Here is a 70910-nt window from a genome sequence, read left to right as displayed (position 1 = left end):
GGGAGCCTGAGGGAGCTGGCGGGAGGACCCTGACACCTGGTGGCTTCCAGTGTGTGCTTGCTGCAGGTGAAACAGAGTGACAGCTTGGCTGACTGTCCCTCCCCGAGGCCTTCTCACCATTGTCTCAAGTCCCAATCCCTTGAACAAACTCTATGTACTCAGAACGCAGAGAGCACCGTCTCCTTTCCTGACAGGACACCCAATTGGAGGCATGGAGGAGGTGGCTGGAAGTGTCCACCTGGAGTCTGGAGAGACGTTGGGGCTGGAGGTGAGACGTGGGGTTACCCAATCAGGTCCGGCTGCTCACCACTCAAACATCAACACTTGAGAGAGAGAAATGTTGCTAGAAAGGAGAGTTCCTTTAATCAGGATGCTGGCAACGTGGGGAGATGGTGAACTCCATGTCTCCCAAAAACCACCTCTGAGATTCTGCTCGGCCATGTAAGTTGTAAAGGGAGGGAGGGGAGTAATCTCAGTTAATCACTGAGATGGGGGGTCAGGGTCACCGCCGTCCCCCACTGTGTGCAGGCTCGTGGACTCCTCGTGATCTTCCTCTAGATGTTCTCTTGTTCACAAGTTTGGTCACACAGTTCATTCAGGAGATTACTGGAGGGGACGCTAGGGAAGAGATCCAGCCACCTATTAATTACTGATTCTTTATTTCTACATCTTTGATGTACAGAAAGAACGGACAACTTCAGGCAAAGTATTGTGTGATGAGAAGACCTGAAAGGTGTGCTTGGGCCGGAGATGAGTAGAGCATGGAGTGCCTGGTGAAAAGTCACAGTACAGCTCTGCTAAAGTGACAAGGAAAGGGGCTTCCGGCTGAGGGCGGTTTCCTACAAAGAGCTGCTTACAGTGGGAGCCGTCAGCAAATGGCAGCATCTAAACAGCCTTGAACTTGAATGACTACCAGATAGAGAGGAAAGATAGGAACTGAGCCTGGGGAAGCCAACACAGACAGCTGCAGTGAGGGGGCGACCAAGTCAGATCAGGAGGAGTAATGAGGCAAAGAGCCAGGCCAGTGTGCGCTCTGGAAGCCAGAGGACAAAGGGCAGAGGTCAGGAGAGAACACCCGCTGTGCCCAGCGCTGCTGAGGTCAGGTGGCACCGCGGCCGAGGACCGACCCATGGATCATGCAGGGCAGGGTCCCTGGTGACCTGGACAAAAGCAGCTCCATGGCGTAGAGGGGATGTGAAAAGCTGATTGGAGGGGGCTTGGGACAGAGTGGGAGGGAAAGACTCCACACAGCTGTGTTCACTGTAAACCCCTGGCGACGTGCAGGAAAATGTGAGCAGGCAGTGTGCCCTTGTCAGGAGGTTCCAGGTGAGGTCCCGTCCCCTGCATCTCTTTACTGGGGAGCTAAAATGATCATGCAAATCCGTCTACAATAAGTGAAAATACAATGATCAACATGCCCCTCTACACGCTTCAACCACCAGCAGCCCGCGCTGGCCTGAGTCCCAGGGGCTCAGGTCTGAGCCGTAGAAAGTGTAGGTCAAATTCCACGGTACATGAGACAGTCCAGTACATAACAGTTCAACCGTTGCAAAGTAACAGTGCCCAGGCGGTGCCCACCTTCTCCTGATTCCCAAGAAGACCAGACGACGCACATCCGGTCTACCGTTCCCTAAGGTCAGTGATGGAGCACTCTGAAATTAATGAGGCCCCTGACAACTTGAAGATTCGTTTCAGTAACTCAAACAGACGTTTATGGAACCCTTTCCACGCGGCAAGAACGCGCTAAACGCCACATTTAAGGAGATGAACGGGGTCGCCGAATGCTTACTCTACACCGTGGCCACGTTTACCCAGGATGGGCACAGCGCCAGCCGCACCCGCGCCCGTCAGCGCCACTGAGAAGCAGGCAAAGCAGAAATTGCAGGCACCTGAAGCTCGGAAGACCTAAAAAGGTAAAAAACCTGGGGAAATCCAACTGTAACACAACACATAAAACAGCCGCGGAAGGGACCTTATTACTGGGGTTGACACCGTCAGGGGACTTTCTCACAGGGCTCTGGACAGGGTCCTGTCCTGACCTCGTGCTCCCAGCACCTCCCCCGGTCACTGTGTATGGCTATCACTTAATTAACACTTATTGCACTAATTATCTCCCTTGCTCTCTTTCCAGAGTCATAACAATTACCCCTCTTTCTAGCAAATACAAAGTCAGGTTTAATGAGTGCAGACGAATCAACAGGCGAATCAACATGGAGAAGCTTCAGATGCTCGCAGGACCCACCGACATCTCTCTCCAGCCTCAAGGTGGTTTCTGTGCTGCTCATGGTGATGCCCTAAACATCCAGTCCCTGGGACTGCAGTCTGCCTGCCCACGAAGCGGGTCTTCAAAGTACAACAGGGAAGAAAAAGAGGACTAAAAGCCGGGTTGGGTGACACAGATGAGGTGAAAAGTCACAGGGCATATCTTGGTGAGTCTTTGAACTGCTGATGATGGACACGCACAGGAGAGTCTTACAGTCAGGAGGCTAAGTGCGTTCCCACATTACCTGACTTAATGCTCAAGGCAACCCGGAGGAGTCATCGGCCCTACTTCACAGATGAAGAAGCTGAGGTTCTGGAACACCTGGGAGATGCACGACCCTGGGCTGGGCTCAGGGCCAGACAGGGGAGTGGGGGAAGTCCGGCTGGGGTCCTCCACGGGGACACGGCGGCTGCACCAGTGTGTGTGTGCAATGTGGTCAGGAAAGAAGAGGCAGAGGAGTGAGACTCTGCCGGAGGGTTGGCCACACTTACAGGCAGACTTGCCACACAACTGCTCAAGAGAAAGAAGCCTGATTGGAACTTCGACTCTGTATCAAAGGCCCAGAAACATACAGACCTAGATTTATCATCAGTGGTCATCAGAAGGGAAGAATAAACATGAAAGGCTTGCGGGAATGACAATGGTTAGGATGTTCAAGCTTCAATAATTCACGACAGCCTGGGAAATCTCAGAAGCCCATATGTAGGATTGCTTCAAATTGTATCACATTCTTTTTTTTCTTAAATTATATTTATTTATTTATTTTTGGCTGCGTTGGGTCTTCGTTGAGGTGTGCGGGCTTCTCATTGCCGTGGCTTCTCTTGTGGAGCACGGGCTCTAGGCACGCAGGCTTCAGTAGTTGTGGCTCGCAGCCACTAGAGTGCAGGCTCAGTAGTTGTGGCACAGGGGCTTAGTTGCTCCGTGGCATGTGGGAAATTCCCGGACCAGGGCTCGAACCCAGTCTCCTGCATTGGCAGGCGGATTCTTAACTACTGCGCCACCAGGGAAGTCCCACGTTACATTCTTTGGCTGTAATGAAAAATGCCCAGGCTATTTGAAATGTAGACTGAAGTAACAAGCCTTGACCAGCAGGTGGCAGACTTGCCTCATGATGACTTCAAAAGCTCACAGAAAGGATGACAGTAAATTTTTGATTCTGAGTGATATCACAAAAATCCAAATGTATCTCTTATTTAGCAGGAATTATGAACGCAACATTGTTTAATCATACTATGGCCTTGAGTTTCATGAATAATGTTGTCTGAATCTGTTCATTCAATTAACTGTAAGAATACAAGATAATACATGTAGGTATTAAGTGAATTAATTGTCAAGACATTTCTGCACACTCCATGTAATGCATAATGTCTAGGCCATTCTAAGTCATAGTGGGGGGAAGTAATATATTTAAACATTGATTTTCCCATTAAGATATTTAACATATTTTGTCTTCCTATGTGAGGCCTGTCACTAATTGTATATTGCATACTCCTGGGTCTCATTTAATTAAAAAAAAGTTCAAGTTTTCATCCATTGTAGAGAAATAACAAAATTTACTTTTAACTTTTCAGAAAGATTAATATGTGGCTGTGATTTTTATAATATTTTAAAGTATATTTCATATAGTACTCAAAATTGAAATGGTAAACCTTGTAGGATAATCATGGTAAGTATATGTTTACTCTCAAAATATTTGCCGAGCCTAGTCCAGTAAGAGAACACATTTTCCTCTGTTGACCTTATTTACATTAAGTCAACCTCTGGCTTCCCTAGCTGCTGTGACAGGTCAACAAGCGTGGCCCTGCCCCAGCAGGAAGTTGGCATGAAGCAGGAAAGAGAAGGTTCCCGCTTTCAAGGAGTCCATAGCTTTGTTATAGAGATGAGACCATCAGAGTCTTATGTCCCTCGGAGCTTTCTCAAGCTCTCAAAGATATGACTGCACCTATAGTCCCAACAAAAGACTTAACGTCATCAAGGTGCAGAATGTCAGCGAGTTTCACATTTAGGTAAAGAAAGGCCAGCCAGGCACTCATTACCTGGCTCACCCATTACCACCCACTCCACAGCCCAGCCCCACACGTCCACTCTTCAAAATCCAGGTGATTAAAACCTGTATTTCAGGGCTTCCCTGGTGGCGCAGTGGTTAAGAATCTGCCTGCCAATGCAGGGGAAGCGGGTTCGAGCCCTGATCTGGGAGGATCCCACATGCCGCGGAGCAACTAAGCCCGTGAGCCACAACTACTGAGCCTGCACGTCTGGAGCCTGTGCTCCGCAACAAGAGAGGCCGCGATAGTGAGAGGCCCGCGCACCGCGATGAAGAGTGGCCCCCGCTCGCCACAACTGGAGAAAGCCCTCGCACAGAAACGAAGACCCAACACAGCCAAAAATAAATAAATAAATTAATTAATTAATTATTTTAAAAAAATTTATTTCAGGGGACTTCCCTGGCAATCTAGTGGTTAGGACTCCACATTTCCACTGCAGGGGGCCCAGGTTCAATCTCTGGTCTGGGAACTAAGATCCCGCCTGCTGCATGGCATGGTCAAAAACCGAAACAAAACAAAACAAAACAACCCAACTTGTATTTCAGAAAAATTTTACATGCCTATGTATCAGACTTCCTTTTAATAATGGAACCAGAAATCTTTCCATCAACAAATGCCAGGAGACTAATAAATGCATGGCATGATTAAAACATAAGATGGTGTGTACATTTCAAATTTCAGTGAATAAAAATCAGGAGACAGAAGGGACCAAGTTACTAAAGGCTGGTGGTACAGAGTTGGGCCGTCTGCTGGTGAGAACAGCTAGGGAAGGTTTCCTGGTAGTGATGGAGGTGGGCTGGAGCCAGGAGGATGGGCACAGTCGGAGAAAGAAGAGAAGGACCACCGGGGCTGGAGAGACACATGGGCAAACAAAGGAGCTTTAATTATTTTGCAGCATTTGAAGGACCCTTTACCTGATTTAACTTTTAAAATAATACAATCTTTACTGCCCACTGATCTCACGTGCAAAATAATCAGGTTGCATCCAATAATCTCCCAGGACCCTACTAGGTCTACACCTCCATAAGCTGATTATTTTCATGCCGATCACACTGTTATGTACTGAACTGTGTCCCCCAAAATTCATATACTGAAGTCCTGATGCATCTTTCCCCAGAGGGACAACGGCCCTACTGACACCGTGATCTTGGATTTCTAGCCTCCAGAACTAAGAAACAAGTTTCCCTTTAAGCCACTCAGTTTGTGGTACGTAGTAACAAACTACTTGTTAGCAAACTACTAACACACATCAACCAAAATTCACTACCTTCATCTCAATATTTGGTATGTATAAACATACACGGTGAAATCCAACATAAGTATTCAGATGGAGTCAGCCATGAGAATTACAGATCGGGGAAAAAAACTGTTTCCTGCAGAGGCTGGCTAAATTCAAAGAGTCTGGGTGAAGCCTCTTTTGCTGCCTTAAAAATCAAGCATGGCTGCTGGTGGCAGCCAGTGAAATAGCCAAGGGGCCGATGAGGCCACCCTGTGAGCTCCACACCACGTGGAGGGCCGCTCACACCTCTGCTCTGCCCATCATCGGCTTGTTTGGAACATCAGGGTATTCACACTGCTCTCCTTGAGAAGTTCTTCTTGCTCTTGGTCAAGCAGGGCATCCGCTGGCATAGGGACCACTTCGTGCGGCAGAGCTGGGCTTTCAGCTCCGATGCCAACCTGAAAGATGGCCCAGGATGCCGCGACCCTGACTCTGACCCTCACACCCTCTGTCCGGTGGCAGTACCGTGCCGATTCTGAAAACACTGGCCATGACTCTTTGTGTCTTGGGTGACTTATTAATAGACACCCCTATTTCCAAAAAGGACTTAAGGTAACTTTTAAAAAACACCTGGCCAACATGTACATTATAAACTGTTACACGTTTTATAAGGTCTGCTCTTATGGGGTTGTAAGGTCTTCTCAGATAACCCCTGGAAATGTCTGTCTGTGCTCCTAGATCAACACGTGTTTCAAACTCTGAAATAAGTTTTATCAGCCAGGACATCAATCTCTACACATAGCAGATAATCACAGGTAAACCAATCAGTGTCCGTGGCAGAGAAAGGGGGGAGAAGTTCTCACTCATTCTTATGATCTGCTAATCACGTTGCCTGTAACAGGCTCCGTAACACAATATAATTCTTTATATTGCAGGAAAACTTACTTCGTGGAAAAAAGTTTTTTTTTACATTTCTAACTTATTCTTATGTATACTCAATGGTGATCAAATTTTTTAAAAAACTAAAGATAGAAAAAACTATAGTAAGAGCCAAATATATAACAGGAAAACAAGGAGTGCAAAAAAAAAATAGGAAAAATGGGAATGAATGGAGTGAGTCAATTTTTCTAGAGAAATAACCATTCAAGCACTACAATTCCTGACAAGTTTTTTGCACAGAGAAAAGCAATTCAAGAAAAGAGGCAGGAGTGGGGAATAACATAGAAAAGTTCACATTTTTAACAAATTAATTTTTAAGAAAATTTTCAAAGAGAAAATCAGAATCCAAGAGTTTCAGTGTGAACACATAAATCATAGGCTTTTTCTGTAGGAGATCTTTTGAATTATCCTAAAGGATCTCAAAACAAGCAAAACCCAGAACCATCTCTTCAAAAGCTGTATCTCCGGTACTTGCACTGGAATCACAGTCCCATAAACACCACGTACAGACGACCCCACGGCAGTACCGCGTGCTCTACTCCGAAAGCGTCATTCAGTGCATCCTCACAAAAAGGAAGCTTCTCTGCCCCCTCCCAGCAGCACCTGCACTCAGCTGACATGAACGCTGCCACCCCCCCTTAGACGGTCTCCCCATGGCCCTGCTGTCAGCTGATGGCTCCCCTGGGAGACAGGAGTCTGGGAAAGACCGTGTTCCAGACAAATGTTTTCTGGAAACATACTGTCTTAGTCAGCGCAGGCTGCTGTAACAAAACTCCCCAGGCTGGGGGCTTAAACAGCAGACGTTATTATCGCAGTTTGGAGGCAGGGAGTCCGCAGCCAGGGCCGGCTTCCCGGGAAGCCCCCCTCCGCCTGCGTGGCTGTCTCAGACGTGTCCCCATGTGGGGGGAGGTCCTCGCCGGCTCTGCGCACAGGGGCACTAGCCCAGCAGGAGGGCTCTCCCTTCACCACCCGATTACCTCCCCGCCATCCTAAGTCCGTCCCACTGGGGGTTAGGCTTCCACATGGGACCTCTGGGCGGACAGGACTCCGTCCACAGCACAGAGAAGGATGGACCCAGCCCGCCCACCTTTGCGGTCCTGCCCACGGACATCACTCCTTGGCGCACGGTTGGTACAAGCCCAGCAGGACTCACCCGCAGTGGGCTTGGGGTCTGCCCCCTGCCAGGTGCTGGGACGCGGGGACGTCCACGCATAGGGCCCTGCAGGGCACACACTCGCGCACAATGTCACGGCACGTCGGGGAAGCACCAGGCGCCCGGGTAAATGCAGGGCAGCTCAGATGGCAGGAGTGCACGGGTGGGGGAGAGACGCCCCTCGGCAGGATGGCCAGGGGCCGCCGGCGGGACGAGCGGGACGCAGAGCCTCTGGCTTCTGAGGAGCTCAGCACGCGGATGTCCAGCCGCTCGGCCACCGAGGGACGCCAGGCCGCCGGGAAGGGGTCGTTGCTGGGAATGTGAAACGTAATTATTATTAAATTATTACATTAAATATAATTACTATTAATAAAAATTAAATGTAATTAATAAAAAGGAGAAGACACCAAACTCACGGCGCTTATGGAATCCACACGCTCCACACGCAGTTCCTGCTCGGCTGCCGGTACCTGGCGCCCTCGGTGGCACTGTCAGCGTCCACCTCGCTGGAAGATAAGCCGTCGTGGGCCCTGGTACTGAAGCCGAAACTTAAGCAGCATCCCTGGCACTTAAACCATCAGGTCGTTTCAGAGTAAATCTCGCACTGGCTTTGATCACCCAGGTTCCTGAGCAGGTTACAAACAGGACCCTGATGGCACTTAGATGAGCAAGGTCATCGTTAAAGGAAAGGCCGAGAAACACACAGGGCACTCGTACCAGTGGAGCAGAAATACTGCACCTCCGGTCCAAAGACCGTACTGATGATGAACTTCAGACATAAAGTCAACTGCCAGCTGCCCACCCGATCTTCCCGGTTTTCTAATATCGGTGACAAGCCACACCCATCCGCTCTTGCCTCACATGCAACCTCCCGTGACCATCTTAAAACCACAACGAGGTGAGGTTAAATGCCAAACATAAATGACACCCTGGCTTTACCATCACGCTGATGTGTGCTGTGACCTGAGGGCAGTAACTAACCCAACAGGCCTTTCTTGAATAGTTCAGGCTGGATCAAAACAGCGGCCGTGCACAGCCCAGCTCCAGAAGGGCTGCCTCTCACATAGCATAACTCAGTCAAAGAACTGCCACGACTTCCAGGCTCCTTCACATCACAGAAACCCTACTTTCAGCACAAGAGGCAATGCGGTCTCTGACCCCGCATCCGACCCTTCCCTACGTGGGATGCAGAAAATGCAACTCCTTACGTTTAATCCTCTGAGTGAAATGTACTAAAGAATAAAGGTCTACTATTAGGGCAGAACGAGTAGAGAGATTCCTTCAAGACCGTGGATCGGACTGCCCGGACATTCGTACAGAGACACTCCTCTCATTCTCCCATTGGAGAGAGATTATATACTCAAACGGGAAGGTTAAGCTTTATGGTCAAGGCAAGGGCTTTTCTAGAGTAATTTTTACTACATACTAATCTCAGAGATTAGCCATACATGAAAAGCCACCTCCCCAAATACCAACCTGCTTCTGATCAATCATCATTCAGGTTTTTTAGGTAAACAACTATTCAAAAGGAAGTCACTGCCTTTCTTTCATGTACATTTCCTCATACAGACTAGCTCACTTAAAACCATTGTATATAAAATGGATAACTAATAAGGACCTACTGTATAGCACAGGGAACTCCACTCAACACTGTGTCATGACCTATACATATGGGAAAAGAATCTAAAAAAGAGTGGATATATGTGTATGTCCACTCACCTTGACTCACTTTGCTGCCCACCTGAAACTAACACATCATCGTAAACCAGATATACTCCAAAAAAAATTAATTTAAAAAACCCCAAAAACTGTTTAAGTCACTCTTAAGTTCAGGTTTTACCCAGCAGATGCTGAGCCAGTACCAACCATGTGTAGGATAACACCCTGGATGCAGAGGTTGCACGGACAGGAGACGTGGCCTCCGTCCTCAAGGAGTTTCAACTAGTTTGGGGGGATGGGCAATGTGTGTTCAATGCCGTTTGCGTGATAAAACAATTTTAATGTTGTGCCAGATAAAAATAAGATTCCTTAATTTGCTGTGTAGTAAAATTCTTTAGCCTGATTAAAAAATGTGGCATTCGTTATTATTTGTTCTTGCTGTAGCCCTGTCACAGCAAATGCATTCATCATGCTTAATGTTTTTATTAATCTTCCTACATAAATAACTTATGGGACAAGAATCACTCTCCAATTTGTTTTATGGCTTAAAAAAAAAGGCACCCTAGTTCTTTCGTAAATGAACTGTCACTATAAGTTATGCAATGTTCCTAAATTGTTAGACAAATCTGGCATATTAATTTCATAATAAATTAAAATGTATGTATGAGACTCAATTTTCCCACTTACGTGCAGTATTAGTCTCACTGGCCCAAAATATTGCACCTAATGCATTCTGAAAGTCACAGATTCTATGGCTAATTTCTTACACCGACATTAGGAGTAAATTGTTGTGACGATTGTACAACACTGCCCCTTTAACACTTCACGTGGGTACCATCACCTTAATGTTTAGGAGGATGCAGCTTGACTGTTAATGCAGCAACTGAAAAATATTCTCACTCTAAAATGATCAGTATGTGTTTATAGATATTAAAGATACTGATTCCATGAAGACATTGCACTCACCTGACAAGAGGATGAAGTGCGGACATACATCCCCTCTTAAGCTCCTGTTTCCTGTCTCTCCATGGTCCACCTCAAGGAACCCACGGCTCTCACTAAGACTCGGGATTGAGCTGCGGCTCAAAGAGGCTGCTGGCTTTGAGGGGCTCGAGGAAAGCCCAGGGGGACCCACAGGACGCTGGGAGAGGCTGCTGGCTTTGAGGGGCTCAAGGAAAGCCCAGGGGGACCCACAGGATGCTGGGAATCCTCAACAGGGCTGGGTCAGGGTAACAGAGTCTAGCCCCAGAAACCAGCAGGTCATCAGCCTGTGCTCAGGGGAAGCAGAGGTGACAGGAGGGCAGCGGGAGGGTCACCCAGGCCCAATGCCAGGCCTCAACCTCATGCCGCCACGAGGGGTGGGAGACTGGGGGTGGTTGAAGGCAAAGGACCCGCACCCTCCTCCATCACCCCCGACCCTGAGGACAGGGACAGGAGAGGAAGCGGAACAGGGTAACCGCGAGTCCCCGGAGGGTCCCATCACCCTGCGCTTTCAGCCTTCAGCCTCCTGGCCCCCCAGGCCCTGCCCGCAGAGAGGCCCACTCAGACCACGGCCTTCTCCCACAGGAAGTGAGGCCCCGGAGGACCCAGCGACAGGGGGCACTTTCGGAGAAGCTGGGGCGGCCATCCTGCTCTCTTAACTGGTTCCTGACAATCAAATGCAGTAGATCTCACAAACACCAGAAAGGTGTATTTCACGTGGGTCTAAAAGCTGGCAGTGCTAGAATGATGTAATTCTATGCTCCTAACTTGCCTGTCAGATCATATTTTGAATACTTTAAGCTAATAACAACTACCATTTGAAGGAAACCTGAGCCAGAATCTCGTAAGAAATAAATCAATTCAACCCTCTCCACGTGCGGTCTTGGGAGCCGTCCTGGACGCGAGGTCAGCGGGACCAGCCTGGCTTGACCCCGGTGGTCTCAGCACTGACTTAGTTCCTCTTTTCCCTGGTAGTTTTCTCATGACTCTCCCCATGACGCTACAAAAGGAAAGGAAATAACCCTCTCAAGAAGAAGTCGTGTGAGAGTCAAAACGAGCGAAAATAAGGGAGAGACAGAAAACCAGATTCAGCCTTCAGAACCAAAGTCCCCAGGTAGTGGAAGGCGGTCGTGGGAACCTGACAAGGTAAACTCCAGGCCGCAGCGGGAACGTGGTCTCCCCGCAGGACTAGCTTGGTGCTCAGCTAGCACTGACACCTTCAGAGCTGTCCCCGGCTCTCCTGCTTCTCTGGTGCCCTCAGGACTCGGGGCCCAGCACCAGGTGAATTATAGGTTGGTGAGTGCCTAACAGATGATGAGGTACGACCTGCTGGGTCTCTTACGGGGAATAAGCAATGGCGGACTTTTAATGTAATTAAATGTAATATTCATGTACCAGCCAGAGATTCCTGAAGCTGCGCTGGTTAGCTCAGTCCGTTTGCAGTCCTTAGTACTACAGGCCAAAGCACAGACACGCAATTATAAATCACTGAAATCAGCCACGTGGAGACAGCTGGGCAAAGCCCTCTCCTACTCCACTCTGATTGCTGCCGACATCGCCAGCCAATGTCACTGGGCATCTCAGCAATTCCTAGCTGCACTTCTCACCTGACCCTACACCCCACACTGTGGGCAGCAAATCGCAATTTCCATTCAACTTAAGCAAACTGGCTCGTTTAGTTCATACATACGATTACAACATTCCTCAAGTTTTAGGGATGGTTGATTCCAAGACACTTTTAGATTTCCTATTAAAGCAAAAGGAAAGGCTCATTGAAATTAATAGCAGAAATGCTGACCTATTACAGTAGAGAGCCCTTGAACCACGATGCTAAAAAAAACAGCCACTTAGTAACCTTCTCCTGCAAACATTTTCATGAACTCAGCCATACACTCATCCAGGATGTATTTGCAGCTCTGCTTTTTTGCCAGCTGACCCAAATCAGGGAGGAACAGCCTGGTAACCGACCTGAAACACTTCATCAGAAAGAAAAGCCAAATCAAGATGACACAGACCGAGGCCAGAGTCTGGATGGCGTTTCCCACTAACCAGCTGAATGACAGATTTTGTATTTTTACACGCCCGCCTCCGAGATACTCCGACCTGTAGTTCTAACACCAATTTCAACACGTGATTCAACAAAATCGATAGGCATCAATTATGTGCCAGAACCTACACGAGATGAGATTGAAAAGATTACTAAAGAGAAGCTGCAGAGTTTGTGTCCGCCTGACACGCAGGCGTGGTCCAGGAGGAGAGCCCCGTGCCCTCGGCCACACAGTTCGGCTGTACCAACCCCCGCGCGGGCCAGAAGCAAAGAAAAACTATTCACGAGCACACTCGCCACGATGGAGAACACACCACACAGCCGTTCCTGTAGTGACAGGTGGAAACTGTACTTTTTATCAGGCAGACGGGGGCAGGGATCTGAGTGAAGGCCGGCACGCTTGGGCTGTGTCTCTTGTGCCGGGAGGGAAGTTCCAGTCTCTTAGGAAACTTCATCCCCAGGCGGGGCTCAAGCCGCAGTTGTAACAGCATCAACAGTAAGTTTCAGGCCCCGTGTCAGCCCCGGCCCGTGGTGACGCATCACGTGTGGATGTCCAGTGCCTCCACGCTGCCCGCTGCGGAGCCCCTTGCCCGGGCAGGGCCTGGGCTTGGGCCGCCGGCTCCCTGGACCTAACCTCGGCCGGTAGACGGGAGGGCTCCGGAGGAGGACGGTACCCACGTAAAAGCAAGGCCTCCCACCTCCCAGTCCTTCAAATCTCCTATGAAAACCTGCTCTTTCCACCTTCTCTGGGGCGAGCATCTCACTCTCCCCATTCCTGCCTCGGGAGGGCCCTCTCCCCCGGCCCCTCCCACCCACCACGTGGCCTCGTACCCCCCGTCAGCCGCCTTGGCCTCTGCCCGCCCGGCTCGGCTCGGCTCAGCCGCCCCTCGGGGCTCCCCGCCCCCCGCCTTCATCGCGGCTGGAGCCCCTGTGTCCACTTTTTATCACGTGTATCCACGGACGGAATTTCCTTTCCTTCCCTCTTAATTCTAGCAAATGACTGCTGAGGAAAGAGCGAGGCGTGGAATCGCCAGCACAGAAATCACACCTCGACTCTCCGAGCTCACCTTGGAGTCCTCATCGTGCAGGGGTCCCGGTCACTCCTACGCAGGTCAGAGAGGCTGCCGACACTCCCCTGGGCGGAGCCCCGGGCTTCGAGCCGCACCTGACCTGGGCGCGGGGCCTCCCGAGCTGCTGTGCTCCTGGAGAACATCTCGGCATCCCTGGGTGTCTCTCTCCCATGTGCTGACCAGCGATGTGTTTGTTCGTTTCATTACACGGGTCACCCAACTTTGACCCGTGCTGGGAAAGTGGATGCTTGGCCTTCCCTCCTTCCCGAGGAAATTATAAACTCAAAGACCAGGACACCAAGCCACGCGCAAGACCTAACTTCCTCAGAATCCGAGGGAAACGCCGCTGTGAAGCCCGTTTTCACAACGCCCCTGCCCCTGGACCCGCCCCACCTCCGAGGCAGCCTCTCCCGGCTCTTCATGGGAGAGGTTCCCGCCTCTGACCTTCCCACCGCCTCTCAGGAAGGCCCTGCACACGGAGGGGACCCCCGGATCCATCCCTTCTCCTGCCAATAACCCGTGTCCCGAGATCCAAGTCACCGTCGGAGTGAAACCCAAAGGGGGCAGCAGGCTCAGCTGGAAGGTGGCCAGGGCCTTGCTGTGGCCTCAGAAAACGACCAGGGAGGGCGGGACCCCCAGCTGGGTCACCGGCCCTACTCAGGCTGCAGGCAGCCCTTTGCTCTGCGGTTCCTGGCTAACTGGTTAGACAGCACACGTGCACACACCCCTCAAAGGACCAACATCAGGGCTCCGTCTACACCCAGACGAGGAAGGGACTATTTCCCTAACCCTGACTCAGACTTCTCAAGAAGCTTCGCCCTCCTCAGCCAGCAAGTCACAGGGTTGTGGAGGGAAAGGCTTGCTTCCTTCCATTCCTCCCCCGCCCCCTCCTTACTGGCCTGGTCAGGCTCCCAGGAACAAGGACGCTGCCTAATGAGGGTCCCACAGCTCTCCTGGCCTCTTCCAGGAAGGGGTCGGGTCAGAGCCTCCACGGCCCGCTCACCCCCGCCAAGGGGGCTGCCCTGAGGACACAGGTGCTGGGGAATCACACGTGGCCTAAGAGGCCACCAAGTAAGGCCCCGAGAGGCTCAACACACCAATAAGCAAGCAGCTGCCTTACCTCGTGCTGCTCTAGATCCCCAGCCTCCCCAACACAAGCCCCGGCTGGTTAACACGCACAGACACGGGCAATGCTTCTGAAACGGGCCAACTCTCTTCCCACCCACGTGCATCTCTCCACCAGAGAAAACCAGTACACAGGCTACTTACTTGAAGTTCTGGACTAATACTTTGTTTTTTTCCTTTTATCCATATGACTTACAACTGTGTTTCTCAAATGTATCCAGAATCACCTGGAGGGCTTGTTAAACTCGCAGGCCCCCAGTCCACTCTGCTCAGGAGGTCTGGGTGGGTTAAGCCTCCCCGGTGAATCTGAAGCAGGTGGCCAGTCACCCCACAATCAGCTGGAAGTGCTCTTGGAAGGCAATACAAGCTGGCGGAACTGCAAGAAGCGTGTTCCTTCCTAAATGGTTAATCTGCCCTCTCTGTGTGCCACACTCTCATCAGAAAAAAAATCAAGCACAATCTATTCTAAGGAGTAACCTGTAATTAGAAGCTTATGACTACACTGTAGAAGGAAACAAGGAGAGAGAACAATGCAGTCTGTAGATTAATAAGCAATACAACACGGAACCCTGTGTAGCCACAGACCGATAAACAAGGACCTCAGACATGCCCTGATCCCTGAAGCTGAAGAAAATCCACTGGATTGAAAGTCAAATCTGAGGTCTCACTTACATCACTCAAAGGAGTAGAACCATTTGGCAAACAGCATAAGATGTGACTTTGTTCTAGTATTTTTTTCTGTGCACTCCACTTACAATTCTTAGGAAGAATTTTTTAAATTGATGAACTTTAAACATTAGATGGGTACATATACCTATCATTCATTTATTAAGTAAAAATCTTACTGAGGATTGAGAGCGAAGACACAGAGAGGGCTGACAGGAGCCCTTGTGGTCACACTGCCTCAGTGCAGCGGAGATGAAGGAAAATAAATCAAGGTCAGGTGTGTCAGATGGCGACAAAGCACACGGCCCAGGCGAGGTACCCAAGAGAAACCCCTGGGGAGGTCAGAGGAGATCCAGCCTGAACTGGGTGTTGAAGATGTAACCGTTTGCCAAGGGGTGAGCAAGGCAAAAGGAGGGACAAGAGAACTACAGGAACACAGAGGTGTGACTTTTGGGGTCAGCTAGGATGGGGGACACGAGGGGACACTGGCTGGAGGCCAAACAGGAGAGGGAGATGGGCCAGTTCATGCTTAAAAACTTGGGACTTTCTCCCGAAGGCAGTAGGAACCCGTGTAAGGATATTTTGCAGATATACTGAAATATAATTTGCTGAGAAAGAAAAGTGTGTGGAGGCACAAAGGACGGATCGGAAGCACAGAGGGAGGATCCTTCTGGAAGGTCGTTGCTCTGTGGTTGATGGGGAAGCCGACACGGTCCGAAAAGGGTGGTGCAGGTGGAGGGTCCGCATCCAGCGAGGTCTAAGGGCAGCGTGGACAGGCCAGTGACCAGCTGGATGACAGGGGGAAGCAAATGAGCGAATCTGGGATAACAAACATCCAGATGTGTGCTGCGCATAGCTAAGAAGAAGGGGGTACCGGTCACCAGACTAGGACATGCAAGGGAGGAGCAACTACAGCTCGTGACTTCTGCTGGCGACATACCGGGTTCAAGCTCTCACCCATCCTCTCCCAGGCTGGACGCTTCGCGGTGTGGACCTCCAAGGGGCCTGGGCAAGCTCAAGGGCAGGGCTCAGGAGGCACGGGCAATGATGGTTCCTCACAGTTCGCGAGAGGGAGGCGGGGGGCCTCAGCACAAGGTAGGGCTCTGGGGAGCACCAGAGTAAGCCCCCCAGGAAATTGTTCCCCAGAGGGGCCTTCACTACAGGTGGTGTCCCCAGGCACGCTGGCGCTGAACTGGGGCTGGACTAGGGGAGAGGGAAGCCGCCCTCGGAGGGAATCCCAATGAAACCGTGTAACTCAGATTGGCACTTGAACCCATGGTGTTTTAACTGAGATCACACACCTGGTCTCAGGGCTTAATGAAGCTCAGGTTCTTGACGTCTCAACACAGAAAGAATTCAGTGAGAGAAAAAGTGATAGATAAGAAGTGGATTTATTTAGAGAAGCACTCCACAGACAGAGTGTGGGCCATCTCAGAAGGCAAGAGCGGGACTAGGGTATGGGGGGTTGTCAGTTTTTATAGGGGTGGGTAATTTCACAGGCTAATGAGTGGGAGGAGTATTCCAGCTATTTGGGGGGAGGGTGGGGATTTCCAGGAATTGGGCCACCGCCTACTTTTTGACCTTTAGGGTCAGCCTTGGAACTGTCATGGCACCTGTGGGTGTATCATTTAGCTGATGTGTTACAATGAGCATATACTGAGGCTCAAGGTCTAGTGGATGTTGGCTAGTCCGCCATCTTGGACCTAGCTGGTTGTAACCAGTTTATGTCATGTCCTCGGGCTATGTCTTCTTTTAAAGGTTGTGCCCTGCCCCCTTCCCTCATATTCCACCATGGCTCCAAGCTTGGTGCAGCAGCGTCCCCCCTCCCCGGACAGGAAACCCGCAAGACCCCACTCACCTGAAAGCATCTCTCTGGGTTCCTGAGTTTACTCCTCTCCTGCCTGTAGCCTCCCTTCCCTGGAAGCTCTCCATTCCCGTCTTCTCCTCCGAAACCGAAGGCTAGCAGCAAGTTCCCACGCCCACCTAAGTGCATCCAAGGCGGCGCGAGCGCGCTCTGCAGGGTCCTGGAGAACGTGGAGTCTCAGAGGAAGGAAGAACTGAAGAAAAAATGGACTCTGACACCGCGCAATGATCTGAGAGTGAGGACAAGGCCTTCATCTTCGAAAAAGCAGGTGAAAACTTCGTGTCCTCATGCACTTGTCAAGGATGCCTATTAAATACGAGAAGAGAATGAAAGATTTGGGTTGCCTGAAAAACAAACCAGCTGAAAGTTCTTGAGGTAATGAAACTAATGTTGAAATAGAATTTCTAATTCAACTCACTTGTGACCCAGACCCACCCACCCCCAGCCCCCCCCCCCCACTCCGGCCCGCGGCCCGGCCGGGTACCACGCACCTGCTCCCGGACCGCGCACCTGCGCCGCCCCCGCGCGGCCCGACCGGAGGCCCGGCTGGGTCCACCTGGGCGCCCGACGCGGCCGCGAGCCGGCGAGCATGCTCAGTCGGATCCTGACCCATTTCTGCGGCCGGGCCCGCGGCGGGGGTCGCAGCGCTCCCCCGCGAGGCTCGCCGGAGACGGGGAAAGAGGGGGAGAGCGGAGCTGCGTCACCCGCCCCCGGCAGCCCTCCCGCCCGGTGACTACCGGCGACTACCGGCTCCCGGGCGCCGTGGGAAATCTGCCGCTCCGGGTTTACGCCGCAGCCGAGGGGGCGGGGCTCGGGGCGGGGAGGGGCGGGGCCGACAGGGGCGGGGGCAGCCCGAGAAGGAGCCGGGGGCCGGCCTGGCACCAACTAGTCCCGCCGCCTGGAAAAGGGCAGCTTGCACTGCGGGGACGGGCCGCTCAACTTCTGCAGGCGCCTTAGAAAACCTGTCTTTCCTCACTGACAAAACACCACAGTGGTCACTAGAGAAAACTTAGAAACTCCAGATAGTCACAAAGGAGGAGACTAGAATCCCAAGCCCGCCGCTCAGAAGCCGCCGGTGGACGTCCCGCTCCTGCGGCTCCGCGCGCGGCGGGGGCGCTGCCGGGGCGGGCACCGCGGCCGCACGGGGACCCTGCTCGGGGTAGGTCCGGGGTCACGGGCCCAGGGCGGGTCCCGAGCCCCGCGTGCGGGAACCCGGGACCCACGCCGAGACGGCCGAGGCTGCAGCACAGCCGCGCGGGGCGGGCGCCGGCTGGAGACAGCTGGGCGCGGGGTCTCATCGCGGGGCCTCGGGGACCGAGGGGCCGCCCCCCGGTCCTGGCCCCTCCCCCGCGGGCCGGCCCGCTGCCCCGCCCCGCCCCGCCGCGCTGCCGCGAAGACCCGGCGGCGCCGCGCGCACTGGGCATGCTCCGCCCGGCCGCTCGGCCCCGCTGCGCTCCGGGAGGCTCCGCGCTCCCGCAGACCGCATCCTGCGCCGCCGCCAGCGCGGGGGCAGAGGCTGCCGCCGGGAGGCTGCGGGCGTCGGCGCGGCTCCCGGGCTGGCCATGGCTAGGGGCGCGCGGCGGCCGCTGGGGTGGCGAGGCGGCGTCAGGTTATCCAGGTTAGCCGGGCGCTGGCGGGCGGGGGCGCGGGGCGCGGGCGGCTGGGAGCCCCGCACCGCGTGGTGGCCGAGTCGCCGCCGCCGGCAACGCGGCCGCGCAACTTTGGGGCTTTCGGGCTGGAGGGGCCCGCGGCCGGGGCTGCGCGCCGGGAGGCGCCCGGGTCCCCGCGGCGGGCTCCTGGGTCTCAGGATGCTGCGGGATCCGGGAGTGGCGGGTCGGGGACACGGCGTCCCAGGCTCGTGCCATAGCCCTCCCACGGCTATAGGAGCGTGGTGTCCACGGCGCGCTGCCCAGGAGCCTCCCGGCCTCTGGGGAAAGGGGGCGCCAAGCCGCGGCGGGGCCTTCGCCGACTCCAGGTCGCCCGGGTCACCGGGCCTCAGTATCCCCGGGACGGGGGGTGGCGGTGGTGCACTGTCCTGGGCCCGGCAGGCCCTGAGCGCGGGCTGCGCGTCCTGGTGCCGCAGGGGTGCGGGGATCTGTGGGCTCCGCCAGCCGCCGCCTCCACTGGAGCTCTCGGAGTTTGTCGCATTTGACTCCATAGCAAGTTGACATCGAATTGCTTTATGGCGTGGAATGGGTAAACGTGTTTCATCGGCTTAAAGAACGAAGTAATTGCAGAGCCGATTTATTTTAAGCTCGACCATTAACCGGCCTTCCCCTCCAAAAAACTTGAGCTTGCAAGTTGCAAGATTTTTAAAGCAAGCTAGCCAAAAAGAAAAAAATGTTTGCGGGTCCATTACCCGCTCACACTGTAGAAAATAATGTATTGTGGTTGAATGGTCATTGTTTTTAAGCATACTTGTTGCAGAAAAGTTGGGTTACTGTAGCCATCTATATTGTGCGTTATTTTGGCTTTATGTTAAGAACTTGGAAGCGTAGCGTCGCAGAAGCGCAATTTTTTTTTTGTAAAGTTTTCTCACTTTTGTTTCTAAAGGAAACACATTTTTTTCTCAGTTGCTACTATGCTGAACATAGTAAAATTGTTCAAGATGAAATGCAAGATGCAAGAAAATTATTTTCGGAAGGGATTAAGTTAGAACAATGTAATTCTACTGGGCGTTTTACTTTTATGGAAAACAAAATGTGTAGGTCCCACCACCGTTTCTGTTGGTTCTTAAAACATTTAGTACCATTATCACCCTTAGCATGACTGGATTTTAGGAGCAAGGCAAACAATCCTTTTCCTAGTGGGAACTAGTTCCACCTCTAACTAAAGCTCTAACTCTCAAGCCAGTTTCCATAAGTACCACTTAGTGGGTTCAGTTGTTTTATATATTAAGGTATTACAAAACGTCTGGTTTGCGTTCTTCATAGACCTAGACTTTTGAGGTGCATTTGCTTTTCACTGGGTTGTGAATAGCTTTTAATGTTTGTTCTTTCTTGAGATGGCTCCAGCTCTCATTCCAGATGCTCCAGACCATTTCCCCAAGTGGGGTCTGTGTCGTGCCTGGAGGTGACCGAGAGTAATAACAGGAGTGAAGTGTCCAGACAGTAAGAGCGGCAACATGATGACTCTTTCTGCAAATTAGGCCTGCAGTCCTCCATTTTAGCCAAAGAGTTTGGTTGGTGGTGTTCATTGCCCTAGATGTTTTTCTTAATATATTTATAGAAGAATTTAGAAGTTTGAAAAAAGCCCAACACAAATACTGAGAAATTGTGCTTCCCTTTTCTATAAAAATGTATCCAGTTCACAATCTGCCGTGTGTACTACACGTATGTACAGCTTACCTGTTACGGCAGGGCCCGTGTTCTCAGGCTCCATTCCTCAGTGGGTGTTCGGACCATCTCCCCTCACCCTTGGCTTTTTGCTGACCTGGAGGAAGCAGCTAGGCCTGAGTTTCTGCTTTGTGAATGTGAGGTTTGATACAGATACATAGGCCCCCCCTTGTGGATCTGAAAATCCTACCTATTTTATCAGTGTTTTATCAGATACATAGCCCCCCCCCTTGTGGATCTGAAAATCCTACCTATTTTATCAGTGTTAGGAAAGACAATGAAATTTAACAGAAGGCACATTTAAACACCACTCTTGGCTTTGGGAACTCCACATTCTGCTAACCTGAAACTAACAAAACCAACAGGAGTTAGGTTGAAGAGAGGTTTTATTACTGCTAATGAAGAAAAAGTAGCAGAGTAGACTTTGTATTCAAATTTGGAAACAGGTGATAATCTCTTCTCTTTTGTACCTAACTGTTGGGTTCTTGCAGCTCAACTGCTGGGCACATAGATTTTACTTTTAATTCCATGTCTTTAGGTTTCTATAGTGCATAGTCCTATTAGTCACATTGGATATTCCTGGCAAACTATTGCCTTTAAAAGTACAGCTTTGCCCATTCATGAGATGGAAATTTATTCAATTCCTTGTTTGCCTTGCAATTTAAAGATTTGAGGCCATTTAAACTTTGCTTAATTTGAACTTTTTGTTCTATGCAAGAACTTCCAGATACTGAAATATCAAACAAATATTGTGGCCAAGTTGCTTTTAACCCCCAACAAAGTGCAGTCAGATTTGTTAGACGAGAATCATTTTCTTGGAATTCAGAAATAGTGCAAATAAGGTCACTTCCCTAATTCAGCATCTAACCAAGCATTTGGGATGTGGCTCGCCCTTTTCTAGCCAAGCCGAGGAGGACACTTGACAACACTTTGTGATCTATGGCAAATCACTTTAAAGTCAGAAACAGCCTTAGATGCAAATGGTTGATTTTAAGTTTGCAGGAAGACCTCCCTGGAATCCTTAAAGGATTAAGGGGCTTGGTTGATTATGTGATAAGAACCAGTTAAGAGCTGTCAGAACTAGTTTCTAAGTTATACTCAGAAGTCCTGTGTGTTTACTGGTCTTGCCTCTGGCTGAGGCCTTTACTCATTAAAATATTCATTTTTCTTCCCCACAGTCTTTTATAGTTAGGCCCCTAAGGCTGCAAAAATGAGTAAGACACTGATTCACCGTCTAGTCAGAGAGACAGGCTTGAGCACAAATAAACTGGAGTACAAAGTCAGTGCTGCCAGAGACGTGTCTTGGGTTGGAAGGCGAGGGGCCTCGTGAAAATATTGACATTTCTGTAGGATCTTAAGGAATGCCTAAGGAATTGGATAGGAGTCTTCTACCAAGGAAGTCCAGGCAGACAGACCACCATGATGGTAGTTAGGGTAATGCCCCCCCAACCCAAGATGTCCACTTCGGGACTGTGCCAATGTGGTTAAATGGAGGATCTGGAGGTGGAGAGATTATTCTGGATTATCCAGTGGGCCCCATGTAATCGCACGAGGGAAGCAGAGGTCAGTGTCAGATGCATGTGAGGAAGACTGGCTGGCCATTGCTAGCCTTGAAGATGAAGGGGCCAAGGAACAGGGGCAGCCTCTGGAAGCTGGTAAAGGCCAGGACACAGATTGCCGCCCCCCGAGCTTCCAGAAGGAGCACAGGCCTGCCACCTCCTTGATTAGCCCATCCTGACCCATGTGGAACTTTTCACCCGCAGAACTGAAAGATAACAAATGTGTGTATAAGTCAATAAACGACTTGGTGCCTTAGAAAGGAGCCATAGAAAGGTCATCCAACCATATACAAAGAAAGATTTGGTGTGATGGAATCGGGGGCCGGGGCAAAGGAGTTTGGATCTCATCCTATTATAGATAAATGATGGGAAATCAACTGAGGATTTTTAAACAGGAGCATGTGATGGACAAACCGCTGCCAGTTTTATCTTCCTGAAGAAGCAGTATACAGCTAAACCCCAGGTTTCACAGGGCAGTTCGACAAAGGGTGTGTAACTAGAGGTGGTCAGTGGCAGATGGGAATCTGGAACCAGCGTGTCATATAATTCAGTTCTCTCCATTGATCTGAAATGACATTAGTATGCATGTGTGGAATTAAGAGCTTAAGAAGACTTGTGTTCACAACTAGTAATGCAGGAAGGATGTAGGAAGTAAGGCAGAAGGGTGAGTCACATTTGGACTACTTTGTTTCTGTTCATTGCCCTCTTAACAGAGGGCAGCTGCTCTGCTGAATACACACCCGTGCAGACCAGATGTGGGCAGGGACCTGCGGGAAAGCCAGGTTTAACATAGTTACCTTGAGAACGAAGCCACGTCACCTGGGCCAACTCTGACCAGTTGGTAGGAGCTGCTTGCCATGTCGTGGGCTTGTACAGGCTTGGCTGGGAAATTCCGACAACCCGTCAGCAGTGTTTGCTGTGGGCACCATATTTGCTGGGGGATGGGCAACAGCTACACTACCAGATGCCCTAACCTATGGGTTTAAATGTAAGAAATTCAGTCATTCTCTCCAAACATATTATTCAGTCTCTTTTACGTACAAGGGCTTAATAGCGTATAAAAATGTATGGTCTGGTTGAATTGACATCTCTGTGTGTCTGGAAAACCTCATCTGAAGAAATCTTCTACCTTAGTGTTGCAGGAGTGGCTCCAAGTTGAAACCAAACTGTATGTAGAAAAGTTAGTAAGAGAGACCAGATTTTTCAGACAACATGGTGCAGGAAGCCCTGCGTTGGCAAAATCCGATCCTGGGAACAATAGCAAGACTTGATGAAAACTTATCTTAATGAAAATGAAACTGTGGATCTATATTGTTTAGCTTCCGTTTGCATAACTTTGTAAGATTTTTACCGATACTTCCTTATATAGTAATGCAATAATTATTGTTTTCCACTGTACAGGACAAGCTCAGTGTAAACCGTTCTATCTATCTTGAATCTCCTCTCCCTTGGGCTCTGGGATACAGGCCCCTCGTTCTCTGAGGGTCTGTCCTCCCTGGGTTCTAACCTTAGTCCTCTCATTATGTGGCCCACTGTGTTCCTTCTGGGTGATTTATTTTTCCTCATGACTGCATCAGTCACCCACACGCCGATGTCCCCAAATCTGTACCTTCAGATAAGCCTCTCTCATTCATTCACTGATTCATTCAGCAAATATTGATAACCTGAGAGCCTATAACCTAGTGGAGGGATGGATGTGCACAAAGACGATTACCGTGAAAATATGAAGTTCTGGGTGAAGGTTCGTGAGAAAAGGAGTGTCTGGGGCTACCTGGGCAGTCCTGGTTGGCTTTGAACTTGAAGGCTGAGTAGGGGTTTGCCAGATGTGTGACGATATGGAAGGAAGCACGGTGCAGAGGTGCCAAGGGAGCTCCAGGGATGAGGTTACAGAGGCAGGCGGGAGTCAGAGCATGAAGGATCACGTGTGTCCTGCCATGGACTTCAGTTGTACGCTGGTGGCGGGATGAGGACCTGGAATACGTCTGAATCAGATCTCTCAGAGTCAGCCCACTTCAGCAGCCACGTGGTGTGTGGATTGCAGGCAGGCGGGACTCGAGGCAGGTCAGCCAGGACGGGGTCCATCAGAGTGATGTTAGTCAGAGGGGATGAGGAGCACTTAAACCAGGGACAGACCTGGACGTGGCAGCCATGTGGGCAGGGAGGGAAAGCAGGCATCGTAACGCCCACGTAGTTGGAGCATCTGTCAGGTGTGTGACGACACCTTCTGGAGGGATTGCGGACAGAGAGACTGACTCTACCTCAGGTGCTTAACCAGGGGGACCAGAGGCTGGAGGAGCAGGAAAGCCCGCTGGCGCGGGCCTGGTGCTTGGGGCTGTAGACGGAACTGCATTGCCGCAGGGCACAGACTTTGTGAGACAGGCGTGGGAGAAAGAAAGAAGGGATTAATTCCCCGGTGGTTGTCCAGCTTCTGGACAGAAGCCTCTGGGGCTTGCCAATGAGACTGAGAGGAAGTCGGTGTGGGTGGACTTCCTAGTTCTGGATTTAGAAGGTAACTCTTTTAGAAGCTGGGTGAAGTTGACTTTGTCATCAGTGGGAAAGAAGAAGCTTGCTGAGCAGATATTTAGATATCATCCCAACCTTTTCCTTCCATTGAGGATTTGAGTTGGCTGAGGGCTCGAGGAAGAGTGGAAGGGAAGAGATTGCTCCTTAAAAAACAAAAATCAGTGGATGGGAGTAGTTACCCATTGACAGCGCTGGAGGTGGCAGGCTGGATTCATTAAGGCAGTAGGTCTCCTAGACAAGACGGAATGTGCCTGTTCCCACGTCTGTACCTTTCTGTACCCTCTTGAAACTAGCGAGAGCTCTGGGATACTGGTGGCAGTGGGGACCATCCCAAGTTGGCCAGCTAACCCCTTTCTCCCCTGCAAAGGGGTAGGTAGGTGTACAGCCACTGTGCTTTCTTAAAGGTGCAGAGCCCACTTTCTCTGGTCCTCGGCAGGAGAAGGAATTGGAGTGAAGACTGACTGCGTTAGTGTTTGGCTCCCACCCAGTTCTTCCTCCTGGGTCTTCACACCCCGGGATGGCCGTGGGGTGGCTTAAACTTCCAGCAGCCGTGCAGCCTGCTTGCTTCTCAGATGCGGTTGTTAGTTTCATTTTGTAGATTTCTGCTGCGATGCTGAAGCCGCAGCTGGGCTGGGCTGTTACTGGATGTGCTGGAGGGAAGGGTTTTGTCCTTCAGGGTTTGGACAGCCCTAGATGACTTGGTCTCTGGGCGAGTCTAGGTCTTGTTGGACTCCCCAAAGGTAACGTGGCTTTCTCCATTTTAAAACACTTCTGAGGAACTTGAAATTAATTTCCAGAAAATACCTGAGTATTACCAGTCCTTTACCTTACTGGGGGCTGGGCATTTCCCCCTGTACATCTGACCCCAGGACCTATAGTGGACTTGATTCCCTCCTGCCTTTGTAGGGCATCCATCCCTTCCTCCAGATTTTGGCTGTCTCCCCTTCTTCTTTCACTGGGGGAATGGATCTCCGTCCCAAAGTCCTCTTTATCATTGCTCCTAAGAAGCCCTGGAGGCCCTCTTATTAAGTAGAACTTCTGGAGGCATGCCCTGATGTACCAGCATGCTTGAGACGAGCGCAGACAGCAGATCCACTGCATGGGTCCTGCTGAGACACACTGTAACGAAGACTTTTGTTTTTTTTGTTTTTTGTTTTTAATTAATTAATTAATTTATTTATTTATTTATTTATTTATTTATGCTGTGTTGGGTCTTCGTTTCTGTGCGAGGGCTTTCTCTAGTTGCGGCGAGCGGGGGCCACTCTTCATCACGGTGCGCGGGCCTCTCACTATCGCGGCCTCTCTTGTTGCGGAGCACAGGCTCCAGACGCGCAGGCTCAGTAATTGTGGCTCACGGGCCTAGTTGCTTCGCGGCATGTGGGATCTTCCCAGACCAGGGCTCGAACCCGTGTCCCCTGCATTAGCAGGCAGATTCTCAACCACTGCGCCACCAGGGAAGCCCCAAGATTTTTGTTTTTAATTGGGAGGCCGTGCTTATTTCCACCCCTACTTGCTAAACTAAGCCGTTAACTCCTGCTGGGGAAACTGTCCTGTCTCCTTTACTCACCCTTCAAGGCTTGGCCAATCCCAGTGAAGATTCTTTGACCTTTCCAGCTGGCCCTCCTCTGAATTTCTGTGGTATGTACCCAGTAGTGCTTAATTATGTATCATTTTGTATACAGGTATCACCAAGATTGTAAGCACCTTTAGGGTAAAGACCTGGTCTTAAAAGTTTTTTTAAGCCCCACAGCAATTGGAACCGAAGTGATAATAGTGGTCTCTTAAATACTTGGAGTTCCGCTTAATTGGGATGACTGAGTCCTGATTGTTTTTATTACTCAGCTGAATCTGCCCCACTGAGAAATTCTTGAGCATACCCAGAGTGTGCTCAGCCTAGCAAGGCCTTCTCCCGTCAGAGCTGAGAGAAAAGCAAAGCTTCCTTCAGAGATTCTGCATGGAAACCACTGAATCCACATTTTCAACTTTCTTCTGGTGTTTCTGTTAAGATAATTTTCCATAGTGCCACAGTGAAACCCACTTAACTTTGGGGGAGGATTGACCTTAGGATATATGCATTGAACTCAGCTAGAAGATTATTCCGGTCCAACTGAATTTTGAAGAGTATTGCTCTATGCACAAAATTTTAAAATAATAATAATTCTTTAAATAATACATAATCACAATATTTTTAAATTATCATTTTAAAATAACAGTTATGACAGTTTGGATGTTAGTGGCATTTAGCCAGTTTGCCGGGGCTGTGGTGTCCACTCCCAGGTCACCGTGGGCAGGTGACAGGAGCCCTGGGGTGATGTGGTCCTGGAGGGGCTTCCATGCCCAGGTTGGCGGCTTGGCCTCTGACTCTTCAGCTGTCATTGTAGACAGATCTACGTGGTCCTTCCCCACGTCATAGGCTCGTGGCAAGGCGAGGCTGGGTGACATCCTCGGGTGTGTCTTGTAAACCATAAATGCTAGGTGAGTATAAGGGATGTTGTCTTCTTGCTGTTAATAAGAATGAAATCAAGCAGAGTGTGAATTCAGGATCTCTTCTGATCTGTTTCTCCTGACATCCAGTTCTCAGAGAGAGTCTAGTAAGAACACTCGTGTGATTCGGAAACACGTTGGTCATATGATTACACTTTGTGAAAATGGGCTGGTAAAGGAGGGAGAAAGAAAAGAATTTTAACTACTCTCTGCAGTTACTGAGCATATTTTCTCAAATAGATGAGATTTTATCCTGATGAAAGAAGAAACCCTGGGTGATCCAGTTCCTCTGCAGTGACTCTGAATGGCCTTAATCAGACACCGGCAAGACAAGGAATGAGGGATGGTTTTGACGCTGTGAAATATAAATTCCATTTCAGCAGTCATAGGAATGTACATTTCAGGTGTAGAAGAGAGTCCCGTAAACGTCGCTCACCTCGCAGGCCCGAGTCCTCCGACGGCGGATCCCGGGGCCCCCATGGTCCCCGCCCAGGTCCTGGGCCTCTGCTCCCAGGTCCACGTGGGAGCACCTACCTCTCCTGCAAGGAAAGGATGTGCTGTGAAGACTGAGCTCTGGGGAAACCTTGGTTTATGTTTTAAAGTTAGATTTGTGGTAAAGAATGGACACAGTTACCTAGAATTCCTAAGAAATGGGTGGAATTTGGAGGAAAGCAGGGCCAATGTGGATGCGCAGTGAGTTAGTCAGCTGTTTAAAGGAAAGGACCCAGAGCGGTTTAAGCTCACCCAGTGGGTAGCCAGGTGCTTGCCCGGAGGGGGGCGGCAACCCACGTGACCACGAACCGCCCTCGGCAGGGACAGAAGCCCAGCCCCCGGGGAGAGGGAGGGGGGAGCACACGACTCCCATCACACAGCGGGGAGGGTGCTGACGAGGTGACATCTGAGAGTCAGAACGGGGGTGTGCAGGAGCCTTGCCGGCATCCCAGGGGCTCGGACCAGAGGAAGGAATGGCGCGGGCGGCTTCCCGCGAGCCTGGCGTCTCCCGGGGTTAGCGGAGCGCAAGTGGCTGGCGGGGAGCGAGAGGGGCAGAAAGGTCAGAAATTGAGTCTGGGAGGCAGCCAGTGAGCAGATATGGTAGTGGCCATGGGAAGGCCCTCTGGCTTTGTTTTTTTCTTTTTATAAATTTATTTATTTGTTTATTTTTGGCTGCGTTGGGTCTTTGTTGCTGCGCGCAGGCTTTCTCTAGTTGCGGCGAGCGGAGGCTACTCTTCATCGTGGTGCGCGGGCTTCTCATTGCGGTGGCTTCTCTTGTGGAGCCCGGGCTCTAGGCGCGCGGGCTTCAGTAGTTGTGACGCACGGGCTCAGTAGTTGTGGCTGGCGGGCTCTAGAGCGCAGGCTCAGTAGTTGTGGCGCACGGGCTTAGTTGCTCCATGGCATGTGGGATCTTCCCGGACCAGAGCTCCAACCCGTGTCCCCTGCATTGGCAGGCGGATTCTTAACCACTGCGCCACCCGGGAAGTCCCGGCCCTCCGGCTTTTACCCTTCAGTGAGGAGCCCTGGGAAGTGTGCATTGTGCTAACTAAAGAGTGTTCCTGGTGTGTTTTCCTTGAGGCCTCCCCATGCACAGGCTGCTACCCGACATTTACGAAAGTACGTAACGAACGCCTGGTGCCCAGGATGGCAGCAGGTATCTGAGCACCAACCACACCTTTCTGTGGTTCACATAGAATTTGTAGAGAGTTTGTCCGGTCACAGCGTCGCCAGGATAACAGTGATACCCCCAGGTGGCAAGAGCAGTTGCAGGGCCTCTCTGTCGGGCATTAGCAAGCGAAGTGGAGCTGGCAGGGCCCGGGCAGGGGCCAACTCCGTGGTGGGCCTTGGTCTGAAGAGGGGGCGGTCAGTGGTGCGGCCACGGCACCCGGGTCCTCACCGCCGTCCACGCGAGCAGCGAGGCTCCGTGGTGGCGCTGAGCTCGCCGGGGGTGGGGCCGAGGGAGAGCCCTGCCCTTGCCGCGCGGGAGGAGGGTCCCTCCCCGCAGCCCCCAGCCACCCCATCCCGCCTGCGCGTACAGGCGCCGCTAGGGACCTGAGCTGCTTCCGCTCTGTGTTGAGGTGAGGCATCTGGAGGGTGTGGATGGAGGTCTAAAGGCTTCGGGAGCTCGCGCCCTGTTGTACAGGATGGAGAGGACACTCAGGAAGGTGCATCCCTGGCAAAGGACAAGTCCCCACGTGCTGTGTGGTACCCAGGCCACTTCCTGGCCATCCACCGAGTCCCGGACGGCTGGCAAGCTGGTGCTCTGCCCTGACTGTTCCCTGCGGGGGGACCTTGGTCTGGACACAGACACTTCCCTGTTCCCTCCCTCCACAGCTCAGCTACACCCCTGCTCGTTGTGGTCACAGGATGGTGGATTCGGAGGAGAAATAATCAGTCATCCCTTAGGGATGGCTTCTCTGGAAAAGGGCCCCCCTCAGTCCACACAATGCCTCACCCTTGGCGGTTGGGAGGTGGTCTGTGTACAGGCAGATGGGGTTGAGAAAGGGGCTTTCACTGCCACGGCCTTAAGTGTTTATGGCGTGTGCCAGAATCTGCGAGAAAATCTAAACTCGCCATCGCTTCGGGCCTAAACATCATATTTAGGAAGCAGGTTAAGAATATTGGTCTCTGATTTTGGCAGTCGGCCGGGAGGGCGAATTGCCCCTCTGTCCGGGCAGAACGCTGGCCTTGCGGGCAGGCAGCCGGGGGTCAGCGTGTCCATCAAACATCACCCCAAGACGTCGAATCCTCTGGCCACTTTTCCAGGCTGGCCTGTTGATGCGTCCAGGCTCCCATATGCCCACCAGCTCCTGTCTGGCTTCACTCTGGACAGAGGAGCTTATGCATGAACTACATCAAGAGCGCCTCGGGAAACGGGCTTGCAATGAAATTAAAACAAGAAGAATTGAAGGTTGGCTGAAGTTGTGCTGTAGGTTAGCCAGTAAGAGAAATTAACTGCACTAGGATGAAAATAGGTATCTCCCTATATGCACGTTCCAAAGAGTAGGGAGGATGTTTGGAAAGGACCCAGTTTTTTTAAGTGGTGGTGGGAGATGCTGGACAAAATATCTAGTGGTAGAGACAGGCAGAGAAAGACAAGCAGCTCCAGGTGATTCTGGACCAGCGTTAGGTCCCGTATAGGATCTGATCATCAGCGTTTCAAAGGGAAGAGAAGAGAAAAATGCCAACACAACATCCTCACCTTTTTTCTTTTTTTTAACATCTTTATTGGAGTATAATTGCTTTACAATAGTGTGTTAGTTTCTGCTTTATCACAAAGTGAATCCGTTATACATATACATATGTTCCCATATCTCTTCCCTCTTGCATCTTGCTCCCTCCCACCCTCCCTATCCCACTCCTCTAGGTGGTCACAAAGCACCGAGCTGATCTCCCTGTGCTATGCAGTTGCTTCCCACTAGCTAGCTATTTTACGTTTGGTAGTGTATATATGTCCATGCCACTCTCTCACTTTGTCACAGCTTACCCTTCCCCCTCCCCATATCCTCAAGTCCATTCTCTAGTAGGTCTGTGTCTTTATTCCCGTCTTACCACTAGGTTCTTCATGACCTCTTTTTTTTTCCCTTAGATTCCATATATATGTGTTAGCATACTGTATTTGTTTTTCTTTTTCTGACTTACTTCACTCTGTATGACAGACTCTAACTCCATCCACCTCACTACAAATAACTCCGTTTCTTTTTATGGCTGAGTAATATTCCATTGTATATCTGTGCCACATCTTCTTTATCCGTTCATCTGATGATGGACACTTAGGTTGCTTCCATGTCCTGGCTATTGTAAATAGAGCTGCAATGAACATTTTGGTACATGACTCTTTTTGAATTATGGTTCTCTCAGGGTATACGCCCAGTAGTGGTGTGGAGAAAAGGGAACACTCTTGCACTGTTGGTGGGAATGTAAATTGATACAGCCACTATGGAGAACAGTACGGAGAACAGTAAAAAACTAAAAATAGAACTTCCATATGACCCAGCAATCCCACTACTGGGCATCGTCACCTTTTATCTGCGTCGTGATGTGTTTCAGGAACAGGTTTGGTAGCACAAAGGCACCATCCACCAGTGTATGTGTCCCATCTGTATTCAGTTCCCAGGTTTGGCTTATTCCCTGGACCGTCAGATTCCTGAGGAAGTATCTCTCCGATCAATTAAGAATTTGCATTAATTGGGCCCAAAAGTGTTTTAGCCTATTCATTTAGAATGACAATTAGAAGATGCTAAATACACGCTAAAACATCAATAAGCCCTTCTAAAAGATACGCTTGTGATTAGAATAGTCCTCTGTGACTGTCTCAACTGCTAGAACAATGAAAAATCGCCTTTATGGAGCCGAGAGGTTTTCATGTGATATCAGGCCTGACACGGGCGTGACGTTTTATCCTGGTTTGAAGCCAATAAATTGTGTGACCCTAGGCAGTTGCTTACCTGCTGTGGTCTCCGTTTCTCATCTTGTGTAAAAAAAAAAAAACGCCTCTGAGAAGAGACACCCAGGTTCTTCCAGATCTACTGCTCTTGTTCTTTGAACAAACCCATGCGATGGGACCATTTGTATCTCACCTGACGATAGTCATTGTCTGCAGAGGGAAGCCTTTAATACTCTTCTTTTTCTCTTTCTCCTTTTCTAACCATTATATTTATGAGAGCTTTATTTTATGTGATTCTTACTTTTAACCAAAAAAAACGTACCCTGTGGAAAAAATGTGATGAAGATCCAAGAAGGGTTTCTTCATACGATGCACCCATAAAAAATAACATATTACATAGATGGCATTTCTGGGCCTGTCATTCATTGTTAGGTTTGAAAAACAGTGATTTAAAACAGATCCGTTTTTGAAAAGTAGGTGCCTTTTGTGTATCAGAAAAATAGAGGCCTGAACATCAGTGTAGTTGATAAAGTAGGAATGAGGCCTTTTGTTCTAGCTCCTTCTGAATTGTTCAGTGAGCTTGCCAGCCTTGTCTGGGGGTCACTCCCCCTGTTACCTGTGGGCGCGCCCCATCCTTGGTGTTACAGGGCCCCCCCCCTTGTTATCCAGGCACTCTGCCTTTCCAGCCCCCCGTCTTGCGCACGTCACCAGTGATGCCTAATGCATACCTTTCCCCGAGTGTGTTGGGTCCTCTCTAATCACCGTTTCCTCTTATAGGGTCAGCTTCTGGCCCCTGGCCCCCTTGGTGAACCCCTTTGTAATTAAACCGCAGGGTCACTTCTTGTAAGCAAGTTCTTCCTGGACCCTCTACCACTTGGGTCTCGTGTCCTGTACCATGTGGATCCTTGACCCCTCTCTGATGGGGCAGTTGCCAGACTGCCCTGTAATTATTGATTTACTTTGTCCTCCTCCTCGACTCTTGGGTGACAGGGGTAAGGACCGTGTCTTCCCTGTGTGCTCCACACCCCGGCACTGTGCCTCGCACGGGGAATCTTCTCAGTTAAAGTGTAGTGATCTGGAGTGATGCTGGGTGCTTCTGAAAGTCACCTAAACAGGGTGCTCTTCATCCTTTCATGCAACGATCACCATCTGAGTCAGGAGTTACCTTTGTGAGGTTAGAGACATCGGGAATCCCTGCACAGACGGATTCTAGGACACATGTCGGGAAGAAAGAAGGATCACATGAACCTCTTTCTGTAGCGTGACTTTGGACATTGAGATAGAACTTAGCTGATTTAGAGCTTAAATGATGTGATGCTGGGCTGCAGTCACCGTGGCAGGAACGTGCTTGTTCCACAGAGCTCTTCATCTTTGACTTTGGATTCCCATAGCCCATGTTCAGACATCACCTTAACTACCTAAAAACTCAAGTTAGGGGAGAAAGAATGGGCTGGTAGAATTTTGTCATTTTTCTTTAAAATTGCAAAAGAAAATCTTTTTAAATTTTATTTATTTATTTATTTATTTATTTATTTTTGGCTGTGTTGGGTCTTCGTTTCTGTGCGAGGGCTTTCTCTAGTTGCGGCAAGCGGGGGCCACTCTTCACCGCGGTGCACGGGCCACTCACTATCGCGGCCTCTCGTTGCGGAGCACAGGCTCCAGACGCGCAGGCTCAGTAGTTGTGGCTCACGGGCCTAGTTGCTCCGCGGCATGTGAGATCTTCCCAGATCAGGGCTCGAACCCGTGTCCCCTGCATTGGCAGGCAGATTCTCAACCACTGCGCCACCAGGGAAGCCCAGAAAATCTTTTTTAAACCATGTTTGTAAAACAGGTTAGCATAGGTATTTTTCATTGATTATGACACATGGGAAAGGAAGTTGCAGAAAGATATCTGTAACTAGGGTGGCCGCAGCTGGCTACCGGTTTTGAACGTTAGCACCTACAATGTAATGAGCACGTCAGGCCTTGTCCATTCCACCGGAAGTTGAGATTTCCCACCTCGCCTGATGAGTAGGGACCTATCAACATTGTGTCCTATCTAAAAGGTGGCCTCTGTGCCCGTCACATCGTTTATGCACAAATGAAAAATGGTGATAACTCTTCGTATATTTTTGTGACAAAACCCCGTTCTGTGAAGTATAAAATTATTCATCACAGTTGATGGGGAAATGCCAGCATGAACACTGCCAAGAAAAAACAATCCTGTACATTCATGTAGTTCAAAACACCCTGAAACAAGAGACCCTTTTCCTTCCAACTCCAGAAATTCATGGTCAATAGTCATGTTTTATTATAGGTGCAGAGATAGCAAATAAGCCTCCACAAAGCATTTTATTAAAATGCTTTTAGATAAGATGCAATTGATGGAAAGTAAGAAAGGGGTCACGTTAAAGAAAGGACATTTGATATTTGCTAAGCATTTTCTCTTTTGTTTCATTCATTAAAAAAAAAGAAAGTCAAGTATTCTGTGAACGTTTTCCCAAAGGCCCTAAGCAAACATGTGAACCTTAACAATTTGTCCATTGTGTCTGTCTCTAAGCCCCGGTTTGGGAATCTGTGGCCTTCGTTGTTGTATTTTGAAGGACTGCGTTTTAAGCTGCCGGATTACAGTCCTCGTGGTTAATTCTACAGTGGCTGAAATGTCTTTCCCAGCGTGACAGTGTTATCAACTGAACTTGTCACGATGCTGTCTGCAGAGTCCGACAGGCTGAACAAAGTATGTTTGTGGAACGTTTCCCCAGCATCCAGAGGGATGCGATGTCTTTGTGTTCTTCTGGTACCTCCCTCCTCTTGAGCAGGTGCCGGTGGGTCCCACCCCGGTGTGGCCACAGGGCAGGTGTGGAGGGAAGCAGGACCATGGGCGGCCGAGATGGAGGGAACTCTGCAGAGCTGCACCGAGTTCCTGCCCCCCACGCGTTCTCCTTGTTCCTCGGAACTGAGAAAAGGCAAGGGCCTGGGTGGGAGGCGTGTCAGGAGGCTGGCACAAGCTGCATCTGCCCCGGGACGATTAGGACTGGGATGGGTGAGCGGTGGGACTCCTGGAGGTGGGGAGGGGAGCTGGGGTGGGCCTGGATGCTGCAGGGGAGGCCAGCGGCAAACAGCCACTCCCAGTGTCACCCGCCAGCCACCCCCAGTCTCCCAGCACCTGCACAGCACATTGAATTTACCTGTCTCTCTCCACAGGGGATTGTAAGCGGACACGGCCTATGGCTTGTTGAGTTCGTAGCGCTCCCAACGTCCCCTGCCGCCCCCAAGCCCCTGGCGGTGTGCCCAACACATGATAAATACTTTTTTGAAAATCTAAACTGAAAGGGCATGGCATGAGATACGGTGAATTCTTACCAAAACCTGTTAATTTCGTTAGTGCGCATTTTCAGAAATGAGTGCTTTCTTTTCAAAAATGAGTGTTCACAGAGAGTTGTAGAGTACAAACGCTTGGCTTCCCAACAGCGCATAGGTGACGCACTCTGTTTTCGAAGCGCCTCAGTGACTTTTCAGACAGGAAGGGAGGGGAGGGATGAGTCAGCGTGCCTGCAGCAGAGGGGAGCCTCTCCCCCTACCTGGTCAGGCCTCCTAGCGAGCTCGAGCCGTTGCAGAGCGGTCGCCGTGTGCCCAGCCCAGAGCACCCACTGACATGATTAAAAGAGGACAGAACAGCCGTCTCCCCTTCCCTTTGTCTGTCCTGGCTGGCGCAGTGTGTTGGGAAGTACAAACCATGTGGCCAGCCTTTGTTTGAAAGCAGCTCTGATTTACGCACCTTAAAACCCATTGTGATCTCCCATTTGCTGCATTCTCTCTAGTTGTGGGAAAAAAGGTCACAGTGTGTTTACTGCACATATTTATGAGAAACTGTCTCCCTCGCCGACTTGTTTCTGATCCTCCCTGAGGTCCTTGGTCAGCGTCTGCCCTGGCCTCGTGCCAGGCAGGGAGTGTCCCCAGGCGCTCGCTGCCCGTGGCGCTCATGCTTCTCAGACCTGAGTCCCACCAAAAGACCCAGCGCCAGAAACCATTTGTCATGACTTCTGGTGGTGGGATGGTAGTCATAATGTCTTCAACAAAACCAAAAACAAGGTGTGATAACAACCTGAAAGAAGAATGAACTCGAGAAGCGTAATTTCAGTAAAGGATGCTTTATATGCTGCATTAGTAACTTTTATTTTTCAAGCTGAGCAATGCATGCTTGATGTATATTTGATCATGAATCCTTGTAACAGTCCTTACTCGGTAAGGCCTGGGCCGGAAACACCCAGGCCATCAGGGTGGTTGGATCCGGGTGGGGCCCCAGTCGCTCTCAAACCTGAGGCCATGCTCTTAAGCGTTCTGTACGGAGCCGGTCAGCTTTCCTAATAAAAGGAAACCACAAGATGAGCCCAAGTATACAAAACCATTGACAGAGTCACGGCAGGGTGTCTGTCACGCTCCTCGGCCCTACGATTCCTACTGGGAAGTCGCGTGTGGGCCGCCCTGGGCAGGAAGGCACCCGGCCCCGTGGGGTGTGTGTGTGGAAGGCTGTAGCTCTAAGAAAACGCGTGTCTTTCCCACTGAAGAAATCTATGGTCCGAGGCTGCTTTACCACCCCTGGTACCTCTCCAGTGTTACCGTCCACACGATTGGAGTGATAATTTCTGCTTTCTGCTTTTGCAGACAGATTCATTCGTTCAGCAATCCGTTGGGCATGTAAAGTGTCAGGGACAATTTCAGACTCTGTAGATACCAAGAAAGATGAGGCAGACAGTACGGTCAGGCTGACACGGGCCTCGGGGCAGGCATTGGCGCTAGTCGAACAGAAGGAAGAGTTTAGAAATAGACCCATTGTGTTTGAGACACAATCCACTGAGAAAGGATGGTCTTTTCTACAGGTGGTGCAGAAAGGGCTGGATGTCCGTGTGGGGAAGAAATGAACCTCGGTCCCTCCCTCACGCCGTAAACAAAAGTAACTGGAATGGGTCCATGGCAAAACTAAAACTGGGAAGGGACACAAGGGAACTTTTGGTCTTGATGGAAACATTCTATGTATTGTTTATTGTGGTGGTTTTGTGAGTGTATAAATCTGTCAAAGCCTATTAAAATGCATACGTAAAATGGGCACTTTTTTAATTTGTAAATTATGCCACAGTAAAGTTGATCTTAAAAAAGACAAATCATATCCTGTCCCTCCCCTGCTTAACATTTTTCAGTGAACGTCAGCTAAAATTCAGATTCCTTACTCTGTCCTCCAAAGCCCTAGGTGACCTGGGCCCATCTCGTAGCGCCCCGTTTGCTTTGGTTGTTGGCTCTTCCTGGAATGCTCTTCTCTGGGGTCTAGGCATGCTTGATTCCCAAAGAGCCCTCAGCTCCGGGGCCACCTCCTCAGTGAAGTTCTCCTGGATTGCCAGCTGTCACGGAGGGCCTGGCTGGGGCTGGCGACCGTCCCCTTATTTTTGCGGTCACGTCATGGGTGTAGGATGCCCTCCCAGTCCTGCTCCGGCCTCCGGGGAGTGGGAGCTGGAACGACAAGCGATGGGTGGATCGCGGCTGGGCGCTGGCAGAGGGATTGTGGCGGGAGGGTGAGGGCTGAGGGTGCGGGGGGCGCAGTCCGTGTGCCCAGGTGCAGGCGGGGGCAGAAAGGAAGCGAGCCAGCTGGGTGGGAGGGAGGACCTGAGGAGAGTAGGATGGCCAGGAAACCCAGTGAGGGGACTGAGAAGGTGGGGTGCAGGGAAAGACGGGTATTGAGAACTTCAGAATGACCTGGAACTCCAGAATTCAGAATTTGGAGAGAAGAAGGGTCCTGGGTGTGGCCGTGTGATTAGTGGACGAAATGGAGGGTAGAGGTGTAGGTGAAGGTTAGATCCTTGGGTGAAGAAGTGCAGCTACCTGTCATGTCACCCCCTGCATCCAGGGAGGCAGGTGAAGATGGAAAGCAAGGCATTCAGTGAGTGATGAGGGCGGGTGGTGAGGGTCCCCCAGAAGCTCCAGGAGCCGGGGCAGTTGCCTGAAAGGGGAAGGGGGTGTCCTGGTGGGGGTAAGGGGGACACCGCACTGGTTCGAGGGGGCCCTTGCGATGTGGCAGAGCCCAGGTGCACACTGCAGGAGCTGGAATTCATTTCAGCCAGCAGAGAGAAGTTAGTTAGGAGGACCCAGGTGCACCACCGGGGTCCACGACGGGGACAGGTGAGGGATGGGAGGAGGCCTCGAGGTGCGGGATGAAAGAAGCAGGGGTCAGCTTTTGAGCCCCATGAAGTCGTGTGGTACAAAGTTAACGTGTTCTTGCTAAGAGTCATATGTTTCAGTAGCAAAAATAACAGACGTGTATCATCACGATTTCCATGAATATTTGGAACATCTTCTGAATTTGTGTGCTATTTAAAAATTACACAGATGTGTACTTTAGCAGGGTTTCTAACATTTTATAAATAATCCTTTAAAAGTATGGGTGCTAACATTTACATGTTTTTTTTGTTCGTGTTTTTTCTTTACAGAGGTTCTTAATCCAGAGCCAACTCCATGGACCCAGGCCGGGTTTGGCCCTTGGCCTGCCGTGAGCAGGGTGTTGTCTGCTAGAAGACTCCCCTGGCCGACCGGCTCTGTTGCCTTACAGAGCAAGCGAAGAAGATGGACGGAGTGGCGCGCCCTCTGCCTGGGTGCTTTCTGCCTTCTGTGCCCTTGTTAATCCTAGTGTCCACTCTGGCGACTGCTACGAGTGTGGCCAACAGCACTTTAAATGGCACTGACATGGTCGTGGGCTCAGTGCCCGTGGTCATTGCCAGAACCGACCATATCATCGTCAAGGAAGGGAACAGTGCCTTGATCAACTGTAGTGTTTATGGCCTCCCTGAGCCCCAGCTCAAGTGGTATAACTCCGTGGGCAAGCTGCTGCATGAGGACACCGAGAACCGAGGGGCAGGTAGGCTGTCCAGTTGTGTCCCGTGGCAGAAAATACGGGGAGGGCCTTGGGGGCCGGCGCCCTCAATGTCCGTTGTTCTTATGCAGATCATTTCAGCATCTCCTTTTGTCTTGTTTTTCTAAGGCAAGAGAGAGCTATCCAAGAAGTGAATATCCTTAAGGATTCAAAGCAGTAATGAATTCATTCTTTCACTCTTGACTCAGAAGACAAAACGCAAGCAGCTCCTCCCCTCTAATGAAAGTATTACAGTAACGAAAGTATTGTATGTGTGTTTGAGTCTTTTAAAAGGCCTCTTGGAACGTTGCAGTATAACGCGTACAGAATATTGTAGGGGTGGATGTAAAGTGGATTTTCCTTAAGCATATGTTCTGTCTGTACGGGAGTTTTCATTTGTTTCAAGGATCGTAGCAGTTGTCTGTCGTTAAAGGTCAGTTTAGCTCGTGGGCTGTGGGTTTAAAGGCCGCGTCTTTTGAGAGCGGTCTCTGTGCAGCTTCTCACCAGCAGCCAGAGGTCATGTGTGCTCCCGGGGACCTGGCTGAAGTTTCTAGACTGTTGGCCAGGGGGGGAGAAATAACCCGTGGCATAGGGGGAGTGCTTGGCTTCTCATGAATGAGTTTCTGGCCAAAAGGGTGCAAATCCCCTTCCCACGTACCAGCTCACGTCAGGAAGGACTGAGGCCGGAGGGGGCACCGTGGGTCCTCAGGAGTCTACATGCTTCCTATCTCAGGTGTGAGAACCAAGCCTGACTGATTGACCTGAAGGCCCGGGAGGTACTTTCTGAGCATCTCCGGTGATGACCTGGCGGGTGGGGGTGAGGGTGAAAGGACCACGGATCTGACTTAGCAGCTGCTCCGTTTCTGCCACCCTTTCCCTCGTGTACCTCCCAGCCCACAGCCCTGTAACCCCTAGAAGAGTCTCTGCCCCAGGAAGGCCTGCATTGCTAATCTCTTTTCCTCATTTTATCTTAATCGCTCTGAAAAAGAACAGAGGCTGGGACTTCCCTGGCGGTCCAGCGATTAAGACTTCACCTTCCAATGCAGGGGGTGCGGGTTCGATCCCTGGTTGGGGAGCTAAGATCCCGTATCCTGTGGGGCCAAAAAGTAAAAACACAGAGCAGAAGCAACATTGTAACAAGTTCAATAAAGACTTTAAAAATGGTCCACATCAAAAAAATCTTAAAAAAAAAAAGACCAGAGGCTAACACTCTGTCTCCTTAGGTGCCAGGTGATGGGGTGTCTGACAAGTCCAGGCTTCTCCCAGTCGTGCCCCGACATTCACTGCCTGTACTGCCCCTTACACGGCCGTTCAAGGTCAGGCAGCGTCCTGCAGCTTCTCCCCTCTAGTGAAAGTATCATGGTCACGAAAACACCATGTGTGTGTTTGCATGCTTCACCTGGTAGAGGGGAACTCCCTCCCCACCACGTAAAACGATGGGACCGCAGAACTTTCCCATTGGAAGGGACCCTGGAGACAGTGCAGTCCGAACCCCTCTTTTACGGGACTTTTCCCCGGTCCTGTGGTCATTAAGTGGCTGTGTCCGGACCTTCCATGCTGACAGTGGGCAGATGGGACGGCACGGCCCCTTCCTCCTGCTGCAGGTCAGGAGGAAGTGACGTCACCTGTGCAGGGGCGGTAACCATGGCAATGTGTGCACACGCAGGTCCCTGGACCCCACGGGGTCTTTCTGCTGGGCTGGGCCTCGGGGAGGATTCTCGGGGGACCAGGGACTCCAGACCGAGCCTGCGGCTCCCATGGGCCCAGAGCAGAGGTGGTCCCGGGTGTAAAGAGCCAGGGTGGGGCTCTGAGCCCTGTATCCGGGAGAGGAGGGAAGCGTGGGAACAGAGTGGGGCTGGGGCCTGGACCTCAGCCGTGGCTTTGTGAGGGCTGCCTTGGAGTCGTAGTGGCCCCGCCAGGGAGATTGTGCGAAGTCTTGACGGTGTGGGTCCAGTCTTGGCAAGTGGTCCCTGTATGTCGTTTCTCTCATTGGGAGGCTGGTGGAGCCGGGGTCCCCTGAGCTCACTTCTCTTCCATCCACGGGCGCCGGGGGAGGAAGGAGTGGCCACCAGTGCCTCGGAGACAGAGCCTGGGCGCAAGGCGGGGCATCAAAACCCTCTGGTCGTGTTTGTAGCCGGTGGCCGTGCCGAGAAATCAGTTGGCTGTTCTAAAACCTCGGAAGGAAGACACACTGTGGAGTTTTTAAAAGAACTCGTGATCCTGGCAGTTGATGTTCCAGCTCAGCTTTGGTAGTTACCGTGCATAGTAACAGTCATTTCAGGACACAAGTAACACGGGGCAACATTCGGAACAACCAGGCAAGACAGAGGAAACGGCAGAACATTTATCCTCATCGTAAAATACGCGCGTGGTGGTGCCCCTCGAGGACCCATGGTCTCTAAGTCTCCATTTCTGACAGGAAGGTGTCCACGTGCTAACCCGGATGTAGATTTCAGTTTCTGGGCTGATTGGCTAGGGGTTTAAATGCAGCAGTGTTAATAACTCAACACGGAGGTGATGGATACAGCATGGAAAATGGTGCTTCTACCCTGGAATGTTACCTGTGTACACGGTAGACCACTGCTGAAACCAAACAAAATGAGTGTAATTCCCATGAGCAACCACTCGCGTTGACTAAGCCCTTGTACCACGTTGCACACCTTGTTTCTGGTCCTTCCAGTGAGTGTGAGGGTTTGGTGGCCTTGGTGCTCACGCATCCAGATGAGAAGCAGGTGCGTGGTGCCCGCCGTGCCCACCAGCACCGCCTCATCCTCCAGGTGTTGGCAGGCGAGGGGTGGTGAGAGCCTCTGACCAGACGGAGTGGATGAGAGGCTGGATGGTCCCTGCACCAGCCCCGTCACCATCACAGAGAAGCAGGGTTAGGACCCCGCCATGACCTGCGTGCGAGGCGTGCACACACCCAGGTGTGTCCAGAGCCGTCTGGCGAGTTGCCCACCACGTGTGCTTTGCGGTTCCAGGAGGAGTTCCGTTTCTGGTGGGTGCTGAGAAAGTGAGACGGCTGTTCCTGGCGCCTAGCCCCGCGGGTCCTAGAAGGGACGGCTATTTCCTGTCGCCGGCAGGAGCGGCGGCTGCTTCGCTTTGTGTCCCTCGTGTTGTCACTTCATTCCCACAGGTCAGGAGAGGCTAATGTGTGAGCTGTTTCTGGAGGAAGACTTTTTTTTTGGAGTTCACCAAAGGACACGTTCGGGGTGGTCCACCAACCATGTTACAGAAATAACCCACAAGTCCAATAACACAAGGAACCACAAATGGCCACAAAATGTCCTGTTTTCAATTTTCCTTTTGCAAGAGGTAACTAGGAGTATATAGGTGCCAGAAAGTGGTTCCCTGTTATTTCAGGTACCAATTATCCAGTGTGTTTTTGCTGTAGCTTCATACTCTGACTTTAAACCATTGAAATGCACATTGGCACCTTTATCAGATGAATAAATAAGAAGCATTTCAAGAAAGTCAGCTTTACAGAAATAGAGACCCAGATGTAGAGGGCAAACTTATGGTTACCAAGGGGGGAGGGGAGGGGAGGATGAATTGGGAGATTGGAATGGACATATACACACTACTATGTATAAAATAGATAACTAATGAAAATCTACTGTTTAGCACAGGGAACTCTACTCAGTGCTCTGTGGTGACCTAAATGGGAAGGAAATCTAAAAAAGGGGATGTATGTATACGTATAGCTGATTCACTTTCCTGTACAGCAGAAACTAACACAACATTGTAAAGCAACTAGACTCCAATAAAAATTTAAAAAAAAAAAAAAAAAGTCAGCTTTGGAAAAGGCATAGGCCTTTGTAAACATGCCTGGTTCGTTAGCGATTAACTTGGAAATTCTTCCTTCAGGTGAGGTTTTAGACTTTCCTGTGGATTTGTTTTCCATTCCCCTGTAGCATTCTGCCACCAAAAATAACTAAGAATTATCTCTGAAAATAAACATGCACAGCGTAAGTAAGCTGAGCTGAACTGTACAAAGTTCACAGTTGTCTCACAGCTACTTGACCTTTGTGGAATTCATTGTTATAAATTTTGCTTTAGTTTACACGGCTCTTGTGTTTTTATCCTCTGCTTTGCAAATGTTTTTAGTAGCCCGTGAGATGCTTTCAACTCCTTCTGCAAGGGGGCCTCAACAAACTGTGCCAGCCACGTCTTGAGGCCTGAGTGTATCACCCCCTGCAACATATCCAGGAGGGGGTCAGCGCCCACAGCACTAAATTTACATCATCCTTTGCCTCTCAGATGAAGCGTGGAGTAGTGCATTAACCTATGGAAGTGTTATACTGAATTTCTCTTAAATATGTTACATATTTGAGATTTAAAAAATCAACTCCTCAAAAGGCGTTAGACAAAATTTATGTAACTATAAATATATTACTGCAAATTCAGCAGAACAGCACAATGGCATCTCTTTGAGCAAGTTCCTCAACTTTTCGGAGCCAGTTTTCCTATCTGTAAAGCAGAGATAATCCTATTTTACCGCCAGGCAGGGCTGTGCAATTTGTGTCATGTATGAAATGTCAGTCCAGTACGTGGAACTTGGTGTCAAGCCATCAGTAAACGGCAGCTGCCACCGTCATCGGTCACATCACCGGTGTCCTGTGCTGTCACAGTCAAGATCCCAAGTGCGTCTGTCTCTGCTTCGTAGTACGGTGTGTTTTGTAAAGAAAGGAAATAGTTTTCTGGGCAATTTCTTATTCGCTCTCTCAAGTTCTCAACCTTTTAAAAAAACATTCAGTAAAGACCAAAAACATTTATATCCCTTAAGTGTTGTTTAGAAGCTCGAGTTAACGCTGTGACGGATGTGATGGCGAGAGTGGCTCTCCCCCCTCCACCAGCAACATCCCCTCCCTGACACATCCCCCCTCCGCGTGCAAGGGGCCCGCTGCCCTCCAACGCGCCCAGGCCTCGGAGCAGTGAGTGTGGATGTTACGGAGTATATTACGCACAGGATGAGCTTTCCCTTTGCCTAACCCACTGGTTCTCTCACCCAGAGGACACCGGCCAAGTCTGGAGGTGTTTTTGGTTGTCATAGCCGGGGCAGGAGGGGAAGGACCGGGGAGATGTGCTGCTGGCATCTGGAGGGTGGAAGCCAGGGATGCTCTCAATATCCTGCAATGCACAGACAGCCCCCTACAAAGAATTATCTGATGCAAAATGCCGGCCCAAGAGAAGAAACCCTGGTTTCAACTGAAGAAGCGTCCTCAGCCAGCTAAAGAATCATTCCAAAGTCGGTTAAGTCACTTGTGTGAACCCATAATGTATTTTTCCATAAAAGTGGTACTTCGGTTCATTTTCCAAATTGAGTCACGTCGAGGGCCAGCCTGGTGATGAACCACCATTTATAGTGGGTTTTTTTAATGAGTTTTGCTGCCCCTTTGGGGTGTGAGCCCAGACTGCTTTAGTCTTAGCACTGGGAAGACCCTTCCCCATCCCTCTCAGATGAGGATGTGAGGGCTGAGATGCTATTTCCATCCACCCAGGGCAGCGTGCTCTTAGAAGACCACCTATGCCCACTCTCAGAAGAGACTCTTGCCAGCCTGCATGGAGTGACGTGCTTGGCACTTTTTTAAAAATGGGGATTATCAGGCTGAATGAGCCGGAGGGTCATATGTTTCCTTTGCCAGGAAATGAAAAGACGGGTTCTCTTCAGATATTATTTATGCCTTGAAGCAAAGCACAACTGCAGGCTGTGAACAGCCCGCCCTCCCCCCAGCCTTCCTGAGCTGAGAGCTGAGCTAATCCCTGATGATCCCAGGCCACCTCTGTCCCACATGACGTAGGAAGCAGCTTGGTAGAGCTGCCCCAGGACCATCCGAAGAGCCCGCTTGGGAGGCTGGGGGTGGTGTCGCAGGAGCCCTTGCAGCTTGCAGTGTTTCTAACCTGGGTCTCTGCAGTGGCTTCGGGGAGCTATCGTCTCCTGCAGAAGCCCCATAACAGGTGCAGCCATGCGGAGCTCCATTTGTTCTCAATTCTGTTTTGTAAAAAGGCTTGGGTCCTTTCCTCTCAATAGCTTCTATTTCACATGTTGGAAAATAGACCCCGTGCTTATAGACACATGCGCATGTTTCGTTCTTATTTGAAGAGTGTGGATTCAGTGCGGTGTCATTCAAGTGAGTGTTGCACTTCCTTTCTGTTTGCATAAACGTTATTGGAACTCTCACCACCTGAAAAGTTTTAAGTTGGTTTCGGGAAAACAACCTCCTTGTTTTAGCAGACTGAACTCCCCTCCTTGAAAAGTTTAAGGCCTCCGTGTCTAAATGGCATTGTGAACAGAGGCTTAATGTTCTCATACCACCTATCGGGAATGTAGACGAACCACACATCAGCTTGTTGACACTTTCACGGAAAGACGTCTCCAAGGAAAAAGAGAAATCCTTTTCTTCTAATAAATAATTTGAGGGAAATTCTAAGAGCTTTTCATTGGGGCGTGGTGTTAATTTTTAATGCTGAGCGATCCTCAGGACTGCTGGAAAGATTGGGGATTTCGGCAGAGATGGGTTTGGAGGGAAGTTGTAGTTACAGCATCCTTGTGGGTGTGCTGTCACCTTTCTCGTGATGCTTCGGTTCCGGGAGGAAGGAGTTGGTGCTGCTGTTTCTGTCCAGCGGTCATTTGGTCGGAAGGTGTTGGCACCAGTGTTCGTCCTGATCTGTCATGTCAAGTCACAGTAACCCATGTGCCGTGGCCTTTCTTGGTGGCACGGGTTTTAACTGTCGCCATGCGATGCCGCTGACCTGCTTCTCTAGTTGCTGGATGGTCCCCTGACCCAGTTCTGTCGACATGACCTCGTGCCGCCCTCAGTGACTCCCCTCCACGTGCCTGGGCCCCGCAGTGACACAGCGATATGAGGTCAGCCGCCTTCCTGGCCTGTGACCCCGGTGACGGCTTCGCCCAGAGGATGTAGGCCATGAGGAAGGCTCTAGAACTGTGTCCCTGGGGAGAAAGATGCTGACAAGGAGATTTTTTTCACTACCTTGATTTCCTTACACTCATTAATATTTTCCCAGTCAATCTAGGCCTGCCTGATTTGAAGCGTTTCAAGAGTTCTAGAAGTGGGTCACAGGCTCCATTCATCTTGCACTTCGGTCGATGCCAAAACCCAGCCTTGCAATCTGCCTTCCCATCCTCCCAGCAACACACTATATAATCAGGGCCCCCCTTCCTCTGGCGCTCTGCAAGGTGGAAAAGTCATCTGTTTTTAAAAATTACTTCAATCTCTTTAAATTTAATTATGATTTAACCACGAGTGATTTTGTGCACTTAGACACTACCTGCATTCCTTTTTTCTGTGACTTCTCCGTCCGTCTCCTTTCCCATTTTTTTTTCCTTTTGGGTTCTTTGTCTTGATTTATAGGAGTTCTTTATGTTTCGTAGTTATTAAGCCTTTGTCTGTCAAATATTCCAGAATTTTCTCCCACTCTTTCATTTGCTCTCAACTTTAGTGTAACAGATGTTACAGTGTAAAACTTTTAATTTGGGAGAAATCCTATCCATCAGGGTTCTCTGTTAGAGTTTCTGGGATTCTTTTTTTTTTTTTTTTTTTTTAATTTATTTATGGCTGTGTTGGGTCTTCGTTTCTGTGCGAGGGCTTTCTCAAGTTGTGGCAAGCGGGGGCCACTCTTCATCGCGGTGCGCAGGCCTCACTATCGTGACCCCTCTCGTTGCGGAGCACGGGCTCCAGACGTGCAAGCTCAGTAATTGTGGCTCACGGGCCTAGTTGCTCCGCGGCATGTGGGATCCTCCCAGACCAGGGCTCGAACCCGTGTTCCCTGCATTAGCAGGCAGATTCTCAACCACTGCGCCACCAGGGAAGCCCCTGGGATTCTTGAAATGTTGAAAAAAGCTTTCCGGTCCCAAGGTTAGAAAAATGTTTTCATATCTTTTATTAACTTTATACTTTTCATTTTATGTTTAGAGTACTTGGAATTTATTTTTAGGTATCACATAAACTAGGAATTTAACTTCATTTTCTTTCAGATGAGTAGTCAGTTATCCCAGTATTCTTCCCCCCGACTGGAAATGACCTTTTCCTTCATTTAAAATTCCCACGCTTGCCGGCGTCTTCGTCTGGACTTGGGGGTTTCCTCTGCTGGTTGAACCAGGGGTCAGAGCAGGGGGTGTGCAGGTGGTGCATCCCCCCTTGGTGTGCGCGACGTCTGTGAGCTGCAGCAGTGCACCCGGGCGCCCCTCCTTTGCTCACCGGCCCTGCTGCCCCCTCTGGCCTTGGAAGTGCTTCCTCTTCCTCCTGCTGCTCTGCCTGCGCCCGCATCCCACTGGGGACCGCACCCCCGCTGAGCAACACCCTTGCCGTCCCCGCTCCGCGCACAGGGCACGCGCCCCAGGCCCCGGCTTGGCTGGGGGTCTGCAGCCCTCTCGGGGCCCGCTGGTTTCTGCAGCCGGGGGTCATGTCTTACTCATCTTTGTAGCTGCATCATCTGGCAGGGAGCCTGGTGACAGACAGTGTATTCAGTAATGTTTGTTGACCGAATGCATGAACAAGATAAAAAATACCGCTGTCCTTCTAAAGACGTCAGCTTCGTCACGCAGCGCAGCACTCAGCATGGTTCAGCTACAAGCGAACCTCTGTTAGCGTTTGTCTTTGCAAAGGCGATGCCCCAGTTCACATGGGGGAGATTTCCACATGGGCCTCTCGTGCCTGGAGTATCCGGGGAGACCGTGAAGGATGCCCGAGAGCCGCACGGCCCGTCTCCTGGGGTGTCAGCCTCCAGCCGTGCGTCAGGACAGAGCGGGAGGATGGGATGGGGAAGGCCATCCCGAGGGGCAGAGGGGGAGCTCCCATCCGAGCACAGGACGGGAACCGGGGACTGCCCTCCCGAGTGTCAAGGAGGCGGTTTGTTGTTGTTTTTAATTTTCTTTTTTATACAGCAGGTTCTTACTAGTTATCTATTTTAAACATATTAGTGTATATATGTCAATCCCAATCTCCCAATTCATCCCACCACCACCACCCTCCCCCCACTTTCCCCCCTTGGTGTCCATACGTTTGTTCTCTACATCTGTGTCTCTATTTCTGCCCTGCAAACCAGTTCATCTGTACCGTTTTTCTAGGTTCCACATATATGCGTTAATATACGATATTTGTTTTTCTCTTTCTGACTTACTTCACTCTGTATGACAGTCTCTAGGTCCATCCACGGCTCTACAAATGACCCAATTTCGTTCCTTTCTATGGCTGAGTAATATTCCATTGTATATATGTACCACATCTTTATCCGTTTGTCTGTCAGTGGGCAATTAGGTTGCTTCCATGTCCTGGCTACTGTAAATAGTGCTGCAATGAACACTGGGGTGCATGTGTCTCTTTCAGTTATGGTTTTCTCTGGGTATATGCCCAGTAGTGGGATTGCTGCGTCATATGGTAATTCTATTTTTAGTTTTTTAAGGAACCTCCATAGTGTTCTCCATAGTGGCTGTATCAATTTACATTCCCACCAACAGTGCAAGAGGGTTCCCTTTTCTCCACACCCTCTCCAGCATTTGTTATTTGTAGATTTTCTGATGATGCCCATTCTAACAGGAGTGAGGTGATACCTCATTGTAGTTTTGATTTGCATTTCTCTAATAATTAGTGATGTTGAGCAGCTTTTCATGTGCCTCTTGGCCATCTGTATGTCTTCTTTGGAGAAATGTCTAGGTCTTCTGCCCATTTTGTGATTGGGTTGTTTGTTCTTTTAATATTGAGCTGCATGAGCTGTTTATATATTTTGGAGATTAATCCTTTGTATGTTGATTCGTTTGCAAATGTTTTCTCCCATTCTCAGGGTTGTTTTTTCATCTTGTTTATGGTTTCCTTTGCTGTGCAAAAGCTTTTAAGTCTCATTAGGTCCCATTTGTTTACTTTTGTTTTTATTTCCATTACTCTAGGAGGTGGATCAAAAAAGATCTCGCTGTGATTTATGTCAAAGAGTGTTCTTCCTATGTTTTCCTCTAAGAGTTTTATAGTGTCCAGTCTTACATTTAGGTCTCTAATCTATTTTGAGTTTATTTTTGTGTATGGTGTTAGGGAGTGTTCTAATTTCATTCTTTTACATGTAGCTGTCCAGTTTTCCCAGCACCACTTATTGAAGAGGCTGTCTTTTCTCCATTGTATAGTCTTGCCTCCTTTATCAAAGATAAGGTGACCATAGGTGCGTGGGTTTATCTCTGGGCTTTCTGTCCTGTTCCATTGATCTATATTTCTGTTTTTGTGCCAGTACCACACTGTCTTGATGACTGTAGCTTGTAGTATAGTCTGAAGTCCGGGAGCCTGATTCCTCCAGCTCCATTTTTTTCCCTCAAGATTGCTTTGGCTATTCGGGGTCTTTTGTGTCTCCATACAAATTTTAAGATATTTTGTTCTACTTCTGTAAAAAATGACATTGGTAATTTGATAGGGATTGCATTGAATCTGTAGATTGCTTTGGGTAGTATAGTCATTTTCACAATATTGATTCTTCCAATCCAAGAACATGGTATATCCCTCCATCTGTTTGTGTCATCTTTGATTTGTTTCTTCAGTGTCTTATAGTTTTCTGAGTACAGGTCTTTTACCTCCTTAGGTAGGTTTATTCCTAGGTATTTTATTCTTTTTGTTGCAGTGGTGAAGGGGATTGTTTCCTTAATTTCTCTTTCTGACCTTTCGTTGTTAGTGTATAGGAATGCAAAAGATTTCTGTGCATTAATTTTGTATCCTGAACCTTTACCAAATTCATTGATTAGTTCTAGGAGTTTTCTGGTGGCATCTTTAGGATTCTCTGTGTATAGTATCATGTCATCTGCAAACAGTGACAGTTTTACTTCTTTTTTTCCAATTTGTATTCCTTCTATTTCTTTTTCTTCTCTGATTGCCGTGGCTAGGATTTCTAAACTATGTTGAATAATAGTGACGAGAGTGGACATGCTTGTCTTGTTCCTGATCTTAGAGGAAAGGCTTTCAGTTTTTCACCATTGAGAATGAAGTTTGCTGTGGGTTTGTCATATATGGCCTTTATTATGTTGAGGTAGGTTCCCTCTATCCTCACTTTCTGGAGAGTTTTTATCATAAATGGGTGTTGAATTCTGTCAAAAGCTTTTTCTGCATCTATTGAGATGATCATATGGTTTTTATTCTTCAATTTGTTAATATGGTGTGTCACATTGATTGATTTACTCATACTGAAGAATCCTTGCATCCCTGGGATAAATCCCACTTGATCATGGTGTATGATCCTTTTAATTTGTTGTTGGATTCTGTTTGCTAGTATTTTGTTGAGGATTTTTGCATCTATATTCATCAGTGATATTGGTCTGTAATTGTCTTTTTTTGTAGTATCTTTGTCTGGTTTTGGTATCAGGGTGATGGTGGCCTCATAGAATGAGTTTGGGAGTGTTCCCTCCTCTGCAATTTTTTGGAAGAGTTTGAGAAGAATGGGTGTTAGCTGTTCTCTAAATGTTTGATAGAATTCACCTGTGAAGCCATCTGGTGCTGGACTTTTGTTTGTTGGAAGATTTTTAATCACAGTTTCAATTTCATTACTTGTGATTGGTCTGTTCATATTTTCTATTTCTTCCTGGTTCAGTCTTGGAAGGTTATACCTTTCTAAGAATTTGTCCATTTCTTCCAGGTTGTCCATTTTATTGGCATAGAGTTGCTTGTAGTAGTCTCTTAGGATGCTTTGTATTTCTGTGGTGTCTGTTGTAACTTCTCCTTTTTCATTTCTAATTTTATTGATTTGAGTCCTCTCCCTCTTTTTCTTGATGAGTCTGGCTAATGGTTTATCAATTTTGTTTATCTTCTCAAAGAACCAGCTTTTAGTTTTATTGATCTTTGCTATTGTTTTCTTTGTTTCTGTTTCATTTTTTTCTGTTCTGATCTTTATGATTTCTTTCCTTCTACTAACTTTGGGTTTTGTGTGTTCTTCTTTCTCTAGTTCCTTTAGGTGTAAGTTAGATTGTTTATTTGAGATGTTTGTTTGTTGAGGTAGGCTTGTATTGCTATAAACTTCCCTCTTACAACTGCTTTTGCTGCATCCCATACGTTTTGGATCATCCTGTTTTCATTGTCGTTTGTCTCTAGGTATTTTTTTATTTCTTCTTTGATTTCTTCAGTGATCTCTTGGTTATTTAGTAACGTATTGTTTAGCCTCCGTGTGTTTGTGTTTTTTATGTTTTTTTCCCTGTAACTGATATCTAGTCTCATGGCATTGTGGTCAGAAAAGATGCTTGATATGATTTCAATTTTCTCAACTTTACTGAGGCTTGATTTGTGACCCAAGATGTGATCTATCCTGGAGAATGTTCCGTGCACACTTGAGAAGAAAGTGTAATCTGCTGTTTTTGGATGGAATGTCCTATAAATATCAATTAAATCTATCTGGTCTATTGTGTCATTTAAAGCTTGTGTTTCCTTATTAATTTTCTCTCTGGATGATCTGTCCTTTCGTGTAAGTGAGGTGTTAAAGTCCCCCACTATTATTGTGTTACTGTCGATTTCCTCTTTTATAGCTTTCAGCAGTTGCCTTATGTAGTGAGGTGCTCCTATGTTGGGTGCATATATGTTTTTAATTGTTATATCTTCTTCTTGGATTGATCCCTTGATCATTATGTAGTGTCCTCCTTGTGTCTTGTAACATTCTTTATTTTAAAGTCTATTTTATCTGATATCAGTATTGCTACTCCAGCTTTCTTTTGATTCCCACTTGCATGGAATATCTTTTTCTCTCCCCTCACTTTCAGTCTGTATGTGTCCCTAGGTCTGAAGTGGGTCTCTTGTAGGCAGCATATATATGGGTCTTGTTTTTGTATCCATTCAGCAAGCCTGTGTCTTTTGGTTGGAGCATTTAATCCATCCACATTTAAGGTAATTATCAACATGTATGTTCCTATTACCATTCTCTTAATTGTTTTGGGTTTGTTTTTGTAGTTCCTTTTCTTCTCTTGTGTTTCCCACTTAGAGAAGTTCCTTTAGCATTTGTTGTAGAGCTGGTTTGGGGGTGCTGAATTCTCTTAGCTTTTGTTTGTCTGTAAAGGTTTTGATTTCTCCGTTGAATCTGAATGAGACGCTTGCTAAGTAGAGTAATCTTGGTTGTAGTTTCTTCCCTTTCATCACTTTAAATATATCGTGCCACTCCATTCTGGCTTATAGAGTTTCAGCTGAGAAATCAGCTGTTAACCTTATGGTAGTTCCCTTGTATATTATTTGTCATTTTTCCTCTGTTGCTTTTAATAATTTTGCTTTGTCTTTAATTTTTGCCAGTTTGACAACTATGTGTGTCGGCGTGTTTCTCCTTGGGTTTACCCTGTATGGGACTCTCTGCACTTCCTGGACTTGGATGGCTATTTCCTTTCCCATGTTAGGGAAGTTTTCAACTGTAATCTCTTCAAATACTTTCTTGGGTCCTTTCCCTCTCTCTTCTCCTTCTGGGACCCCTATAATGCAAATGTTGGTGCATTTAATGTTGTCCCAGAGGTCTCTTAGGCTGTCTTCATTTCTTTTCATTCTTTTTTCTTTATTATGTTCCACGGCAGTGAATTCCACCATTCTGTCTTCCAGGTCACTTATCCGTTCTTCTGCCTCAGTTATTCTGCTATTGATTCCTTCTAGTGTATTTTTCATTTCAGTTATTGTAATGTTCATCTCTGTTTGTTTGTTCTTTACTTCTTCTAGGTCTTTGTTAAACATTTCTGGCATCTTCTCGATCTTTGCCTCCATTCTTTTTCTGAGGTCCTGAATCATCTTCACTATCATTATTCTGAATTCTTTTTCTGGAAGGTTGCCTATCTCCACTTCCTTTAATTGTTTTTCTAGGGTTTTATCTTGTTCCTTCATCTGGTACATAGTCCTCTGCCTTTTCATCATGTCTGTCTTTCTGTTAATGTGGTTTTCGTTCCACAGGCTGTAGGGTTGTAGTTCTTCTTGCCTCTGCTGTCTGCCCTCTGGTGGGTGAGGCTATCTAAGAGGCTTGTGCAAGTTTCCTGATGGGAGGGACTGGTGGTGGGTAGAGCTGGTTGTTGCTCTGGTGGGCAGAGCTCAGTAAAACTTTAATCTGCTTGTCTGCTGATGAGTGGGGCTGGGTTCCCTCCCTGTTGTTTGTTTGGCCCAAGGCAACCCAACACTGGAGCCTACCCGGGCTCTTTGGTGGGGCTAATGGCAGACTCCAGGAGGGCTCACGCCAAGGAGTACTTCCCAGGACTTCTGCTGCCAGTGTCCTTGTCGTCATGGTGAGCCAGAGCCACCCCCCGCCTCTGCAGGAAACCCTCCGACACTAGCAGGTAGGTCTGGTTCAGTCTCCTATGGGGTAACTGCTCCTTCCCCTGTGTCCCCATGCACACACTACTTTGTGTGTGCCCTCCAGGAGTGGAGTCTCTGTTTCCTCCAGTCCTGTCGGAGTCCTGCAGTCAAATCCCACTAGGTTTCAAAGTCTGATTCTCTAGGAATTCCTCCTCCCGTTGCCAGACCCCCACGTTGGGAAGCCTGACCCCCCAGGTTGGGAAGCCTGACGTGGGGCTCAGAACCTTCACTTCAGTGGGTGGACTTCTGTGGTATAAGTGTTCTCCAGTCTGTGAGTCACCCACCCAACAGTTATGGGATTTGATTTTACTGTGATTGCGCCCCTCCTACCATCTCATTGCGACTTCTCCTTTGTCTTTGGAGGTGGGGTATCTTTTCTGGTGAGTTCCAGTGTCCTGTCGATGATTGTTCAACAGTTAGTTGTGATTCCAGTGCTCTCGCAAGAGGGAGTGAGCACACGTCCTTCTAGTTGGCCATCTTGAACCAATCTGTCAGGGAAACATTTGACACAGAATCTTTGGTATTAGAAAGTGATGGCTCAACATCTGCCTTTAAAAAAAAAAAAAAATTTTTATTCACTTATTTGGCTGCGCCGGGTCTTAGTTGTGGCATGTGGGATCTTCGTTGGGACGTGCAGGATCTCTTAGTTGCGGCGTGCAGGATCTTTTAGTTGTGCATTTCCTCCAAAACCATTGCCTGTTGAAGTGACTCAGCATCAGCGGCTCACATTTTAGGTGTTTACTTGTGCTGAAGTGATGCAGCTTCGTGAGAATTCAGCACGTGGTTGTGACATCCCTGCTCAACTCCATTTTAAAATCATCTCTGGAGCAGCAGCACCGAGCGTCCCCGCCCCAGGTGGCTGGTTCTGCAGGTCCGTGTGACAGTCACTGTGGCCCTTTTTATTCCCTCGACCTCCTGACGGCTGAAGTCAGACCTTCCAGGCTGGGTCTCAGGACAAGGTATTTACAGACTAAGGAGAAAGGCAACACGTGGCCCAGGAGTGTTCTTGAGACCATCCTAGTGGGGCAGCTGCCAGTGATTCTCCATGAGCCTGGGCCCCTGCTGATGTGGGAGGACCCCCAGGGTGGGGTTCATAGTGTTCGGGGCTGCATACAGCAGGAGAACATGCAGAAATCTTTATTTCTCGCTAATCCAAGGTCATGCTGAGGCTGAGAGGAAGTATTTAGAGTCTTAGTTCCTAGGAAGGAAAGAATGTATCAGCCTTTAAACAGGACGTGACACGGACATACATCACCTTTGAGGTCAGAATCTTCTGTCATCAGAATGAGTGTGTGTGTGTGGGTGTAGGTGTTGGCTTCCCAAGACTCACTTTGAGATCTGGCAAAAGAATGTTTAGTCCAGGTCACACATTCACTTTACCTCGTTGTACCTGAGAAGCCTAAGCAGCATTAATATTACCTTAATCCATAAAGTAAATGTGGTATGTGTTTTGTTTCAAGAGAAATATAGTGAAGGACTGAACCCTGAAGAGAGGGATGTCTTGGTGTCCTTGTTGTGGACCCGAAACAGGGACTTGCTGGCAGAGAGATGGGTCTCAGTTATTTAACTACAGTGTCACAGCTCCTATTAGGGGTAATACCTGCCTGTTTCAGGATAATCATATGTGATTCATTGTTGCGGTTTATCGTTAGGCAAATATAGTCACTTCGCAGATTCATGGCTGGGCTTCGGGCTTCCGGAACAAACGAGGTTAATTATTGGATAAGGTATATGATAGATGTTTGTCCAAGGACCCAGTGCCCTGGGCTAAGAAGCAGAATACGTGCCAAACTAATAATTTATGCACTCTACGTCTCACTGGTTTCCCCAGAACGAACAACAAGTGTCACCTAATTGTGTTTGATTCCGGCCTGTGCCTGTTTTGACCGTGTGACAGGGAACTTCTGGAGTGTCTGAGTCGGTATCTGCTTTGAATCGCTTGGGTCCAGGATAGATAAATATACATCAATAGACGATTAAAAACATGCCTAAAGATAACTATAAAATCCAAGTTCAGAAACCCTTTGAATAGTCGGTAGAGGAAACTGTTGGTATCTTGTAACTGGTGTGCATTTCTGCACTTCACTTTTCTATCACAATTAGGTGCAGTTGTCCCTGAGCGCCTTGCCTAGGTGTGGGGAGAGAGCTTGTTTATGTTACCGTCAGGTGCCTGCCTTCTGAGTTCAGCACTCTTTTCTGCTCTTCCTCCACACCCTGGGTCCCCCTACCCTGTCCTTGAATTTGTAGATAATAATTCCTCCACAGAGGGAGCGAGGGTGGGAGGTTAGGAGGTGGACACATTGGTCCTAACTGTCCCTCATACAAATAACCTCACCTTCTCACCTTCTCCCTTCCTATTTCCTGTTGTTTTCCAACAATCAGTATGAGAAACTCCTATAGGTAGAGTCTGTAATTCTCTGGAACCCAGTACCTTCCACATCTATAATAAGCTTTCAAGCAACCAGAGTTGTTATTTTTTTCTATGCCTGCTGTAGTGTGGTTTGATGAAACATGCACATTTTAAGAAAACAAGTTGATCATTTCCCTTGCTCAAATTATTCTCTATTTGGATAAATCTGCCACTGAAGTATCAAGTCTCATGTTCGGGAACGAACGGACAGGGTGGGAGGCTTGCCTCTGCCCATCTGGACGAGAGAAGATTTTACAGGCCGGGCGCTAGGTTGGTCTGTTCATACACGTTCACAAGAGACGGAAATTCGCTAGATTTCCCAAACCAGTGTTTCCTACTCTTGGGAAAGTACACTGGCTGAATTATTAGACGCAGGGTACTTGGGGACACCAGGAACCACTCTTCACAGATGTTCCTTCAGAAAGCAGAGGAATGTGACAGCATCTACAAGAGGCTTCCTGCCAGGCTCCCCAGGCCAGCGGGAGGAGGGGCTGCAGGTCCCCGACGGCCCCCACGGCTCCGGCCAGCCTCCCGAAGGATGGTCCTTGGAGCAGAGGACCTGGAATAACAGGGGCGTCTGCTGTCTCATCCCACAGTCCCTGGAGACCCTGGTCACGTTGGTGCTCACAAATTTCTTCTTTTTTTAAAAAACCATTGCTTGTTGCTTTGGGGAAATATCAGACTTTAATTATAATTAAGTTACTGCCAGAAGGGGATGAAACAAGCAAAACTACAAAGCGATAATACACCCTTAAAAGGAAACTACACGCTAAGTTGCCGCATCTCTCAGGAGAGGCCTCTGGCTTACTTGGGGACGCAAGTGCTTTTACGCAGAAAGATCTTCCTGCTCCTCAGAACTCCCCCGAGGCCGGACCGGGACCCTTCTCTCTCTACAGGACAGTCTAGGGAGGTGGAGGGTTTTCAGAAAGGCTCAGACCCAAGACCTGGAAGGCAAAGCTAGGATCACGTTTCCCGGGGTCCTCTGACCTGCGGGTACGCAGGCAGACTAAGGATTAATCCCTAGCAAAGATTAATTCAGATTAAGAACCTCATTCCCAGGGCAACGATCCTTTCCAGGCCAGAGAGCGGTAGAATTCTTATCTATTACAATGCTTTTCAACGTGCATTCTCCATTATGTGAGGCCTGGTTTTAACCTGATGAGTCTATGATTTATTTGCAAAGCGAAACCAAATTGTTGCTTATTCACACCCAGCCTCTGAATCTCCACAGCGTTAGCTTGTAACTGTAAGTGACATAGTTCATTGTAGCTTCTCAAAATTAATTATTTATGTTTCCATCAACCGAGGTCATACCAGGACTACTTCAATCTCAAATATGAGAAACCCAGGAGAACAATTACAATTTAATTGATTTACTCCAGTTTTTATGTTGATCCTAAAGTACTTTATCTTCTGAAAAGTATTAAAACTCTCCAATGAACATATATATTCTGTAGAGCCATGCTCGCAGGCAGGCTAGAAAATCAGATGCTACATTAAGGAATTCTCTAGTAAGAGCAAGTATTTTCCATACTGTTTATTTTTCTAATTTTCCTCTAGGATGTGGAATCACACAGTATGATTTGGTGTTAAGAGGACAGCCTCTTGGGCTCGAGTTCACGTCTAGCTCAACTGCTTCCAAACTGGCGCCCTGGGGAGGTGGCTTAGTGGACCTGTGCCTCAGTTTCCCCATACTGTAAAATGGGCTGGTGCTGGTAGCTCCTCCCCAGGTTGTGCGGATTAGGCGAGCTAACACTGTCACCGTCTGGCGAGGTCGGCATTCGCCGTGGGCGCCGTCGGCAGTGGCAGACACGGTGGTGGGAGATGCACGCAGCGACGTGCGGGGCAGTGGCTGCAGGGAGCGGAGGGCCCGGCTGACTCTGTCCTCTTCCTCCTGCAGGAAAGTGGCAGATGCACGACGGCCTCCTGAACATCACCAAGGTGTCCTTCACGGACCGAGGTCGGTACACATGTGTGGCCGCCAACATCCACGGCACCGTGAACAACACGGTGACGCTGAGGGTGGTCTTCACATCGGGGGACATGGGCGTGTACTACATGGTGGTGTGCCTGGTGGCCTTCGCCGTGGTGCTGGTCCTCAACATCACCCGCCTCTGCATGATGAACAGCCACCTGAAGAAGACCGAGAAGGCCATCAACGAGTTCTTCCGCACGGAGGGCGCCGAGAAGCTGCAGAAGGCCTTCGAGATCGCCAAGCGCATCCCCATCATCACCTCGGCCAAGACGCTGGAGCTGGCCAAGGTCACACAGTTCAAGACCATGGAGTTCGCCCGCTACATCGAGGAGCTGGCCCGCAGCGTGCCGCTGCCCCCGCTCATCATGAACTGCAGGACCATCGTGGAGGAGCTCATGGAGGTGGTGGGGCTGGAGGAGCAGGGCCAGCACTTCGTGCGCCCGGCGCCTGAGGGCCAGGAGGCCGCCACCGGGGACGAGGTCTACACCATCCCCGCCGCCCTGCAGCGGAGCGAGTCGCCCACCGCTGACTCGGACGCCTCGTCGCTGCACGAGCAGCCCCAGCAGATTGCCATCGAGGTGTCCGTGCACCCCCAGGCCCAGAGGGAGCCCACGGATGACCGGGACGGGGGGCCCCTCGAGGCCAGAGACGAGGACACCGAGCCATCGGCCGAGCGCTCCCCCGAGTCCGCGGCGCCGTCCACCGATGTCACGTCCGCGGCGCTGACCTCCGAGGAGCCCACGCCCGTCGAGGTGCCGGACCGTGTCCTGCCCCCAGGTCTCCTGGAAGCCGCAGAGCCGGCCGGGGCGTGCGACAGGAACGCCCGCGTCGTCTGTGAAAGCCATGTCTAACAGACCCCCCCCCCCGAGAAGCTATGCACACCCCGAGAATCAGGGCCGCCCCCCCCGCCCCGGGCCAGACGCGGTCCGCCCTCGCCGCTAAGCCTTACCGGAGACGCCTGTCCCGTAGGTAGGAGCCAGGCCCCTTCAGAAGGGAGCGCCTGTGTGCATGCTGTCTGCCCGGACCGCGCCCCGCGACAGAGGATGCCAGCAGCGGCAGGGTGCAGAGCCGGCGACCTTGGGCAGGTGTCTGTGCGCGCGGCACGAAGCTCAGAGGCTCTTCTCTGCCAGATACCTTAATCGCTGATGCCCTTTTGGTGTGAGAGGCTCTGAGGTCAAGAGCCCTGTCCAATGCACACTGCAGCGCTTTTCCTTTAAAAAATTATAGGTCTGCTACATGAGCAACTGCACGTCCGTGGGTCTGTTGCACTTTCTTCTCAGTTTTAACCCCCTTCCCTGTTCCCCTATAACCGAGTCGTTGTGATACGAATGCTAATCGTTCCTTCTGGTTTCGTCCCCTTTGCCACTTTGTCCTTATTTCTCTCCACCCCCCGCCAAACTTTTACCTCGGAGGCTTTGGTGTCAGGGCTGATACCCACAAGGCATCTGTAATGTTCCAAAGCAGTTACCAGCCTCATGATTTTTGTCATTTCCCAGGCCTGTCTCCATCCATCGCTTTTTTTTTGTTTGTTTCCAATGAAGCTGCTGTTGTGAAACTGAGAAAAACAAAAAACCTTGCCCGGGATAGCACTTTAATAGCCAAATAAAAATGTGTTGCCTGTCTGATTCTGAGAGCCTTTGGGTGAGCTCAGCTGAGGTTGCAGGGACACTGTAAACTTGAATTTGCCCAAACTGTCCATGAAAAGTGCTGTTTTTATGTTTAAGTAACGTCATCCTCCAAACAAGGCTGCTGCTTGATCTGGAACGCATGTTGCTTCCAGAGACAGAGGCATCTGAGGAATCCGTGTAGGTGTAGAATGTGGGCCTCCCTCGAGGGCCGCCAGGGGCCGTCCGGGGACCCAGACGCTTGGTTTGGGGCAGCGAGTGTGAGGGTCCGTGGGGTTGCCTAGCCAGGCCCACTTCTCTGAACTGCAGGGCTAGCTCGTCCGTCCTTGAAGGGGAGAGTGAAAGGTTAGGGTGATGGCATCAGATTTCACACCAGAATTCTTGAATTAATTTTGTCCCACAAGAAAGCAGTTGTATGTGCGGCAGAATGATGTTACAGAAACGGCAAAATTAGTCACCCAAAGGCTAGCGTCTCGTCTGACAGTGCCAGTAACCACCGCAGGCTTTGGGCAGGTGGGGCCTCCGGTCCTTCCCTGGCAGAGGGACAGACCGGACGGGCTCGAGCTCCATCTAGGTGGTCCCCTCTCCCGCAGAATCACCTGGCCCTCCTCCACAGTTACTCGAAAGCTTTTTCACTTTCCTCTCTGTTTCCTCTAATCTTCTCTACGCTGAAAGCTAGTACTGATGCAAATCAAGAGAATCGGTTTCAAAAACTCAAAACCCAAAATCATTAGGGCAGCGTCTGCAGTTTAGATGTCATCGTGGGAAGAATGAGAGGTATTGGTCCATTTCCATGTATGAGCAGGGGAACCATAACCTTGAAGTCGTCTTGAAGGTCACGGCCACATCACGGTTTCCATGGAGGTTCCCTGGGCCACATGGATGTGAGAGCAGACCTGATGTTTAGTCCTCACTCTCTCGCTATCTGGATAAGTGACCTTCGACACCCCCCTGGGTTTAATCTTTCTCATCTGACACACACGGAGGTGGTACTTGATGGGTCCCCAGATCCCATGCGGCTCAGACATTTAGAGTTTTATGGAAAGTGTGTGATGGCCCCCCTTGCAGGAGACAAGCAGTCTTGGGAGCAGAAATGGGCACGTGAGGTTAGATGCTCTTGCTGCCAACCTTCACAGCAAAAGCGTCTGAATCCGTAGCTGAGGGCAGAGGGTTTGGCTTCAGGGGTTTCTCTATGTATAGATAACCGGTGTGACAGGTGGTCTGACAAGACTCAGAGTTGGATCAGAGTCCTCTTGGCCTCAAGTGACCCATTGCCATCAGTTAGGAGTGTCTTGGGTGGTCACATAAAAAGTGAGTAGTGAACAATCGAGAGAAACCTTGACCTCCCACTTGCACTCTCTGGACAAGGGTTTTCTGTATTTGGTTGCAGAAGAGTTTTATCTCCGCCTCTTAGAATTTTCCACTTGTCATGGAGGTCAGCAGATTCTTACCATGGATCTGTACGCCCAAAGCGACAACAGGGGCCAACACTCATCTTGTGACACTGCATGAACCTTTTCCCATTCTGTCCAGTTCTCCCTCCACCGAAACCCATGTGCACATTTCCACGTGGAAATTACAGGAAAAGGCATCTCTCCCATCTACACACTGATTAGGGATAGAAAGTTAAAAACGGGCAGATTTTTTATGAAGCAGGAGCAGAAACGTGTGACCAAAGAATGTTTTCAGGTTGGTTTTAGCTTCTTTAGACTGGCGAGATTATATAGATTTTTCAAAACCTTTCCCCTCTTTAAGGCATCAGAAAGCTCTTGATAGAATAACAGCCAACCAAAGAGGAGGCTGGCTTACAACGAAGATTTCTCTGTCCAGAAAGGCCACACTCTTCCTGTTCATCCTGTAGCTTCTTTACAGAACAGAAAAGCTCTCCTGCTAGAATATGGAACAGAGAAGATCTCATGACTTGGCTGATTTTTCAAAGATAAACTGTTGAGCTTCATAGAAATTCATAAAAGTATGGCTGCATGTGAACGTGTGTGTGTGTGTACGTGTGTATGCTCACATGCACACGTCAGACTCATTTGGGCAGTTTTAACAGCTTAGCACTAAATCCCAAGCCATGTCCTTTGGGTCTTGGGTCGTTATTCTCAAAAGCAAGCAGTTTCTGGTTTCTGAGTCATCTGGTCATATCTCTAGCGATTTTTTTTCTTGAAGTTCTGAAAATGATTCAGATATGTGTGCATATTTAATTCACATAGATGATCTGTAAACTTGGATGGTATTTATTCTAAATGGGAAAAAATTTTATACTGCAAATCTATGTAATTTATAATGGTTTTGTTTTATATATTTTCATATTTTTAGGGCATATCTATTCTCATCTTTTTGTATCATACTTGACAAAAAGAAATAGTAATACTTGACTAAATCTCTAGGAACCAAATGTGACATCTATAATGTATAGAAATCGCTCTGAAAATAACTGAATGTCCTTACCCATCCTGAGCATTATTGTGCTGTGTCATTACACCCAGAATGATTGCTGGTGAGCGTTTCTTTTTTCAAAACCAAGCCAAAAGGCCTGGCCTCCCACACAGTGGAGTCTGGAATCCCTCCCTTCTTTATCTTTTTCATTGTGTGTTTCATTTTTAATTGTAGACATCCCGTGTTGTTCAGACTTCCTTTGAAGGGCAAATGTGAGATAAGAAAGCAACTTGATGGAAAGACTTGGCTTGAAGGATGGCTGTGTAACTTATTCTCTGGGCTGGTAACATTTCTCATCTAATGTTTGGATTGTTCTCTATTGGTGGTCTCAGAGCTGTTCAGCTGTTTAGCTCGTGAAGAAAATGTTAGGCAGAAAGGATGTTTGCAAGATTTGGACAGACAGCCTCTAAATGTAGTGCAGCCAACACAAACTAACTCAACCACAGAAACCCCAATCCCAGCCAGCGGACGAGCCATTTCAAAAGGCAGATCAGACTCCTGTGTGTGCAGGTTGAATTTCAGTGTTGTACCAGTGCTAAAACTCTTGAAGGGCAGCCCCTGTCGTTCTGTGAACAGGGGTTTCCTCCCAGTGTTTCATTGGGTAAGAAAATGGAGCATTTACCTTATCTTTCAGATACTCTACTTTATACCCAGCGCAGTTCAGCGACTTCCCTGTACCTGTCTTCACGTACCCTTTTGGCAGTCCCTTTAGATCATAATCCTGGTTTCTGTTCTTGCTTTTTAAACTAATTCGTTGGTACTCTTTAAATAGCCAGCAAATCTCGTTGTATATTCACACACGTGTTTTGAGCACCTGTTACCTTCACGGTATTAGTCATTTTTACATTCACCTATTCATTTAAAAATCCTTTAGTAGATAACAAAGTTCATCTTCCTAATGACTCTTAGGGTTAAACCAGTGATGAACAAGGTTTGAATTAAACAAATCAGTGGTGGGGAAAAAAATCGAAAAAAACAATTGCTTATTCTGCTTTCTGAAGGACTGAGTGTCTGTTATACAAGAAAATGTTGTATGAGGGTGATAATGATTTTTAACTGAGATTTTTTAGAGATGTCATTTTTAAGGGGACTAATGCTTAGAATATCACAGTTGAAACTGAAGCTCATAGAGAATGTAAAAACAGAAAGCAAATAGTTCTAAGAATATTCTGGCATAAATTGTTTTTATTTAACGAGGAATTAAAACCTTCAGTGTATCTCTCAGACACCCCAGCAATGCTCACGGAAGATGCTGGCATTTAACGTTTGACGTGCTATTCCTCTGGTTCTGGAATTTCTTTGTTAAAGCCAGGAAATAAGATGGAAAAATGTATCTGGGCGGAAATGTCAAACTGTTGATTTGTGAGCTATAAATGTTCACCTTTGAAGAATAATTTAAAGGTATAAACAAATGACTAATATTTAAATTGATATAGCAGCAAAAAAGCAAAAAAAACATGTGAGCCATCCTGTATTTTGGTTGTTGCTTTAATAAAGGATTTGCACAGGTGTGCCGAGCGTGTCGTGTCCCAGCTCAGGGCTGTGTGAGTGTGGCCTGATTTACTCTTTCCAGTGGTAGGAAATCCGTAGTCAATCCTCGTCCCTACCTTTTGCCTCTGTGGCATATCTTGGGGAAAAGGGAAAAATGAAGTAATTGTTATGTGAATCTACAAACTTTATCCAAATTCAAAAATCCTAACTCTGTCCTGACAAACTTGATATCCATTTATTTTTTATAAATGGCTATCTATATGAAGAAATCATTTTTAACATGTAACATCAAGCTTATTGTAGAAAATCCACGAAGACCAGGAAACTCACCTACCCAGAACATTCCACGGGAGAAGACATTAGTCATAGATCCAACACGAAACACGTAGACACAACCCAGTCCAGACCAAATCCAAGAATATGCTAGGGAGGTGCCCCTTGAAAGCTTTGAAAGCTGGATTCCTCTCAGATAGGATGAGGTCATGTAAACAAAACAAGAAAGGATAACACCAAATGGGAAAGTCAGTGTTTTGCTATAGATCTGGAGAGGCCAACAAAATTATTGAGTGGGTTACCGGATAAACTGTGCATATAACTAAGATCCAGAGGTTCTGTCAAGCAAAAAAAGGTTTAAGAGAACTATGGTGGCATTCGTGGAAAAATGAACAATTGTGCCACCAGGGAAGAGAAAATAGGAAAGTTTTGTCCTAACTGCGTAATTTTGACTGGTACATATTTTCAGACCCAGAACAAACAGCTGCTAATTTTTTTTTTTTTTTTTTTTACAGATTTTGGAATAGTGCATTCTTCATGGGTCTTAATCAGAGGAGCCTAGGTAAGGCTTAATATTAATCTGAGTGATTTTCAAAGCGTGTAGTCACAGAGCTGGAAAATAAGTGTCAGGTTTTCTGATTTCCCTGTCTTTTCGGCAGAGTCCCTGACACACAGGGGTTCAGCTCTGCTTGAACATCTCTGGTGTAGCAGAGCCCATGACCACGTTTAGGGCATGCTCGGGTGTTGGTAGGTTTTAAGTGCTGAGTCAGAAATCTTAAAAATGGTCCCACACTGGTCCTTGTTGAGCATCTGGAGCTGAAAGCGTGAGTTTGTCCTGCCACAATAAAATTTTCCTTTACTGTCAACTCAAAATGAAAATTATAAGTGTATTCATGTCAAAGAGAGGATTACCAAAAAGACATGGGTGCTCCTGGCACCACTACATGAATTACACGCCATGTGGCACAGACCCTTTTGAGTTTAAATGGTTTCTGCCAATGGTGTTGCAGGCAGAAGTAGGCAAATCAGGTGCTCCCCCAACCACGGAGATGCCCTGACGCTACAACTCATTAAGTAAAGGATGGTTCAACTGCCAGAAAAATGAAAGAACCAGCAGATTAAGTGCCTCAGTAGATGAGTGTGTTTTGAAAGGACCATTAGAGATGACACACTGAAAGAAGTGTATGTATGTGTTAAGTGGCTTATTGAGGTATTTTTAAATAATAAGTGAATCAGGGCCAGCACCAATTGCATTTAACTGTTAGGTAAAATGAAGGCACCAAGAGTAAAATAAGAATTTTCCTAAGATATTAACTCATATTAACTAAGCTAAAAAATATGAATGAAGGTTGATGCATAGCAATATGAATTTTTCAAGAAGCAAATTTCTCACTACCAATGGAGTGGGTTTTCTTATAATGGACTCATGTTTTAAAGCTCATTATGGAATGGGAATTCACATGAATCATGCAAAAAAAAATCACCTGCGCATAGAACTCTAGCTAGATTGAGGGTCTTTCTGTTGTTCAGTTTTCATGCTGTACAGCTTCTGTTTCCTGAAAGTTTTCAGGATTCGTATGAAACTCACATGCATTGGAGACCCTGACGTGATCGGCGTCTCTGATTTTTAGGTCTGATGGATTATTACTTCTACTGTGGCATACTTATTCCACCCAGCCATTTGATGAGGTGAATAAAGTTGTCCCAAAACTTTAAAAATATTCCTAGTTCTAAACCTCAAGGTTTTTATGTGAAGTGGGAAAGAAATGACAAATTTGTCTGAAGAGGTAAACTTCTTCCATACCAGCTGTGCAGATAGCCCTCACTGTCAGATGATGTCTCCCGTCTTTCCTGCTAGCATTACCTCACCTGTTGGGCCAGTGGACCAAGCTATTAACGCACGAAGTAAGATGCTTGATTACAGTTAGAGACTGAGAAAATTCATCCACCATGTAGCAGACACTTGAGCATACAAGAGGTAAATTTTAATATTGGCTTCACTTGAGATTATTTTAAAGCTGAAACATTACAAAAATTAAGACCTGGCACCATATTTGTAGAAATGTCTTCATCTAATGAAGAAATTTTGAAAGTGTTAAGACCTCAGAAATTATAGAAAATTTAAATACGTTTGTAGGAAAAAAAAAGAAAGATGACAGCTCATATGGGAAGTCTGGGATCAGTTTTTTTGTGTGTCCAGAATACAACTTTCCTAACTTTTTGTCATTATAGTAGTTATTGAGATACATTAGTGATATTTCTGAAAACCTGCCAGATCCTGAAAAAAAAAACAAACCAAGTTTTTAAAAAATACATGCAGATAAATAGTTAGATATCATCTAACTATTTTATGTTACCTTCTCTCATCCCATAATGGATTTGAGGTGATTGAGTTAAATATATTTTACTCTCTGTGCATCCTTTGACATTAGTAATTGCTGTGTTTCATACAAGTTCACTAACTCAATAACCAGACTATTAATCAGACATTTTATTCCCAATCATTTTGAATCCATGAGAGATTTTCAGTATGACTATACAAGCAGAACAGCTGGATGATCTAGAAATGCTTTTCTTTATCTGTAGCTAAAAATGGAAGGTTTTCTGCTGTAACACAAGAATAAGATGATTATGGCATACTCACAAACAGACTGAATGTTTGTGTCCCCTCAAAAACCGTATGTTGAAATCCTAAACCCCAATGTGATGGTATTTGGTGGTGGGGCCTCTGGAAGGTAATGAGGTCATGAGGGTGGAGCCCTTATGAATGGGATTAGTGTCCTTATAAAAGAGGCCCAGAGCGCACCAAAGACACAGCGAGAAGATAGCCATCTCTGAACCAGGAAGCCGGCCTCACCAGGCATTGAATCTTCCAGAGCCTTGGTTATGGACTTCCCAGCCTCCAGAACTGTGAGAAATAAATGCTTTTTTTAAGATGCCAGTCTATGGTAATTAGACTTTTTATTTTGAGAGTTCTAGATTCCCACGTGGTTGTAAGAAATAGTACAGAGAGATCCCACGTACACTTGACCAGTTCCCCCAGTGAATATCTCTCACAAAAGCATTGCACACCATCGCAATCAGGGCATCAATACTGGTACAGTTCTCCAGTCTTAACCAGGTCACCCCAGTTTTCCACACACTCATTTGTGTGTGAGCTTTTAGTTCTGTGAAATTTTACCGCACATGTAGGTCTGTGCATCCACCACCACCAGCGAGATGCAGAACATTCCATGAGTACAAGGACCCCTGAGTTGCCCTTTCACAACCACACCTCCCTCCCTCCCACCCCAGAACACATTTTTTTTTTTTTTACATCAGTAAACTTAACTAGATAACTGAAGCTTTTCTGGAACCAACTGTAATAAGTACGTTTTACCAATAGAAATATATGGACATTTATCAGTTTCTTGATGTCTGAATTCCTGTTGCTTTAAAAGGACTTGTACAATGAAGACAGACAGGTGTGGTTTCTGAAACACAAAGGAAAGACAGCCAGACACTTGAAATCCTAGAAAACCCTTGAGAAGGAGGAACGTGAGGCAGGTGTCTTGGTGGAGGAGCTCTGGGACGCCCAGTTCGCGCCTTGCACTCTAGAGCAGCCAGAAGATGCAGAGCACGGAACGAAGGCGTGGTTGCTACACGCCTTTAAAAGTCTCAAAGAGAAAAGTACTCCCTCCCAGATGTACAGTGTCGAGGTACACTCCAGACGTTCCAAAACTAAGGCGCAGAGTGGTAACAAGTCATGGGCAAAGGCTCAGACAACCTCTGTGATGCTGGAGATCTCGATAGCCTTGTTTTCCGCTCCCTTGGGTAAGACGGGACGGGCAGGTAAGTGCCAGGCCCTAGGCCGTGATGAGGTACCTGTCACTTCTGATGTTATATTAAGAAAGCATCTCTAGGGCTTCCCTGGTGGCGCAGTGGTTGAGAATCTGCCTGCCAGTGCAGGGGACACGGGTTCGAGCCCTGGTCTGGGAAGATCCCACATGCCACGGAGCAACTAAGCCCGTGAGCCACAACTACTGAGCCTGCGCGTCTGGAGCCTGTGCTCTGCAACAAGAGAGGCCACGACAGTGAGAGGCCCGCACACTGCGATGAAGAGTGGCCCCCACTCGCTGCAACTGGAGAAAGCCCTCGCACAGAAACGAAGACCCAACACAGCCATAAATAAATAAAATAAAATAAAATTTAAAAAAAAGAAGAAAGCATCTCAAGTGTTGAACTTAAGACAGCCGGCCACAGTGTTGAGGAAAAGATCCTCTGCCCAACTCAGGAAGGCACAGGAGGCAGATTCCAGAACAGGGGCATCTGAGGAGTCTGGAAGAATCCTCATTCGAAGCCACTGGAAAGGCGCCATGAAAGAATCCTTCCAAGTAACATTGTTCTCCTACTGTGCAAATGCCCTGGATTCGTAAGCACATTTGGCTTCCATCAGGCATTACGGGTACGGAGTGTGGGTTGGTTTGCTCCTCTGACTCTATCTAACAACCAGCTGAAATCTGAGTGCCCCGGACCCACAGTGTTGAGGAGGGTACGGGACTTCCAGGAGGCCAGCCCTGGCCGGAGGTCCTGAGCAGCCTGAAGCTGGACGCTGACCTCTTGGAAGCAGGAGAGGAGCAGCCTAAGGAAAGCAGGAGAAAACTGAAAAACAACTCTCCTTCATACTGTTAGGGGCAGCTGTGCCCAGATAAAAGTGAATTTTTAAAGTATGGAAAATGGTAAATGCATTAGCTTGTGTGAATCAGTCGTAAAAATTACAGAAAATTATACTCGTTACCTAATTTCCAGCCAAGAAACCCCTCCGGTTTGGGTCCTGGTTGTCTCCTCGGTGACACGAACCTCAATGACAGAAGCATTTTGTGCTGAGCTAATCAGTAGGGTCCTGTTACAAAACTCAAGTTATTAAACCATTACTAAAAAATGATTCCCAGTGATAGTGGAGGGCAGACTTTCCGTTAAGCAGCAACATTGAAGCCTCTTTCAAATATTTATTTTGAGTGTGCTACATTAGGATACTTTGTCTCCATCAAGTTCAAAAATGTTTTTGTCATAATTGCCACATCAGTAAAGTTGCTGTTCTGTATTTTCCACTCCAAACTCAGGACTAAGCACAAGATGTGCACACCATACACTGACCGTGATCAGATTTATTCTGTACCACCTACGTTTTGCTTTGTTTCCTCTGCATAGGCAGTATTTCACAGCCTTACAAAATTGTTTATGCTCATTCATCAGCAGTGGGAGGTAACATTTCCTGTCATTTTTCATATCAAAGAGTATTTAGGTAAAGCTGGGTCAACCCTTAAGTCTTTTTGTTGTTGTTGTTGAATTGTAATAGTTCTTTATTATATCCTAGATACAAGTCCCCTATCAGATATATGATTGCATAAACCCTTAAGTCTTTTCTTTGGTTTCCCCTTCATAACAAGACACACCCTTCTTCTTCCCTGTCTTACCGGCAGGGTAGCCTAACAGATGATCCCATGTTCTAAACAAAAAAGTCGTTTTCCCAAGACCATAAGAGAATCTACAGCTACCAGACCGTGAGCTCTGTGCAGACAGCAGTCATGTCTGTATCACCACAGTGCTTCCTACAGAAGCGTAAAGATGACTAGCCTTTAGTAAACGTTAATTAAATGAAAACAAATCTGTCTTCTAGCTAATTAGGATTTATTGATATTGGATTAAATGTCTTCATTCATAGGGCCCAGTGAAGGGTAAAAAGTACACTTTGAAGAATCTCTTGCAACCTAAAACCATACTTGTGCAGACACTCCCCCCCTTCACAGGATGGGGTAGGTTTCTTTTTCAAGGAGTAGAATATAACTCTTCTCTTTCTGTCGAACTTTAACCTAATATATTTTTTTAAAGAGCCATTTAGAAGTCTTCTGTCCACTCTGGTGGTGTCTTGGTGAGACAGCTTTCCACAATTAGAAACCTGCAGTGGATTCAAGAGAAAGGAATAGTGACACTGGAATCACCTCTGTGTCATTTCGTGTCGTATTCTCTGAGGGCACTTTTCAGACCCTGGAGGGTCGAGCAGAATAAAAACCGCATCCTTTCTGCAGCTCAGATGCTGGCGGGGACAGTCCGTGCCTCCCGGACACAGGTCAGTGCGTAACCGCTCAGGCTGCCCTGGCCCCCTTCTAAGTTTCTTTTACCTCAAAAGAAACAACAGAATTCTAGTGGAGAATCCCCTTCCTCGAGCCCAAGCTGCCCTGTCCTTAAATCTTCACCAGGGCAGACCAGCCCCAGTGGAAAATGAACCCCCCCACACACAGCTGATGGGTTTAAATGTTCCTAAACAACCAGGGGTGTGTAGCCCCCGTGAATTGCTTTCAGGGCACAGCAGGGCAGCGCTGCCCACGGGCCTCACTGTAGGAGCGGGGAAACCGGGCTCGTCAAGCGAGGGAATTATTTCAGGATCGAGGAGGGACAGCACGTGACATAACGGGCACGTCGCCCCGACGCACACGTGTGCTGCCGCTGAGCTGCGTGCTGTGGCGTCGCCCACGAGGGCTTCTTGGTGCAGCGGGTGCCTCGTCTCGAGGGCTCACCATCATTTCCTCCCCAGCTTCCCCTCCATCTTGGTCTTGTCGTGGGGCCTCAGCCCCCGGCGGGCAGGGAGCACCTGTGTTTTCCTCCTGTCTTGAAGGCAGGTGCTTCCTGGGGAGGGGCTGGGCTCAGGCTCACACAGGAGACCCCAGAATGCAGCCCAGGAAGTGGAGGCTTTCACCGGCTCTCGTGTTTCCATCTTGGTGACCTCTGGTCCCCTCCAGCCACTCTTGGTCACCATGTGCCGCTACTAAGGCACATAAACACGTCCAAACATCGACTGCTTTCGATGCTGTGAGTTAACGTCCCCCGCCCCGGTACTTACCAGGCTTGTTGAAAGCTAAGCCTGCCTACTTGCTCAATTCCACCTTTCCTTCCACGCTTCACAGGGGATCAGGCCAAGCTGACCTCCACTAGAGCTGATTCCTCCTTACTGTCCTAGCCCGGGCCGCGCAAACCCGTCCTCGCCTTCCCCAGCCTCCCTCCGCTGACCAGCCCCGGCCCTGGCCCCACCATCAGAGCGTCACCGTCACTGGGCACCCTTGACCTCGGGAACTGTGCAGACCCTTCTGAGAGGCCTCGGGCTGCTGGGCCCTGAACTGCTTCCCTGTATAACAAACTGCTGAGGTGCCGTGAGCCCGACTGTCCCGTCACGCTGCACATGTGCTCCCACTGCACACGTGCACACACACACACACGCCCCAGCACCCCCTGCAACCAGAGGCAGGCGAGGAGGAAGAAGAGCTGCTTCCAGGGCTGTGATCCCTCCTGGTCCCTCTCAGAAACAGTAACTACGGAAGATCAAGGGGATGGTCTTACAATAGCAGAACCACATCAACACGTGGCACACACGCGGTCTTGCAATGGGGGGACTGACATCTGAACTATAAGAACCCCTGTCACCCCCTCCGTGGCATCCACCTGGACAGAAATGCACCTGCCGCCAGGTCAGCCAGGTCTCTGTCTTGGTCCTAACACCACCCTCCCATCCGAAAGTTGAGTAACCATCCAGAGGCAGTAACGAGGGAACATTCCCACTGGGGTCCACAGCGGCCACTCTGTCCCACTCCCCTGTGGAGCCTGGTTCCGTAATCGCTGCTGCCCAGACCGGAGAAGGGCCCAGATCCAGAGCTCTGTCCGCTGCCCCGGCGTCCGGCAGGGTGACTGGGCACCTACTTGCTTATGTAACATCAGCCCTGCCCAGCCTCGCTGTAAATCCTCTTTCCTGGCATCTGCAGTCACAAGAGGCTAGACTCTAGGTATTAATTATAGGGTAGAAATCCTTTTGAACCCTTTGTGACTCACTTCTCTCTAGTTTGCTGTGTGTCTCTGAGCCGCCCTTGATTTCTTTATCCCCACCCGATAAAGGACCTGTTCCATCCTGATATGGATTAAAGGTGGGTCCAGTTGGTTTTTACTTTTGCACGAATATTGTGCAAATAAAATCTTAATTGCTCCTATTAAATACTCAGGAATTCAGTTTTACCAATTATCAAGTGTTTACTTCGTAACCTGTCCTTAAAGTGAGTCAGAACAAATCCTACTATGGTATCTAGTTACATTATCTTCTTACCCAATAGGCAGTAAGTTCATGGAAATGAATAGGATTTATTTACTCTACAGTTTTCCTGATCTGATAACCTCTGGGTCTACTTCTGTTTTACACT

At 48.7% G+C, this 70910-nt stretch overlaps 1 protein-coding gene and 1 long non-coding RNA gene across 3 annotated transcripts; one reads left to right on the top strand and one right to left on the bottom strand.

The window, feature by feature from the left end:
- Positions 1-15310: 15310 nt before the first annotated feature.
- On the bottom strand, positions 15311-17833 carry LOC130708355 (uncharacterized). The gene is made up of 3 exons (XR_009008582.1): positions 17523-17833; positions 17026-17337; positions 15311-15955 (listed from the first exon to the last, which is right to left on the bottom strand). It is a non-coding gene; the product is annotated as an uncharacterized LOC130708355 (long non-coding RNA).
- A 134-nt stretch (positions 17834-17967) lies between these two features.
- Positions 17968-58482, top strand: MFAP3L (microfibril associated protein 3 like). 2 transcript variants are annotated; one of them, XM_057548101.1, is made up of 3 exons: positions 17968-18190; positions 37769-38193; positions 56783-58482. In XM_057548101.1, the coding sequence occupies exons 2-3, from the start codon at positions 37902-37904 to the stop codon at positions 57706-57708; spliced, it is 1218 nt and encodes a 405-aa protein (XP_057404084.1). In that variant the 5' UTR covers positions 17968-18190; positions 37769-37901; the 3' UTR covers positions 57709-58482. The 2 variants fall into 2 exon arrangements, with proteins under 2 accessions (XP_057404084.1, XP_057404083.1); XM_057548100.1 differs by lacking the exon at positions 17968-18190 and adding an exon at positions 18448-18649.
- The last annotated feature ends 12428 nt before the right edge of the window (positions 58483-70910 follow it).

Source organism: Balaenoptera acutorostrata, chromosome 6 (genome assembly GCF_949987535.1).
Source record: "Balaenoptera acutorostrata chromosome 6, mBalAcu1.1, whole genome shotgun sequence".
Taxonomy (NCBI): Eukaryota; Metazoa; Chordata; class Mammalia; order Artiodactyla; family Balaenopteridae; genus Balaenoptera; species Balaenoptera acutorostrata.
The sequence above is the reverse complement of the archived record's forward strand: the minus strand, read 5'-3'. Positions and strand labels throughout refer to the sequence as shown.

Excerpts from the sequence above, each read along its gene's own strand:
- MFAP3L (XM_057548101.1), top strand. The coding sequence starts at position 37,902 with ATGGACGGAGTGGCGCGCCCTCTGCCTGGGTGCTTTCTGCCTTCTGTG. Across the intron at positions 38,194-56,782 it reads CACCGAGAACCGAGGGGCAG|GAAAGTGGCAGATGCACGAC; the intron begins GTAGGCTGTCCA and ends TTCCTCCTGCAG.